Source organism: Sceloporus occidentalis, unplaced genomic scaffold, assembly GCF_023333645.1.
Source record: "Sceloporus occidentalis isolate IW3139 unplaced genomic scaffold, rSceOcc1.0.p SCAF_118, whole genome shotgun sequence".
Taxonomy (NCBI): Eukaryota; Metazoa; Chordata; class Lepidosauria; order Squamata; family Phrynosomatidae; genus Sceloporus; species Sceloporus occidentalis.
In genome coordinates this window covers 2183549-2255220 of record NW_028317098.1, presented here as the reverse complement: position 1 = coordinate 2255220, position 71672 = coordinate 2183549, and the positions used below count along the sequence as shown (strand labels likewise).

The following is a 71672-nucleotide window of genomic DNA, read 5'->3' as shown; positions in this document are numbered from 1 at the left end:
TTGTAAGGAAAGGATAGGACCTCCAAATTATGTCTATGTGCCATGGGAATTACTGAAAAAGATAGGAATTTTTCCCTGGCTCCCCGCTGGAGCCAATCCTGATAGGTAAAGGATGCGGAAGAGGTCAACATTTAAAGCAGTGGCAGAGAAGTTCAGTGAGGCCACTGTCCGGCACTTAAATAGGCAGACAGATAGTACATAGAGGCCAGGGATAGGACTGGCATACACATGCAGAGTATAGAAACGCACAACATTAATAACAGAAAACCAAGGGGTTTGTAAGGCAATGCACTGAGGGCACTGCATTGTTTGGTTGTGGTCAGTTTCCAGGTCCTGGCTTAACCAAGGCTGCTGTGAAGATGTGTAAATTTAGTTCAACTTTTAGCAAAACCACCTCCAAAATAGCCAAATTATTCATTTTTGGATCCCAGTGCCTGGGTGTACTTGCACCATTCGAACAGAGTAGTCCAGCCATGGGTGCATTTTAGAAACATTCCTAAAAAAAAAATGAAAATAAACTGGAGCAGTCGTGGAGGAAGTTTTAGCTTTGGCAAAAATTCTAACCATTGGGCTTGCTGACCAGCAAAAATGAAAAGGCAAAAGAAAAGCAAAAACAACAACAGCAATTAACATTGGGAAGTAATGTGACTGGAAAATAACTCAAAACGAAAACAAAGTCACACAGCCAGGCGATTTGACCACTAGGCCTGCTGTTAACCAAACACTGTATGAGAAGCAGCCTTAAAAGACCAATCCAAAGACCAAAACTCTGCTAGCCAAAACTGGGTGGAATCCAAAACAAAGGTATTGCATTGGAACGTGTGGGGCTGACAGCAAAAATAAAACAAAACAATAACAAAAATGAGAAGGCACAGCTAATTTTGGGCTGAGAGAGTGTGACTTTCACTTAGTCTCAAAGTCGCAAAACAAAATGAAAACATAAAAATAAGCCACTGCCTTGTAGAAGAAATCACTCAGTTCTCTGAGCATAGGCAGAACAAAACTGGGTAAATTTGAAGCATGATCCTAGTCTCTGATCATGTGCAGAGAGCAAAGTAAAACCTTAGGAGGTGCTGTGTGGCATCATTGGCAACACTCACAGCAAAGAACAAAGTAACTATGAGGAAATCTATCCTTCCCAATTCTTAGGAGAAAAGAAGAGGATTCCTGAGCATGCTTAGAGTGCATAGTCTCTGAGCATGGAAGGAGAAAAGCAGGAGAGCAACAACTTGTGACTGACAGGGGGCGCTTGTGAGACCAACTGGTTGGAACACACTTCCAATTAAACAGTGGATGTGCGGTCCTACATAAATTGTGGAGGACAAAAAAGGTAGACTGCTCTGCCAGTGAGGCTCATCTATGAATTCCAAGGCTCTGAAAATAGACAGAGTGGAGGGAGTTCCTTCACACTCCCAAATCTCAAACCTTTAAACAAACACAAATACCAATCAATGTATGGAGATACCTTGGTTGAGAGTCAGCAGTTAAGATATTTTTCCCAGATAGACTATGCTGACCTGAGGCTCTTTATAACTACTTAACAGAAAAACAAAGACATTTAGAATAGACCAAGAGGAAGTTGCCTTCAAACTCCTGAATCCCAGGCAGTCAAGCAAACAAGCAAACAAACAAACAAACAAACAAACAAACCAGAACAACTTTACAATGTTTGACCCTGCTGTGCCAGCCAAATATATGCAAATTAAGGCAAGGGAGACAAATGGGGCTCCCTTTTCCTGATCGAGCAGCCTGACTATGGAAAGTCTAGTTTTTCAAATACCTAAGTACCAGATTTATTTCACAAGATGCTATGTTTTCTTATCACAACCAAAACAACAAAAGTAGCCCAAATTTGGGTCAAGAGAAAAAAACTGGAAAGTCTTGTCCCTTTACATTCTCCATAATTACAGAAGAGATCTATGGTCTAACCAAGTAACATCCAAATTACAGTCTAAGAGCATGTTGTACTCACTAGAAGAGGGGGAGCTGAAGAAAGGCACACAAAATCAGCTAAAAACACCTGAGGAAAAGACCAAAACTTTGGTTTTGGGCTGAGACAGTGTAACTCTGTTGAGTCCTACTCTCGGGAAGGAGGATGTAGGACAAGACTCATGGAAGATGACCACATCGGGCTTACACGAGCAAAAGAAAAACTTTTGGCTGAGCAGAAGGTCTACAAAAACTTACTGAAGACAAGACAAAGGAGTAGATCTCTTGAGCAATGCAAGAATAACAAAAGAGAAGATGGGGGTGTTGGGCGGCAGGAGGCCTCTGAGCATGTAAAGAGAGCAAAAAACTGAAACAGGAAACTACAGCTTAAAACCTATGCAGCCCCGAGCACATGGCAGCAGAGACACACTCTGGGTCCAAACCATGTGTTCCTAAGAACTGGAGGGGCACAATAACATAGACACAGCAATATCCAAAAGACAAAATCCTAACAGCATAAACCTACACTAAAGAAAAGACAGATTGTGTGTTCTTGCCAAAAGTAGAATCAGAACACCAACACAACAAGAATATCTCACAACCTTAAAACACACAGAATGACAATCCTAGCTAAACCAAACTATGCCAAAAGCTCAAAAAGAGACCTATAAAGAACAAACACAAGGGGGGAATGGGCTTGAAACCATATTTGCAATGGATTTCAAAATCCAAACTAGTTCTATGGAACAGGGGGTGCTGCAAACAACCTGAGTCTGCAGCTCTGAGCTTTTCTGTTCTGCATTGCATCTGAGCATGTGCAGAGTGTCAGCAAACAGAAAACAATGAGGCATTTCTCTAATTTATGAAGCAGGAAAAGAGGGGGAGGGTAGTCTTTTCCCCCCAAGCCTTCGCAAAAATGGTGTTGCAAATTTTACACAGATAAACCACCTTTCCCTTGTTGACAAACCCTCCACTCTCACCAGAGTGGTATAAGTCACAAAAGAGGAAACAAAGGCAATTTGCCATTAACTGAATCTGAGTTCTAAGCTAACCAGGATGATGGGCTTTGCAACTTCCTTTGCCCATGATTCGGTTTTCTTGGCTCCTAGCAGCCAAATTTTCCATGAGGCTGTGGCATTAGGCAAACTATAGAAGAGGAGAAGAAAACTGCCTGTTTATCTAAAATCTCAACATTGACGAAAGTTCTCTGCGCATGCCTGGAGTGCCTGCAGAGTGCTATGCTTCTCAAAGGGCAGTCTCTAAGATTCCCTTTCGAAAGCCATTTTCTGGGGCCTTTCTTCCTTGCCATGTGGTGGGGGATGGGGGAACTGAGGCTGAGACAGTGTGGCTCACCTCTCGGTCAGGGAACTGGGCTGAAACAGTGTCACCCATTCCTGCTGTTTCTTCCAAGGAGCTGGGCTTGTGTCTCTTTGGGGGAATACATCTCCCAGTGCCATTCCAACTTGAACCACGGGGATGAGATGGATGACCTCTAGGGTTCCCTTTCCCTGGCATGCCTGTCTGGAAAGGTTTCCAAGTCTTGGGATTTTGGGAGGGAGTCCATGTCCTACTTTCTGGGGTTTTGACTCTTCTGGCCCCTGGGTGCCCATGTGGGGCCTGGCTGTGATCTTTTTGCTTGTGGACTGTAGTCCGAACTGCAGCAGAAGTGTTTCTAGAAGGAAGAGGGACATTGTCCTTTTTATGTGGGCAATGAGGGGTTGTCTGCCAGAGGTTTGCAGGACAACTGCTGGTGTCTGTCTCTTGGGAATGAGGGGAATGGGGTCTTTGGGGGGTTTCTGGGGGCTGTACGCTGGGAAGATTTGCACCATCTGATGTTGCCATCTCCCTTTGGGGAGTGGGAGCAGGCTGAGTGGGGTTTCTAGGTGGACCTGAAAAGCATTCTCTTGGGGCATTCACCCTACTTTTCTTTTTGTTCTCTCTCTTTTGAGCTAGGGCCTTCTCTTGCCTTTTTGCTACTTTCACACGGAATATTAGGAAAAGCAACCCCAACTTTGGGTGAAGGGCATTCAGTCCTCCAGATTGCCCTTCGGTTAGAACGTCCAAAACTGCTTTGCTCTTGGGATGGAATCCCTCAAGTAAATCACTGACAAACTCTGTCTCCATCTCCTCGGAGGAAAGAGCTACCTTTGCCAGCAAAATCTTTTTGGCAATGTATGCCTCTGGATCCTCATTTGTTTTTTGCTTTAGACTATGGTACAGATACCTGACACCTTCTCTTGGCCACAATAGCATCACGATTGCTCCCATCCAAGAGTACATATCTCTGGACAAAAGGTCCCTAAACATTACTGCTGCTTCTAGCATATCTCTGTGTGCAGGAGACATGCATAATCTGGCTAGCTGTGTTAAATGGAAGCCTGTGGCAGATGGGAGGCTGTTTGCTGCCCGAAGCATCCATGTGAGGCTGGTCTCTTGATTCAGGGGGCCCAACAATTCTGCCATCACACAAGCTTCTGTGATGGGGAAAAGGGATGGTTCTTGCTTAGAGGCTATTTCCAATTTCTGGATCCTAGCTGCCAGAGTGGAATTTTCCTCTCTGAGGAGGTTGACTTGGGTTATCAATTCTCTAATTTTCTTCTTCATTTTAGTGGTGGGGTCCTTGGGATATCTCTGTGTCTTGACCTCCGGTGGGAGGACAATGAGCTGGGAACTGGCTGTTGCAAAATTGCAAAATCTCCTCTGTGTGGTGGGCTAAGGGTTTTGACCCAATTTTAGCCCAAATTGGTGGGGACCTTAAGAGGTTTCTCCACTGCAGAGCTTGGGTTAAAACCACTTGCTCAAAACTGCAAGACCCTTAAGGGGCGTCTTGCTATTTTCCTCCCCTTTTTGCTAAGGGAGAAGTTCAAAGTCAGGCAACCTCTAGGGTTCTGACTTTTGGGGTACTTCTTCTATACTATGCTATTCTACGGATGGTATGTCCATGTTGAATCCTAGGCTGGGAGAGGTTATGGAACCGGGGCCTCTTTTCCCACCTAAACCTGGTGCAACTCTCTGTCCTACAGTGAGCTGCTGTCCTGGGATCCTCCCTGAGGACTCCACAGAACTCCTAAATGTAACTCTGGGTCAGGGACGCCGCCCAATTCACGCAAGGGCCCGACGCTGCTGCAGCGAGCGACTTAAGGGTAGTCCTCCGTTTAGACCCGGTCAGAAGTCAGTTCAGCCCTGCCTCACTTTCACTGGGGAGTTCGGATGCTGTAGCTCCACTCCGGCGTGGCCTGGCTAACAACCCAAACTTTGGCCCCCAGCTAGACTCCTGCCTGAGTTTTCCTTCCCTGGAACCTCCATGAGGCTCCCACAAATGGCACTCCTTGGAGCTGCCTGTTCCTCCCTTGACCCCGGGTTTTAGGCTTTCGGACCAGGACGTCTCCCTCCTTTGCCTACCTCACCCGTTCAAGGGGGATTTGTGACTGTGATTTTTTGGGTTATGTTTTATGGGACCTTTTTTTCCTCTGGCTGTTTTGGGATAACACAATGGAAAGGGATCTGTTTGTTCCCAACCCACAATACTGTAGCTTTAGTGGTGACAGGCTGGGGTTAAAACCAATGCAGCCAGATGGGGTGTCCCTTAAAAGGCACACTAAAAAGAAAGCTCTGGGTTTTAAAACCACTTAGCTGGATGGGCTGTGACCTTTAAGAGGTACACACCTGGGGGAAGCTAGGAGTTAAGACCCACTGGCTTCAAAACAAACATGCCAAGACCTTAAGGGTTCCTTGGCTCACCATTTTAAAACAGGCTCTTCCATGTGAGGGATGCCTCAACCTGGAGGTTTGCCTTGGGACTCCTTTTTGCACTGCAGCCCAAATGCCTGGATTTGGCTGCAGTGGTTCCTTGCACCAACTCTTAACTGTAAGCTTAGGTTTTGGGGTGGGGAAGTTTTCAGGATGCCTAGTAACTTTTTCCAACCCACGGATAGAGAAAACAAAAATAGGGCGTCGGGAGCCTACTCCGACAAACACGCCCAAGGGTGATTAGGGCCCACCACTGGATGGCGTACCAGAGCCAATGAGCAGGACACCTAACCAAAGAAATGAAATGGGAACAGCCAACCCAAGATAGCCCTTTTGCCCTTATGGCCAAGCGCACAAGAACACACTCACACACCTTCCTATTTATTCCTGTCAGCGGCTCCTTTTGGGATCCCTGTTCTCCCTACGTTCCGAGATCTAGACAGCCCAAGTGATCAGTTTGGAAAGTCCAGATTTCGGGGGAGAGTTCTATGCCCAAGCTTTCTCCACCAAATTGTAGCCAAGGGTCCGTAGGGGAATTTTATTATGTTGTTATTAGTCCAAATATTGCAAGAGGGGGGCTGGCTACAAGAGCCCACCGAGATCGTCTCCCGATATGTATACGGAGTAGACCAGGGCCTCCCAACAAATAGAGCTGAGACAGACTTCTAGAATTAATAACCAATTTATTTATAAGGGGAAAGCACATACGATTCACTAGCATACACACACACATACAAGGCTCAGGAAAAGCATAGGTTAGCATGGAATAGGATTGTAGGCATCACTGAGGTGATACGTACCAGAATGTAGACTCCCTCCAGGAATCCAAATGGAATATGATGAGGATGGCATGAGGCTCAGCCATGGAATGACTGGCCAAGAATCAGGAGCCAGGAGCCAGGATTCAAGGGGACAGAGCTTCCCCCTGAAATCCAGACTGGCCCAGTGAACAGGCAAATCTGATGATATTTATAGGCAAAATCTTGCCTCTGGCAAAGGTGCTTGATGGTGAGAACAAAGGTGTTTAATTACTTGCTTTTCACCTGGATGTCCCTGTCTGATTGTCTTAGTGGTCTTAAGCTGCTCGGACAACAGACCTGGGGAGGGGGCAAGAGCCTCAGGTAAGGCAAACATTTGCTCTTCCTGGTCATATGATAATCCTCTTATGCGACTCTCTAGATATGATGATGTGGGTGCCCCTCAGGGGTGTATGTACATGTCCTCATGCCTTGCTGGCAATGGTGGACAGGCTATTAGAGTTCATCTAGGGGTCATTAAGGGTTATCATTTATACCAAAATTTATATGGAGCAGCATGGGTAACACTTACTGTGCATTAATATTTGCTGGTTTTTAAAATGTATCTACATAGATGTGATGCATCTGTACTGTACATGTCTTGAAACTGTGGATTATTCAAAGTTAATTGTGAGCTAAGCATAAATGTTGGTTGAGATCTTGTATTGTCTTCACATATGCCTGAATTCTGGCTCAATTCTGAGTATGTTCAATCACTGAGAGCCATTGAGAATGAGAACCAGAGTTCAAATGTGAGGACCAGAGTTCAAATCCCCACTTGGCCAGGAAAACTGGCAGGGTGACCTTGGGCAAGTCACACTCTCTCAGCCTCAGAGGAAGACAAAGGAAAACCTTCTCCAAACAAATCTTGCCAAGAAAACCCTGTGATAGGTATGCCTAGGGCCACCATAATTTGGGAATGACTTGAAGGCACACAACAACAACGTTAAATCAGTAATTCAACCAGAGAAAAACGGCTAAATGAGAGAAATGAATGCTGACCTGCTGCTTTTTCAGTTTAGCTAGAAAGTCTATCAGCTACACTGGGGAAAAACTAAGAGGCACCATCAACAATGGGATGGCTATTAACAATATGGAGAATGATATCCCATGGGCTGCAGAAAAATCATTCACAAAGAGGCTGCATCTGTACGGCAGAAATAATCCAGGCTGACACTGCTTTAAATGTCATGACACAGTGCTATGGAATTCTGGGAAATGCAGTTTAGTGAGACATTTAACCTTCTCTGTCAGAGAGCAATAGTACCACAACAAACTACTGTTCCTAGAACTCCATAGCACTGAGCCATGGCAGTTGAAATTGTGTCAGCTTGGATTATTTCTGTAGTACAGATGCAGCCAGAGAGGACCTGGGATTGGATTTCTTCCTCCTCCTCCAATGTCAAAACAATCTGCTCTTAGTATAAAGGGAATTACTGGAACTAATAATAATAATAATAATAATAATAATAATGTTTATTTATATACCGCTTTTCCAAATTAGATCAAAGCGGTGTACAACAGGAAGTACAATACAAAGTTAAAATAAAACATAACAGGCCTCTCTCCCCCCAAGATGGTGGCTGAAGGGAGGGCTTGTCTTCTTTCAGGCAGGCAGTTGGAGATAGCCTGCCTCTCTCCCCCCAAGATGGTTTAATGTAAAAATAAAGTATGCCTTCAGGTCATCTATCAGTTTATGCTAAGAAGCCTTATGAATTTCATAGTGTTCTTAGGTAAAGAATACTCAAGAGGTGGTTTGCCTTTCCTTGCTGTGAATATGCAATACAGCAGCTGCTATTCCCTGGCCATCTCCATTCCCAGTACAGTACTCACCAAGCCTAGGGTTGCCAGTTCAGAGTCTGAGATTTCAGGCTCAAAACCTGGTGATGACTCCTTGTGATGCAGCATGAAATGGGCCTTGTTGATGCTACAATAGTGATGTTACAAGAGGTAGTCCCTGGCGATATAATTAAGCATAATAAAATAAATGTCAACCACATTTGCAAAGGCTATTGTTGTTGTTGTCTATTACGACTTTGAAGAAATGATCATATTATGAGGAAACCATAAATTGGAATTTTTTTCCTATTTATGGTGATCCGATCATAGGGTTTTCTTGGCAAGTTTCTTCAAGGGGGTGGTTGTCATTGCCACCCTCTGAGGCTGAGAGTGTGTGACTTGCCCAAGGTCACCCAGTTGGTTTGCTTGGCTGAGCTGGGATTTGAACGCTGGTCTCCAGAGTCATAGTCCAATGCTCAAACTTCTACACCACACTTCAAATTTTTAAAAACACCAAGTCTAACAAATGGGGAAGATACACAGACACACACACACCCCTCAAGTCAGTGCTCTCACCCTGAAATCCCATCCTGATGTCCTGAGAACTGGAGAAGAGGGTCTCAGCCCTGAGATCTGGGAACAGTAACCGGATCAGACCCTGCTTAGTTTCGGTAGGATCTGTTGCTCTTCTTGGACTCCTGGTGGAAATTATGATGAGTATATATTAGTGCTGAATGACAAAGGTACTTACTACAGTTCTTGGGTACTTCAGCTTTTGCTACCTCAGCAGCAAATAATTTGTCACCGTTCTTGACTGTCAAAATCCCTAGTGTCCAAAGCCAGACAAGTTATTTCAACATGGGAGGTAAAGAAATCTGGTAGCCACCACTTCTGCTGTTTGACAGTAACAAGCCAACAATAAATAAAATGGTTAATAATTTGGTGCTTTAATATGGTACCCACCATCAACACTTGTTCCAACCCAAAAGTTCTAGTTTTTAAAGCAACCCCCCCCCCCAAATAACCAGCCATAGTCTACTACACAATAAAATAATAGTTTTCTAGAATCTGAAAAGTATCCATCCCAGCTGAATGGATAGCTAGATGAGGAGATGTTAAAGAGATAGCAGATATCTGAAAGGTTTTGGCACTTCTTGTATAGATTTTTGAAAACTGAAAAAAAAGAGTTGTTTTACAATTCATGTTGGGATTGTCTATATATCATACGCCATTTAAAAAGAGAGGTTTTACAATACAGTTGTTTTGCAGTGCATAGAAACAGTGTGGTTCTGTGGCGCCTTCAATTTAAACAAAATAATGTTTGACCAAAAGAAATTGATTTTTACAGCTGGCACATTTGCGCATAGAGCCTGCTGGAATCAAAGGAACATTGCCTGCAGCACAAATTCTGTTGCCACAGGTATATGTGAAGCCCCTTGAGAATATCTTTAAATCACTAAACTTATCTGACAACAAAACCCAATTGGTTCCTAGACACCTTATTATTTTGCACATTATCTTCAGCTTTGCTCTTTCCCCTTTTTAAATGTGTGTGTGTGTGTGTTAAGGTGTTTTTTAAAAGCCTTTCCTCAGAATAAAATAGCCCTATCTAGCTGCCATAGAAAAGCTTTTCATTTTGTCCAGAAAAAGTGTTTTTAAATAATAATAACAAAGATTACTAAACCCTAATCCTGTTAGGTAATTGCGTGAATGCACGTAATTTCGGTTGACACAAGTATGGGTGAATTGGAATGTCATACTGAGCTGTATTTCAAGTTTTTAAAGCATTCAGACAGTATCTCAGGGCAAATGGAAATCTGATAAAACTCTACATTGACTATGTAAGTTCCGACGCCAGCATTAGGGAAAGTTTCCCCTGAGTAACTGAAAAAGAAAGTTGCTGAATTTCAATAAATCTGTAGAATAGATATCCTTAATGCCAAAGCTAGCTTCTGCACAGAAGATGCAGCATTATCTTTTTCCTCTCAGATGATATAGGGTATCAAAACTGATAATGAAAAGACTTCTGAATTGCACCTCAACTTCCATCATTTGTGGATGCTACTGGTTTGGAACATGGAACATAGCATTTCAGAGCTGCACGTTTATTATGGCCTTTTAACAGTTGGTGTGTGTGCGTCATAGACAAGTAAAACCTGTCCATGCTTCCCAATTGTGCTGCTCTTCCACTACTGATTCACATGTGATCAGAGACCAGATGTCCTCCTTGTCCAGGACACATCCTCCATTTCAGCCTTCTGTCCAGGAATTCCATAATATCCTCCATTTTGAGCAGGACTAAGCATGAATTTATATGTGTATGAAGGGTTTTGAATGTCCTCCTTTGTAGTGAGGACATCTGGTCACTGTGCATGTGATAGATTCCTCCTACTGCAGTTGCAATGTGCAGTCACCTGATGCAAGTGGATGTGATGGTACTCCTCTGCCCCCTCCATTTCCAAGATCTTTCTTTATGTTCAGTTTTTCTCTTTTTAACTTAATCAATTGCTATGACTGCACAATTGCAGGGGTAGGGAATACAGACCGAAAGGCATGCTGGACAGGGCATAATGCAGGACGGCAGGGTTATGTAGGCAGAGCCCAGGGGTATAGCAGCAGCATGTGCAAAAATGATTGTCCCCAAACCTGTATCTTTGGTTGCTTTTCCTACACTAACATGGTTATGACATCTTAGCAGCCTTGTGTGATAGTCATTAGACAAGGAATATTCAGAGGTGGTTTTGCCAGTTCCTTCCTCTGAAATAAAAGCCTACAGTTCAATGGTGGTCTCCCTCCCTTAGCTTCTAAGATCAGACAAAATCAGATGCCTTAAAGATACTTAGGCTATGAATCAAATGATGTACCCTGGTATTACATCTCCTCATGGACCGGTTAAGTAGAGTTCCTTTCATAGGGATTGGCTCCTTGTTGTCCCATGTTGCTCCAGGAGTGGTGACTTACAGCTTGCAAGCCCCATCCTCCCTGGGGCACTAATACAAAAATATCCACCTTTTCAGAACTAGTAAACTTTCTTGGATTTTAGTGTTTTTTAAAAATGACCCTGACACATCAGTTGACCAACCTTGGACTACATGCTATTATTTTCTTTACTTCAACAAAAGGACATGGGGTCTTATTTGGATAGAAAGAGCTTAAACCCTCAATCAGGGCCTGTTTCATGTCCCTCTTGAGCAACTCTCAGCCCCCCCAGGGTACCACCCATTTGAGAACCACTGATCTACAGAAGAGGATGGGAAGACTTCTTTATTTTTAGCATCAAATATAGGGCAGTGTTTAGGGGATTTATGTCAGGAATCAAAACATCTTAGATTTGGATACAATGCACCCAGAACTCAGTTCAGTTCAGAACTGAGCTCTGGGCGCATCACTCAATGGTCCACCTGGTTATGGCACATGGTGATGCAGGAATATGTGGATAAGCACTAGGTCCACAGCCAAAACATGCTGCCTGTCTAAATTGTAAGAACCAATTCTACATTCAGAGTAGGAGCAGTTGACCATAACCTCTCCAATTTCAATTCAAGTGGACCAGTCCACTGGTCACTCAAAACTGGCTAGAATTTATGCACAACCAAAAGAAAAAGTCTTAGAACAGCAGATCCTAACCTTCAGCCCTCTAGATGTTTTGGACTTCAGCTCCCAGAATCCATCATGCTGGCAAACAATTCTGCCAGCTGAAGAAAATAATGGCTAGGGGATCGAAGGCTGAGAATCTCTGTGGAGTGGATAAAAAGCAGGCAAGTTTGGAGGTGGGAGGAATAGTTCTGAGCTCAGAAACCACTACTGGAAATCTGAGTTTCTATTCAAGTTTTGCTTTTACATAAAATCTGTTCATGTACTTTGACAAGTCATACATGTCCAAAAAGATTTTTTTTCAGCACTTCAGTTTAATTTACATATAAGTAAAATACAGAATAATGAAATTAGGATTACATGCGGGCTAAAAGAGTTCATTTTAAACTCATACATTACCAGCCTTTCTCAGGAATTACAGGCCAGACTTTTAAAGTGCCACGTTTTATGTACAAACTATTAAAATACTAACGTCTGCTACACAGGTTCTGCAGCTTTCCCCCAGAACCCATATAAGAGGCTATGAAAAACTGCCATTTCCTAGAGTATCCCCATGCCACTTGCTTTGTTGTTACCAGATAACGGAACATGCCAGTTCAAGCATTGGTACTTTTGAAAATCAGAGTTAACTTGTGACTTATGAAATGCATATAGCAGTAGTGGAAATCTGTGTTCCTATTTTAGCTACATACACTATACAAAAGTACCACCACATATTACAAGAACAAGAATTGTGAGGATAACAAGACAAATCGCTAGAATTCCAAGCCAACTGAAAACAGTTGTGTTTGGCTTAGAAATCTGCATCCAATGTGAATGAGTTGTCTACGGGTTTTGACATCACTCCCATCCTCTGATATTCTCCTACACGCTTTTCAAAGAAATTAGTTTTGCCCTCCAGTGAGATATTCTCCATGAAGTCAAACGGATTCTCAGCTTTGAATATCTGAAAGAAATTCAGTTATGAAAAGTTAACCACTTATATTCTTGTTACATATATCCCAAACCCCAAACCTCACCCTTCCTCATTCTGACATCCCACCGATCAGACTGGTAGACTTGACAATGTATCACATTTGCTAAGTGCCAGGACAGAAAAGGCTAACTAACACTTCTGTTAGCTTCTGCTTAAATTGTTTCCTTCTACACCATCTTTATCTCTCATGCCTATTAACCACCTAAATACTCTAAAGGCACCAGATCCCATCTGGTTTTGGAAAGCAAAACCCGATTAGTACTTGAATGGAAGACCACCAGGCACTGTAGGAAGGAATGGCAAAACCACCTGCATACTCCTTACCTGAAAACCTGCTTGGAGGCAACAAGTGCATAGCAGAGACCCATGTTCTCCTAATATCTCCAAGCTGAGCCAGCTGCCCTGTTCAGCCTAGTAGTAGGTGAGCACAGTATCTTTGGATTAAGAAGGCCTCGAGGCCAATCATAGAAGGCACTTACTATGAGCCAACTGTGCATGCACACAAGGCCTTTGCATAGTGATAGATTAACCTAAGTCTGAGCTCTTTGCTTATACACTTAATATTTACTAGCAGACCAAAGAACTGTAAGAAAAGAAATGTGGTCAGCCTACCAAGCTGCTACAAAGCACACAGATTTAGGGTTGATACCATCTATCTATCACACATGAAAGATGTGATAGGTATATATGCAACAATCACAATGAGATATCCTCTAAAAATATTGTTATTTAAATCAATATGGACATTACACTGCAAATTTGCATAGAACTCATTTTGAGGAAACATAATTTGAAATAGGCTGTACTGCTGCATTACTGTCTCACTTAATCATTAAGTTCTACTAACAAGCCGAGAAGCAAGTGATTAAAGGTGAAAAACAAACCTAAACGTAAACAAATTTACTGATTTCCTCAAGAGGCAAACTGCACAGAACTTACCTTGTTAAAACCTAGTTCCAGTATCAGTCTGTCTGCCACGAATTCAATATACTGTTTCATTAAAGTGCAATTCATGCCAATTAGGTTCACAGGCAATGCTTCCGTCAAGAATTCCTGCATTTAAGTGAACAACGTAACTTAGTATGCAGATACTACACAATTTAATGCCCTGCTAAGTTTTAAAGCTTCTTGTACGTTGATGAAGAGTCTTTTAACCACCACCAGAAAGAACTACCAATTACCTGCTCTATCCTGACAGCATTTGCGATTATCTCTCGCACTCTTTCCTCTGATGGTTTGTGTATCAAGTGTTTGAACATTAAACAAGCAAAATCACAGTGCAAGCCCTGGGAAAAAATAATTGGAAAAGATTTCAGAGAACAGCTGGGACAAGCTCTAACTCTATTATCATCATCAGACCTGCATAAACCCAAAAAAGCAACAGAGCAGCTGAAATCAAACCAATGTTTCATACAAGTAATTTTTAAAAATAATTTCCTATTACTGCACTGATAAATCCGAATTAAGTGATTCACACTCCGATTAAATGTTAATTCCCCCAACCACTTCCCAAACTGGCAGACTGAACTTTTGGTGAGATCTATCCATTAGATCATATCCAGTAGCGTTGCTAATGGAAATCTCTTCCACTCACACATAATAGGACATCCCATTTTTACCCACCCCTACATACCCAAGGGCCAGAGGACCTTAAAAAAAACAAGACCTAACAGATGACTACAGTAAGTAAGTAGTGGGGAAAACCCAATAGCCTTGTGTTCTACCAGATGCAAATAAAAGTACTTGGTTACACAGCCTAGCCTTAGACGAGTAAACCTTACCTCGTCCCTGCTGATCAGTTCATTGGAAAAAGTAAGTCCAGGCATTAGACCTCGTTTTTTCAGCCAAAATATAGATGCAAAAGAACCAGAAAAGAAGATTCCTTCTACTGCAGCAAAGGCTACTACTCGCTCACCTGTCAGGAGAGTTCATTGTTGATTTGATTATTCAGTTGTGTCAAATGTGAAGCAGGAAAGACAACACTAAAAAGAGCTCAAGACACTCACCATAGGTAGCTTGTTTGTCCCCAATCCACCGCATGGCCCAATCAGCTTTCTTTTTAACACATGGCAAGGTTTCAATGGCATTAAACAGATATTCCCTAGAACATAATAATGCAGTATTTATATACAAAATATGTTGGGGGGGGATGGGGGACTGGAATTATTGCTTTTATATCCCACTCTTCCTATCCTTTATGTTAGGTGGACAAATGTAGAGACTTCATGAATTCCCAAGCACAGGTTGAATGTCCCTCATATGGAAATCCGTAAGACTCCAACAATTGTCTACATTGGTGGTTGAGATGGTGACACTATGCTAATGGTACAATGCACCTAAGTATTTAAAATATTGTGGATAAAATCAAGATACATGTATATGATGTATATGAAAAAAATGAATTTCATATTTAGACTTGGGTCTCATCTCCAAGCTGTCTCATTATGTATACACAAATTATCTAAAATCTTGGGGGGCGGGGGGATCTAAAATCCCAATTACTCCTGGTCCCAAGCATTTTGGGTAAGGGGCACTCAACCTGCACTGCAGTATATGATGCAGAATGTTGCTACAGAAACAGCTTAACTGAAAAGAATGCAATAAAATTACATTGTCAAATTCAAGTTATTTTACACCCTAAAGCAGGACAGAAAACTTCCAGGTATCCTTTAAATTGCATCTCCCATAATCCCTCATGGCATGGACTGACTAGGGCTGATGAATTGTAGAATCAAAACATCTAGCTATTCTTAAAAGGCCATCCCTGCCTCAGAGAGCAGTGCCAAAAACATTAAGGATTTATATTCTTCAGAAATGTTTGATATGCAATAATCCCACTCTCATCTCTGAAAACATGAGCCAGGTATGAAACCATATAATATCTCAGATATCAATTAAAAATCAAAGTGTACATCTCAGAACAGCACTAACCTCTGTTTGGGGTCTTTGATGTAAGTATCAATAAGTAAACTATACATTTCTGAATGGATGTTTTCCATGGCAATCTGGAAGCCATAGAAACAGCGAGCTTCTGTGACTTGAACTTCTTGGCTGAACCGCTCCACCTAGAGGAACCGTACATTTAAATTACAAGGCATCTCTCCCACTTTAAGGACATTTTACACAGTTCCTTTTAGTTATTTGCTTTTGTGGCTATCCTTCACCACATAGAGAATGCAGAGAATGAAAAATGTACCATTTATTGAGAACTTTATTTATTTCCCAGACTTGGCCAATTTATATCTGTGTTACAGCCATGGTTTGCAACTGCAGTACACAATGACATCATGTTATTAATTACATCCAGTAATGACCAACTTTAGTTTGTAAATCAGTCTTACATTGCATTAGTTTTCATGGTGCCAAAAACCAGATAGGAACCCTATATCTTTTGGGCCAAGATGCAAAAAAGAGAAAGCAGGATTGAACTGTTAACTCCCTGTATCTGACAGCAAGAAAAGGGATTATCAGGCTAGATGTATCTGCCTTATTTCCAGCCTATCACTACTCCATTTTAAATAGATGCTTTGTGGGGGAGCTGCCTCCTGATAATCTGAGTATCTGAGAAAATTCACTCATCCAGTGTAATTATCCTGGATCTTTTAGTTGAAGGGCTGAGGTTTCATGACATTTGCAATTCTAGGTAAACCCTAAGATATTCAGATGAAATTGGCAGGGATGGAATTCACATCTCTGGAGGCAGAAACAGCAGCATAGGAAGCTGGCAGCCCATGGAAGGTATGTGCAAAGCAAATACACACATTAACAACTGAGAATATGAAATCAACTCATTTACAGAAGAAATGCCTTATTTGCATTACAGTGTGTGATTGAAAGCTGCTCTGAGTGCCAGAAAAGATTAGAAGTTTCTAAATTACATCCCCTTACAGCACAGAGGCTGCCATTAATCACTGATTCCCAAAGGTTTCTATGATTTTGAATTTTCCCTGGTTGCATGCTTCAACTTGTGAACCTGAACCATCAAAATGGTTCCCGTCATATAAACTTGATTATTTTTATCCTAGTTCTAACTAAAATTGTCTTAGGAACAAAATGAAAAAGGGTTATGCTGCTATGGATGGAAGCACTGCACTAATATTGTAAACTACTCTACACAAGCTCTTTGCATTGAAATGGACACAAGGTTGTTATGTACACATTGGCTCCAAATGAGCATGCTTGGGGGAAATGCCATTTTAAGACTAGTTTACAACCACAGAAAAATTGTTTTGTATTCTCATGAAACATACATAGCCTTCGGTTCATTTGGCGGCTTCTCTGAATTGTTGGTAATGCAACATAAGACACATTGCTCATGTCTCTATTCTGGATCTTGTGACTAACCTGTGGGACAGATAAGTTTGGGCTATAAAAGGAGCCTTGAATTATTATTTTTGCTTACCAAATTTTCATTGACAATGCCATCGCTTGCAGCAAAGAATGCCAAGATGTGTGAAATGAAATACTTCTCTTCCTGCTTTAAGGATTCCCAGTGCTGGAGATCTTTGGAAAGATCCACCTAAATGTACAAAGCAGCAAATGAGAACATTGTAATGTGTGGGTCTGAAATACATCATGACAACTATTGCACACTTCCTCAACACCTAAACAAGCGCATCTCACCTCTTCAGCTGTCCAAAAGGAAGCCTCTGCTTTCTTGTACATTTTCCAGATATCATGGTACTGAATGGGAAAGATAACAAAGCGGTGGGGATTTTCCCGAAGAAGAGGTTCATCTTGTACATTGCTTGAAGGAAGCTGCTTCACTCCTTTAGATGCATCCTAAAGCGGGGGAAAAGGACAAGTGAATATATTGCCCCACTTTCAGAAAGCCTGGTTATACCATGAAGACAAAAATAACAGGAAGAGAAACAAATTCCACCTCTAGGATTCTAAAAAGAAACACATATTGGCCTAAGCAGGCTGATTTAGGAATCGTGTACATGAATGTGCATGAGATTTGTCATGAATGTGCATGAGATTTGTCAAACAACAAGAAGACAGAGAACCAATGCAAACCATGTAAATAAACAAATGACCTGAAAGAAGGAAAAGAATTAAGTTTGCAGTAGCTAAATGGTGGACATGGAAAAACAAACTATAAAACAGAATTTGCCCCTATATTGTAAACAATGGCTTGTTAGGCCTGGAGTTTATGGTTTTAGTAAGAAGGATACTTGTGCTGCAAGTGCTACATGGCTATATTTGCACATAATACTAAAGCATGGTTTAATACTATCCTCCTCATACTTATCTGGAAAGAAAAGTTTAGTGCCATTTTAAACTTTTTTTCAACTTAGCGCCACATGCAAACCAGGGGTTTTCATTTAAAACAAACCCTGGTTAAATTTAGGCCACCTTAATAACATTCGTCCTAAAATATGCTTGTTTTATTTACCCAACAAAGATTGTGGAAGCTTAAGTGTAAAACATCTGGGGGACCAAAGGCTGAGAACTACTGCGTTAAAAGCTTACTGTATTTATAGGGCGATGAAGCTGCGGATTACCTGTTGCATAATCTGATGCGTAAATAGTAAAAGCCTGATAAATCATAACAGAAGACAAAGAGATTGAGTAGGTGAAACAGAGAACATGATCAAAACCAAAAGCAATTAGCATGTTGCACAAGAGGCAATAAAAGGAAACAGAAATGCTTAACGGCTGAAGGGGTGGAATATGTTAGTTGATACACTATGGGACCTTGAAGGAACAAATTATTCCATGCCCTCTTCCAAGAGAGGAGCTGCCATTTTGTTCTTCCCCCACCCCAACCGTTCCTTCAGAATGACTGAACTTTTTCCATCCCAGATATACAGAGTAGGGTCCTTTTCCCAAGTACTCATCCTTAGAGAGCATAAGCCCCTTAAGCCCTAAAAGAAAGCTGTAAAAGTGCAACTCATGTGATGAGGTACCCACACTGCATAATTAACGCAGTTTGACAACACTTTTTAACTGCCATGGTTCCATACTATGGAACCCTAGGATTTGTAGTTTGCTGTGGTGCCAGACCTCTGATATCTGAACTGCACAAATAATCCAGTTTGAGACCCTTTTAATGGCCATGGCTCAGTGCTATGGAGTGTTGTAGTTTTGTGAGACATGTATATTTCTGTCAGAGAGCTCTAGTAGTGCCACAATAAGCTACAATTCCCAGGATTTCACAAGCCACAGCAGTTAAAGTGGGTTATTTACACAGTGCGGATGTAGCCAGAGAAGGTTAAATATCTCAAAGGGCTCCAAATCCTCGATCTCCATGTCATAGCGCCTTGGCAGTTAAAGTGGTGTCAAACTGCACTAATTCTGCAGTGTAGATCCAACCCAGAGATATTTTTTATTGAAGCCTATTAATTCAATCCACTGGACAACTTATCATTAAAAGAAAACCAGAAACTAATATCAAAACTTAATTGTAACAATCGGGATAATAGGACTAGAGACTCTAAGAAAGCAATAGAAATACTGAAGTCAGCTGTGATCATAACTTGAAGTGGAATTAACTTTCAAGAAGCAATCACACAATACAAATGTTATCAATGGAAGTATAAATAGTAAAAGGTTGAAAAAAATGATGAAGAAGACATTAGTAGTGGTTAAGAAATACAACATTTATTTAAATGTTTCCCTTTAATGCTTTTTATCTAAAATTGTATAAAGCTGGACAATAGATATATAAGCATATAAGAATTGTAATGTAAGTATATGCTCACTATAATAATAATAAAGCCTATTAATTCAATCCACCCTTAAACCTACTCTCCTTGAGAAAGGGGGCTGGCTGCCTTTTGTCCTCTTCCTTTGCACTGAAAGGCATTTGGGCGCCAAAGTGGTGGGAACAAAAAGGGGTTCTTCCTCTTCCTCCTTCCCCTCCATCTTTCCCTTTGGGTAAAAAGGTAGACTTGAACTCACCACCGCCTCACTGGGGGGCTCCTGGAAGATCTTCCTCGCCGTCTTGGAGGCCAGGACCCGGGTGGAGCTGAGAGAAGGGGGCTGCAGGACCAAAGCCAAAAAGAAAGAGGGTTTTCAAAGGTTGGGGGTTGAGAGACTGTGCCTCCTTTGGTTACACAAGAGCCACTCCTTGGTGAGAAATTCGCCCTCAGGGCCAGGGAGGGACCTCCTTCTTAAAACATCCCAGCTTGAAACACATTAATAAATGGGAGCCTGGAGCCAACTTGTTTTTTTTAATACGGCAAAAGTGCAGGGTTCAAATCTCTGCTCAGCCATGGAACTCTACTGAGTGGCCCTTGGGCAAGTCACACTCTGGACCTCAAAGGATGATGATGATGGCCAGATGGCAAGCCCCCCCCCTGAACAAACCTTGCCAGGAAGACCATTAATAGGGTTACCATTTGGGAAGGCAACCACAAAAGAACCACAGAGGCGTTTTCGAACACTTGGAAGGTTCAAGGTGGATGGGTGCTTCTACACTGTAGAAATCACGCAGCTTGGCACCACTTTAAGTGCTGCAGCTCCATCCTATGGGACCCTGGGGTTTGTAATCATACAAGGCCTTTAGCCTTTTCTGCCTCTCAAAACTACAAATCCCAGGACCCTGCAAGATGGAGCCCTGGCAGTTAAAGTGGGGTCAAGCGGCATTACTTCTACAGTGTAAATGCAGCCTTTCTTAGCTTTAGTGGAACTATCGAACACACACATGTGTGGAAATGCACGCATACAGGCATACGCACTGTGTGTGTATGTGTGTGTGTAAATACACACACAGTTTGGAAATGGCTGTGCCAATATGACTTTGCCGTGTGCCTTCAAGTCGCAAGTTCTGACTCATGGGCTTTCCTTGGCAAGATCTGCTCAGAGGAGGCTGAGAGAGTGTGACTGGCAGTGAGGAAAAGAGTTGTAGCACCAACAGTTTGGGAGCCAGGATGGAGTACTGGACTCTGGAGACCAGGGCTTAGGTCCCAGCTCAGCCATAGAAATCCACTGAGTGACTTTGTTTCAAGTCACACTCTCTCAGCCTCTGAAACAGACAAAGGCAACCTCCCTCTGAACAAACATAACTCCATGAACCAGAAACGACTTGAAGACACACACAACAGCATATAGGAAGGCGACCCTATGATGGGCTTTTCCTGCCCCAGATTCTTCTGAGGGGCGTTTGCCATTGCCATCCCCTGAGGAGGCTGAGAGAGTGTGACTAGACGGTCGTGCCAGGATTCGAACCCAGCTCTCCCCAACACAGGAGGCGACCTGGGCCCCTTTCCTTCCCCTCCACTCACCGTGTTCTCCTTATCGTTCAGGGCCAGATTCTTCATAGGCGACAGGCGGGACTTGGGCTCGTTTCGAGCGCAGAGCGGGTTGCGGGCGGCCAGCATGGTCGCGACTGGAAGACAAAGCAAGGCAAGCAAACGGGAGCTAAGAGCAAATGAGACCGCGCTTGGTCTCTCCGCCCCCTTTATATGCCTTTCGAATTTGGCGCCAGAACTCCCAGCCGACCAATCACAAGCAAGAGCTGAGAGGCGGGCGCGGGAAAGGCAGCAGAACGCTCTCCCGCTCTGGGCCGCTATTGGCCAAGAAGCGACAAAGGGTTCCAAAAGCGGGAAGGGAGGGGGAGTAACATTCCTTCCCGCCTCCGCCTCCTCAGCTCCCATTGGCTGAGAGGGAGGCGGCGGCCTTGGAAGAACCCTTGGTCCTGACTGGGTGGCGGGAGTGTCTGTCAACCCCGTCCTCGCTTCTCATTGGCTGGTTCTACTTCTTTGCTCTCTTTTCTCTTCTGAGGTACTTGGAGGGGGGCAGAGTGACCCAATGTCCTCCAAAGGAGGGCCTTCCAAGGAAAATGGAGGACGTAACAAAATTAAAAGCCCCAAACGCTGACAGAAGTGTAAATTCATGGTTCTTAGTTATGCTAGAAATGGAGGAACTTCAAAGGAAATGGAGGACATGACCCAATAAAAGCTAAAAGTTAATCTAGACATAAAAGTTGAGGCTTCTTAGTCATGCTCAAAATGGAGGACGTTAAAGGAAAATGGAGGACATGCCCAAATGAAGGCTGAAGACACTCATAGAAATGTAAATTCATGCTTCAAAGTAGAGGCCCGTCAAGAAAAATGGAGATAGAACAAATAAAACCTAAAAACACTCCTATAAAATTCAGACTTCCTAGTCATACTCAAAATGGAGGACGTTCAAGAAAAACAGAGGACGTGACCAAATAAAAGGTCAAGCCCCTCACAGAAATATAAATTCAATTCATATGGTTTATTTGCAGCTACATTAACACTGTAATAATATATTACAATACCGCTCTGAGTGCCAGTTCTAGGAAAAGAGGGGGATACAAATAAATATAATGTAATAATAATAATAATAATAATACAATGCTGTGTGCCTTCAGGTCATTTAAGACTTATGGCAACCCTAAGGCAAACCCTATCATGGGGGTTTTTAGGCAAGATTCTTCAGAGAGGGTTTGCCTTTGCCTTTCTCTGAGGCTGAGAGAGTGTGACTTGAAGTCACCCAGTGGGTTTCCATAATCAAAGCCTGGTCTCCAGAGTCATAGTCCCAATGCTCAAACCACTATGCCATGCTGGCTCTTAGATTAACATTAAATTTGTTCGGAAGCACTTTGCCATGGCATCCTCTGAGGCTGAGAGAGTTTGACTTGCCAAAGGTCACCCAATGGGTTTCCATGACCGAGCAGGGATTTGAACCCTGGCCTCCAGAATCATAGTCCAACACTGAAACCACGATGTCATAATGGCTCTTTAAATGCCAAATAAAAGCTTTCTTCTGTGGGATTGCTCCACTTTGGTATAATAGTTGGAGCACTGGATGATGACTCTGGGAGACCATGGTTCAAATCCCTACTCAGCCATGGAAACCTACTGGGTGTCCGTGGGCAAGTCACACTCTCTCAGCTTCAGTGGATGGCCATAGCAAACCCCCTCTAAAGAAACTTGCCAAGAAAAACTCTTGATGGGGGGGAGGGTTGCCTCAGGGTCTCCATAAGTTGGAAATGGCTTGAACGCATGCCACCACTACAACAAAATACTGATTTATAAGGCTGGACAGCCTATAAACTAGTGGACGTTGTGGAAAGTAAGGCAATAAATTTAAAGGCTTGGTTAAGGCAGCAGCACATCTCTTAGTATGGAATCAATTCACAGACTTATAGCTCTACTTAGAAGTAAGCCACAGAGGTCCAAAGCATACTGCAGAAACAACAATCCAGTTTGAGACGGCTTTAACTGCCCTGGCTCAATGCTAGGGACTTCTGGAAACTGTAGTTTTGTGAAACATTTAGCCTTCTATTGTGAGGGCCAAGAAAATGTACTGTCTAAACAGGCACTGTTTACACAATAAAAATAATAATGACAAAGCACAACATTAACAGCAATGGCCCTAATGCAAGAGAGCTTTGGCACATAGAGGGAAATGGAGTGTGAGAAAGTAGGTCAGTGAAATATGCTGTCTAAGGGAAAAAGAGAAAAACTGGAATATGTGGGTTAGAATTGAAATTTTTGCAAGCGTGGATGTGTTGCTCATGCGCAGATGTATGATTCCTTGCTACTGTAAGGTGCATTTTGCCGCTCCACCCTAGTCCCGAAAAGCACTGTATTGGGGCATTTGGGCTGCCGCTGTGGCTGCCCTGGCCCCAATACGTTGTGCAAAGGGGTGGCTGCAGCCCGTCCCAAATTGGTGGTCTGTATCCTGCTTTAGTCTCTAGTTGAGTCAGTACATCATTTATTACCAGGTCGAGTCAAACTGACATGACTTAAGTCCAAGTTAGTCAACTCAAGCCTACATCACTGGTAACCTCCCATTCAAGTACTAACCAGGGCTGACCCTGGTTAGCTTCCAAGATCAGATAGGGGCTGATCTTGGTCCTCCCATATTACTAAAAGTATAAAATTCTAACTGTGTAGAAGTTGTCGTAAAATCAACTTTCATAGATTTGGTCTGTTTCCTAGTGGAATGAAATAATGCCCAGGAAGGATTGTATTCATATCTATAGATTGTATTCATACCTATAGAAATTCAAAATGTGTGGGTATGGTGATAAGGTGAGGTCTCCTTCCTTGGAGGTCTTTAAACAGAGGCTGGATGGCCATCTGTCTGGGTGCTTTCATTGGGAGTTCCTGCATGGCAGAGGGTTGGACTGGATGGCCCTTGAGGTCTCTTCCAACTCTAGGATTTGATGATTCTGTGTGACAAGTTCAGCTTTAACGATGGTCATTAAAGGACAAAGGGAGAAAGGATCCTTCCTGTTTCCCAGCCTAGACACACCACATTCAAAAATTCCCTCCACCATTCATATGATCCTCCACCCTCCCTGGCCTTAGGCAACATCTTCCCTCCTGCCTTAGTCCCTCATAGTAGACCATCATTAAAGCTAAACTTTATCCACCTACAAGATCCCTTTGTAAAACATATCCACTATATACATGTAACAAGCTTTTGAAGCTCCATTGGCCTTTTCATCTGGCAAGGATGTTAAAAATCATACAGGAGAAAGGTGAGTACTCCAGCGGGGAAATCTAGGTCCCATTAGCAAGAAAAAAGAGAGAGGCTTCTCTTGAGATCTAAGTTGCTCTGTCCTTTGTGAAGCTACAAGTTCCTTTGTTAGGCTTAACAAAGGTGCCTGTGGCTTCACAGAGGCAACTTGGATCTCAAGAGGAACACCTCTTTTTGTCTTGCTAATGGGACTTAACTTTTTCCCCATTTCCTGGAGTTCCTACATGGCCAGAAGGAAGAAGAAGAAATTCCTGCAGGAATTTCCCTCCAGTGCCACCTGAACCCAGAACAGTCAGTCTTTATAAAATGCAGGCTTGGGTCTAACATCATAATCATTGTGGGGTTTTTTTCTCTCCGGTATAATTTTAAACATCTTTGCCTGATAAAGAACCCAGTGGAGCTTTCAAAGCTCACAACATATATTTTGTGCATTTTGGTTGGCCCAAACAATGGTATCATTGTTTTGCAGATTTTGGATATAATTATACAATCACTTTGTGTACTGAAGATATTCTGGCTGTTTCTCTGAATTCTATGAAAGACTATTTATCACGTCTTCGTGGCAATGCTGCGCTCTAGTGGAAAAGAAACAAAACTCTTAAATAATTTCTCCATTCTGTGTTTGTAATTTTTGCATTCAGGCATACCTGCTGTGTCATTTAGAAAGGTGTATGAGTCTGCATTCTTATGTCTAATTGCACACAAGACATATAGATACAGGTCAGCATCCAAAGATGCACAAGGAAATATCTGTCAGTGCAACTTTGGAGCAGTACAGAGCGCCCAAAACGGGCAGCCTCCCGGCGCCTGTTTTTCTTCCACAGGGAAGCCACAGCTGCCAAACAGCGTGGCTTTCCTGCAGAGGAAAAAGAACCAGTGAAATGTGGGCTCTTTTTAAGCCGCAGTGGCGGCATAACAGGTGCACCACTGGCACACCCATTATGTAAGGGCCACACGGCACCGTGTGGATGCTATGCGGCACTTACGTAACAATGGCAGCACCCGTGTATACAGGTCACCGGCATTGTTACACCCTCGTCACGTGCGAGGATGAGAGGGAAGTTGCCTTCCAACTCCAGGTAGTCTTGGATGATGCAAACTATCTAGACCCATTTCAAACCAACTTCAGTGGATAATCTTTGTCTGAGGAGTGTGTCCCTATTGGTGCTTTTGGACCTATCAGTGGCATCAGATACCATCAACCTTGGCATCCTTCTGGACCACGTGGGGGATTTGGGAATTGGAGGCAATGTGTTTCAGTGGTTCTGGTCCTGAGCAGGTTCCAGATGGTTGTGATTGGGGATAGCCGCATCTCAAAAAAGGAGCTGTTATATACCATACCACAAAGTGCCATCCTATCCCCAATGCTATTCAACATCTACATGAAACCGCTGGGAGAGGATCATCTGGAGGCATGGGGAGGGGTGCTATCAGTATGCTGATGATACCCAAATGTATTTCTCCTTCAAACATATGCCTTCAAACATGGCCTCAGCTAAGGATAGTGCCTCCTCTGAATGAATGTCTGGATCAGGCAATAGGCTGGGTGGGGAAAAACAAATTGAAACTGAATCCAGACAAGACAGAGATGCTTACTGGCCAGGGTCATAACTTGGGTTTGGAGGGAGTGTAACCCCAGTTCTGGATGGGGTTACACTCCCCATGAAAGACTATGTTTGCAGCTTGAGAGTGCTTCTGGATCTGTCACTCCAAATGACAGCTCAGATAGCTGCAACGGCCAGGATTGCCTACTATCAGCTTTGGCTGATACATCATGTGCATCCCTTCCTAGAATCAGAGGACCTAAAATGGTAGTGCATGTGTTGGTAACCTCAAGGCTGGACGTTTGCAATGCATTGCACATTGCACTACCTCTGTACTAGGTTCATAAAATTCAGTTAATTCAAAATATGGCAGCCAGATTGATTACAGGGACATCCAGGAAGGATCATATTGCACCAATAGTAAAATCACTCCACTGGCTGCCAATTAAGTTTCTGGGCAAGTTATAATCAACCCTCGGTATTCATGGGGGATCTGTTCCAGACGCTCCCAGGTGGATACCAAAATCCATGGATGCTCAAGCCCACGTTGTCTCCAATGGTGCGTGCACACAACCATGCCTCCATTAGAGACAGACCCCATTGTCTTGTGGTGGCATGTGCATGCAGCCGCACTGCCACTGGGGACAACAGGACTTAATGGTGCTGGGGCTACATGTACGTGCTGCCACAGGAAAATGGGGGCTGTTCCTAATGGCGACGCAGCCATGTGCATGCACCACCGTTGGGAACAATGCAGGGTTGCTATCTGTGGATGCTTGGATCCTTGGATGGCAAGTCCACAGATACTGAGGGCTGACTGTAAAAAGTGTTGATTATTACCTTTAAAGCTCTACATGGTTTGGGTCCAGGTTACCTACAGGATTGCCTCCTCCCATATAGTCCGCCCTGTACCCTCAGGTTCTCTCGTGGATGTTTACTCCAGTCAGCCAGGACTAGGTTGGCAACTGCCAGCCAGAGGAGTTTTTCTTAAGCCACCCCTAGACTGTGGAATGCCCTGCCAGAAGAGATTCAACAGCTGAACATGCTCTCTGAATTTAAAAGAGCATGAAAGACCAGTCTCTCCCAACAGGCTTATTCAGATGATTTTTAAATTGTGAATTTTAACTGAGGATTGTTTTCATATGTATACATCTGATTTGTACTTTTAAATTGATGTATTTTAAAACTGATTTTGCTTGTTTGCTAACTGTTTTCCCCCACCTCGCTTCATCAGGCGAGTCAGGTAAGAAATCAATATTGTTTTTATTATTCCTATATATAAAAGGGTGATAGATCTTCCCCGTCAAATTACAGGCCAATTAGTCTGATTTACATAGTGGAAAAGGTGCCTTGTAGAAAAGTTAGATTACTAGGACACAGAGAATAGCATCTTTCACAAAGAACAGGAGGATTCAGGAGTGGATTTTCCACTTTGGATAACTGCTTAGTGCTAAAGCATTTAGTATATAAATACTCATGTCACTAGAAAGGCCATCTTTATGCAGGATTTGTTGATCTGAAAGCTGCTTTTGACGCTATCGATCATGAGCTTTGGTGGCTCAAGTGATTTATTACCAATATCAATCATCACTTTTTGTTCTTTGCCAGAACACTCTATACTGATCTTTTCCTTTAGGTGAGATTATTTTCACTGGGTTTCTTACAGAATCTATTCCAACAGGCAATGGAATAAAACAGGATTGTATAATGGCAGCCTTTCTTTTTAACTTTTTCATTAGCTATACTGTAAATTCCATGAACAATGATAAATTCTTCCCCCCGTCAATTGGTGGAAGGAAAATCCCCTCTGATTCTCTATGCAGATGGCATGGTCCTTATCTCTTATACTCAAATTAGATGTAGGACACTTCTGATTAATCTGAATGTCTATTGTTCAGCCAACAAATTGTCAATCAATTATGACAAGGCCAAAGCTGTAGTCTTCAGAAGTGGAACTAAGAAGCACAATTGGTGTATTGGGCAAGATAAGGTAGAACAGGTGTTGTACAGGTCTGAGATTTGGGGCTTTCATGTTGTTATTGGGAACTCCAAGATATGCCCTGCCTGTACTTGTGGCTGAAAATGGGATCAAGCCCTGGTTCATGAAGATCTGTCTATCTTTCATTTCTGGGTAAGACTGAAAGGAATGCCAGAAAATGGCCTAGCAGAACTGGCTCTTAGCTCCTCAAAAGAAAATTCCCGGTATCAAAATATCACATATCTTCTTCATAAATTTGGCTTTTCAGAAACATACTTTTCCCCAAAAGAATAATTTACTAGCAAAGAAATAATTCAAGTTACATTCCATTGTTACAAAAAGTCTTTGCATCTCTACTAAGCTAAATAGCAATGATGTATTCAGTTCTTTTACTACTGTACTGGACTGTTTTATTGAGCCCTTTCCTGTATTGTTTTGTATTATATATATGTATTATGCTACTATTTCTTAGATTGTACGCCTTGGGCAAGTTGACTCGTATCTATTTTATTGTTTGTATGTACAGCGCTGTGCAAACCTACAGCGCTATATAAATAAGGCATAATAATGAATGAATGAGTTTATTACGGCACATGGCCAGCACCAAAAGCATAATAATAATACTACTAAGAATGAGAAGTCAGGTCTCAGGCCTCTACCTTGGAGCCTCAAATCAAATCTCAAGCCCTTGCTAGATACTTTGAAGTTAAGTCTTAAATCAAGTCTCAAGTCTGAGAGCAAACTTTTAAGAGAAACAAAGGAGGTGGGGTGTGTTTCTTAGAGCTGGGTGCTCCCTGAAATCCTCATTCCCACATTTCTTTAAGAGGACCTACATTACCCTTGGATGAGGATGGCTGCCAACATCCATTCAGATTCCATCTGGCCCCATGCCAACTTGCCATAAGAGCCGGGACCTCCCTCTCAAGTGCAAAAGGTGGGGAAAACAGGAAAATTCAGGAAAAAAAACACGTTTTCTCCTGGGGTTTTTTTTTGTCCCTGAAGCCTTTTTTGCCCCCCCCAACCATGAAAAAAGGAAGAAAATCAATTATGCAATGTTTTATTTTAGCAAAATGAATACAGTCTTTAAGACAAGGTGTTCGTATAGTCTTCAAATCATTTCTAACAACTAGGTACAGTATCAGATGATTCTAATTTCTCTGTACTGAGTGAGGAGGACAAGCAAGTTCCAGGTTACAAACTGAACTCTCCAGTGCAAGACCAAGATTTATTTCTTCCTTTAAGGGGCAATGTTTGGAAACAGACTAAATAAAGAAATAAACTGACAAGTGAAAGGATAGAGAAGCTTGTTTCAATCTGGGTTAGCCTTTGGTTTTTAGAAGTCTGTAATAGCTGTGATTATGACAAACATAACAAAGCAGGAGCACTGCGTAAATGGCGCACTAGCCACCACCACTGTGGGTTTTCTGTGGCTCTTTAGCGCAGCATGTCTACACACTGTGCCAAAGACACAGTGTGATGCTGCCTGATGTGTGGTTGGTCGGGCAGCGTGATGCCAGCATGATGCCGGTGTGGGGCTGGCCGGTGGCCACATCCCCACTCTGACCTGACACTGGTGCATTTGGCTAGTCTGTAGAGGGCCACCTATTCATGCAACAGTGGAAATGTGTATAAAGAAGGGATTTCCCTTTGCAAGTGCCAACCCCCAAGCACCTAGAAAAAACTCCTCTGGAGAGCTGGGCAACGTCTCTGGAAAACCAAACTTTTCAGGCAGTTCCCATGGTTGGATGGAGAAGGGGAAGGGAAGAAAGAGCTGTGACTTGCACCAGCATCTCACTGTAACAGTATGTTTACAAAGACTTCCAGAAAGTCATTGATCCAAAGGGTACTTTCCCCCCATCACAGCTATTTTGCCTGTCTGTGTCTGTGTGCTCTTTATGCTGCCATCTGACTTTCTATTTTTATTTGCTTCTTCATGGTTGTTTCCCTGAAACTAAGGAGTGAAATAAAAGCTGAATGACAAGGTGGAAGCCAATTTCAACCTGAATGTTATTACAAGTGTAACGGGAGGATAATAAGAGACTTTGGCTATGTTTGTGCCAGCGCTAATGCTTCCAAAAATGCTAATGAGCGGTGGGCCATCCATTTGTAAAATTGTAGATGCTGCTGTGCCGAACAAAATGTGATAAGTCAGTTTTTAAACAGCAGGGAGGATCGGCTGGTGTCATTCGATAAATACAATTAAACAAGGCAAATGATTGCTTGCCCGCTGTGTGAGAATTTGTGGTATTGCAACATCAGATTTAACTCAGTGCTCATGTGTGTATGCGAGAGAGTGAAAGTGTGAGTGACAAGGACAGCTCTGTGAAGCACTTCATTAAAAGTCTCACTCAAAGTCCTTCTTGCTTGAAGTCATTGACTTTGAGTGTCATATCTGCATCTCAAGGGCTATCTTGCTTTCCAAACTGCATTATGAAATGGCAACGTCCTACAAAAATGTAGTGTGTGGGCTATGAGGTGAAGGAGTCACCTGGAAGGAGGTCCATGAAACAAATATGAAACACAGCAAGATAGGAGGAATGTAGCACTAGTGGTGTACTTAGTATATTCAACACTAAGTACTGATCGTTTTTAAAATACTGTACCCTTTTTCTCTTTCAACAGCCTTTTCTAAGGTGTGGCAGAGCTACTTACACACCAGTAAAAGGAGGTGACTCTCTTTACCACCAAGCCAGCAATGCTACCAGACCCGGAAGACAGCCCAGTCCCACCAGTGGCCACTGTGGGAGTGAGTGGCTCCTGCCACCCCTCAGCCTTTCCAGTTGGTGCCACCCAGTGCGGTAACTCATGGTGTCATCCCCATCCTATCGACCTCTTGCCATAACAACCATCCAGAAACCTTAGTCATGTTTTTTGTACTAATGTTACTCAGAAATCATAATTCCCATGTATCACTGAATCTAATGGCAATCATTGGCCTAATTCCCACTTACTCAATTGGGTTTCTGAACTGAATCCAGGAATCGGTTCAGCAGCGAGCGTGGTTTTCACTATGTTTGTGCCAGAAGAAGGCTGGTGCCAGAGAGGCCAGGAAGGAGGCAAGGAGGCCGGGGGCGGAGAAGGCTGGGGCGGATTCGAATCTGCATGGTTCCCACTTGGGCTGAATCGATTTATTTCAAAAGAAATCAGTTCAGCCCAAAAGACCCAGCAAAAACCAGCATCAGTTTGACGTGGGTTAAATGGGTCTAGATATGGCCCCCCTTTCTGAATCGCTTCAGCGAGTCAGATTAAAGGGGAACCATGCTCATTGAAACCAGATCGTACCGAATCTTGATCTGGTTTGAACTGTAGTGGGACTGAGGCCATTGTGGTATAAGCAACAAGCAAAATTAAAATTATACCTTTAGATTGCAACACCATACACAAAACCTATGCATATTTTCTTGTGATTAAAGTGAAAATTTGATTTAAAAAATTGATAAAGAAGATTTTAAATTTTAAAGAAAAATTTAAAAGAATAGGAATTGTTTTTTTAAAAAATAAATAATTTTAAAATTTAAAAAACTGAAATTATATATATATGGGGCCTCTTCGTGAGCCTCACCCCACTCACCCATCTCTTACAGCATTTTTAAACGGGAATGCCACAGCCCATTTCTGCTAAAATGAAGGTATTTGAGGAACAGTGGTGCCACCCCTGAGGGGGTCCCCTGGTGCCGTCTGGATTGCTTTCCCATCTAGTCAGCAGAGCCACCAGACCTGGAAAAGAGCCCATTCCTACCAGTGAACTGGGTGACATCCCCCTCTCAAGTGTCACATAGTATAGTCCACACATCCCGCAACCCCCTAGTGATGCCACCTGAATGTCGCCCCAGTGGAGTGACCCATGAACCATTGAAGGAATGGTCCAAACAGAAAGAGAAAACTTGGATGAGGAGGTAGAGCCGGTGGGTGTGACATGTAAAGAAGGCAGGGCAGAGAAACTATAGATACAGAAGAAACAGGAGGAAGAAACCTACATGTGTTAAAGTGATGCAGTTCCAGGCATACATTCACAAGGATTAGGCCACAAGAAGGATCAATTACCACTAGTCATGATGGCTATATGCTACCACTTGATTCATAGGTAATTTGCCTCCAAACGCTAATCACTAAGGAATAACTGTTGGAGAGGACCATTATTATGTCCTTGCCTGTGGTCTTCCTTAGAGGCATTCGTCTGGCCACTTTGGGAAACAGGATGCTGGAATGAACAGGCCTTTAGTCTGGCCCAGCAGGGCTCTTCTTATATTTTTACTATAGAAAGAGATTCATCAAGATCCAGACCTCAACATTTTTGAGATGCCTCACAGAATACTTTTATCTGTATTATGTTATTGTTAGACTTGCTGGATTTAAGCAGAAGTGAATGATTTGATTATATTTCATGCATGGCTCTTTCTTCTCTCCCTGGTCACTTATAACCACTGCAGCACTTCAAGCATAGAGGATGCATGTCGAGCCAGAGGGATACCATCTGCAACACATGAAACTTCGGTCACTTCACATCATAACTAGAAGCTATTACATTAGCCTGCTGCATAAATACGTTTCTTTTCTATGGGCCTCATCACATTATGTTTTCAGGTGTACACCCAAGACTTTCACCCTACTGTATATGCGCAAACATTGGACTACAGAGTCCTAGCCCAATGCTCAAACCTCTATACCACTCTGGCTCTCTGAGACCAATTACATTTATTACTGTTTTCTTGTATATATTTTTTAAGAAGATGGGCTCCAATAATACTTTTCTCAGAACTTGGAAAATACCTTTTTGACTGAAACTACTCATATCCCCTGGGAACTATGAACCAAAAGAATAACTTTTCCAAGTACCGTTTTATTGCAATATGGTATTTACAGATTTGGAACAAAATCTTTAAAAAGCATATTGCCTGCTGTTATATTACAAAGTGCAGGTAAGGTGGCTGCTTGCACTAATGGATGTATTTGAAAGGGAACGGCTGATCAGGACAAACTCTCATTGTCCAGCAAGCAATCTGTTCCACCACCAACCCCATTTGAGTGTCGAATTACTGCTCTGGAAATCAGAGTTCAAATCCCGCCTATGCAAAAAAGCTCAGTGGGTGACCTCAGGCAAGTCAGACTCTCTCAGCCTCAGAGAATGGCAATGGCAAACCCCCTCTGAAGAAACTTGTCAAGAAAACCCTAGAGGGAAATTGGAAGGTTAAAGTGGGGCAATGTGATAGGTTCACCTTAGAGTCGCTGTAAATCAAAAATGACTTGGAGGCAAACAACAACAACACTGGCAGTATAGATGTGAGCTGTATGCCAAATTGCTAACTGTGAGCCACAGGCCTAACTCATTCTGTCTGAGTAGTGCAAACAGTGGCCTCTTTCTCAGTACATATTTATAGCATTATGATTCTAATTTAACCCTATGGAACCCTGGGATTTGCAGTTTAGGAAGGGATACATAGAATTCTCAGCCAGAGCGCTTCTGGGGTTCTGCAGGCTGTTGCCAGGACAGTTAAAGTGGAATCATAGTGTGTAGCATGTGAAAGGGTCCACCAACATTACTAAGCTAAGCACTAAGGGTAAAAAGTTAAATATGCCTTTCCAAGGAAGATGTGAGAGCTGTGTTTGGTATGATACTTATCCACTTTTCCTGTGAGTTCTATACCTTTGCCTCCTGGCAAGCATTGTATCACAAGAGGGGTAGGTTTGATTTAAAGGAGTTAACTGGTTTTGAATTTTTATTCAAGCTGGTTACACTTTAGCTCACGGAAGAGGAATGTAACACAAGGCTACTGGAACAACTCACAAAGGATTTAGAAGCTTCCAAAAGTCTGATGTGAAGTCAAAGGCTTTCATGGCCGGCATCCATAGTTTTTTGTGGGTTTTTGGGGCTATGTTCTGAAGATGCCAGCCACAGATGCTGGCGAAACGTCAGGAAGAAACTTTTCTGGAACATGGCCACATAGCCCAAAAAACCCACAAAAACTTCCAAAAGTCTATCTGGTTGCCTTGGTAAGAAAATGCCCATATTTCAGGGAACCAAAAAATCTGATACTACCTGGCCCTGCTTGGCTGGTGATGTTTTTGTGTCCTGCACTATTCCTTGTGAGGTCACTAAAGAACCTCTGAAGAGGATCGGTTTTAAACAATCCTACATGCATCTGTCCACAAATCTAGATTAAATCAGTATGAAAGGCCTATGAAAAACACAAGTTCCTCTTGCTTTTCACCTCAAATCAGTCCTTTACTTAAATCATTATTAAAAAAATGTGGCCTTCCTGTTCAAAGCACAAGTAAATGCTCAAGAGGTAAGGTTAATAAACACACTTAGATTAATGAAGAATGACAACATTCAAGTCATTCAGTAACAGGAAAGCTATTTCTCTTTGTCACTCTGCTTAGTAGTGCAAAACAGGATATGCTTGTGCTTGTTTTTAAATCCAAAATATCACCAACCTTCAGGAAACTTCTGCCAAGGTAGGCAGCCCTCCTTTACTTTACAAAACATAGTTATGGGGAATTAGATATGGTGGCAGGTTCGTCTTCTACACAGCTGTTACAAGCAGAGCTTTGAAAAGGTGCTTTTTGGACTACAGGTCCCAGAATCCCCCAGCTGTATAAGCAGTAATTTTTAAAAACCCTTTCTCAAATGCTGTTTAACTGTGGATCCTGTCCACTTTTTTGCATGACTCATCCTATCGCTAATACAGAGGTGCCTAAAACACTTAACTGTCTGATTACCCCTTCAATATACTGTATGTACTCTAGTAGGAACTAGTAACTGGATTCACTGTTAATGCTTATGGGACTATTTGGGGAAAAACAGGCAAGTCAAAATCATACTGAAAGAATTTCTGAGTTTTCTTCAGGCTGGAGAATACTCCATTTGCTGAACTTGATAACTGAACCCATGAGAGGAATTAACACCCAATACATCCTTCACAGTGACAATTCACTAGAGCATAGTCCTGGAGACTTGTGTCCCATACTCAGCTATCAGCGATTCCCAAACTTTGGTCCTTCAGATATGTTGGACCTCAGCTCCTAGAAGCCCCAGCCAGCTTGGCCAGTCATCAAGGATTCTGGGAGCTGAAGTCCAAAAGATCTGGAGGACTGCAGTTTGGGAACCACTGAACTAAATGAACATAGGATTTTATCACATGGGGAAATCGGAGGGAAATCAGGGGTTTAAACAGTGATTATCCCATAAAAATCATGGCGATTAAGATTTTCACACGACATCGCAATTAAAGCATCATTATCCTGGGAATAACCAGGGAATAACCAGAAACAAATCATTTATGAGGTAATCTTATTATTTCCCGGTTATTCCCTGGATAATGATACTTTAATTGTGATGTGTATGAAAATCTTAATCATGATCACACAATTTTCACAGGATAATCATTGTTTAAACCCATGATTTCCTCCATGTGATAACTCCATAGGTGCACTATCTGAAGCCTTACTCATACAGATTCTGGCATTATGATTCCATTTTAACAGCCATGGTTCTAAACTATGGAATTCTGGGATTTGGAATTCAGAGAGGGGTATTTAAAATTCTTAGCCAGAGAGTTCCTCTAGTGCTTCATCAAACTACAAGCCCCAGATTTCACAGAACACAGCTATGGCAGTTAAAGTAGAATCATAGCTCTATATTTGTACAGTGTGGCTATTCTTTGTTTCCATATCATTGCATTTGTGGGGCTGCACAGTTGCACAGCTGCACTAGATGGAAGACGTCTGCAGTAATAATCCAAACTAAATACAGTGGACCCTTGTTATTTGCTGGGGTTTGGTTCCAGGACCCCCATGGATAACAAAATCCATGGATGCTCAAGACCGATTAAATACAATGGCATAGCAAATCGTGTCCCTTATATAAAATGGCAAAATCAAGATTTGCTTATTTAGAATTTATACTTTTTTGAATATTTTCAAGCTGTGGATGCTTGAATCTGTGGATAAAAAATCCATGGATAAGGAGGGCTGATTGTACAATTAAGTTTGAACTGATATTGAAATAGTTATGTAGAATTACAGTTGAAAGGGACCACAAGGCCCATTTAGTCCAAACTGCTGCCATGCAGAAATAGACAAATGAAGTACTCCTGAGAGATGGCCAAAAGTTTGTTACCAAAATTTTCCAAATGTCCAGATGTGAAGCGGTTCAAGCAATCTAACTAAATCTGCCCTTCAGTAAAAATATAAAGACACTTGCCTCAGAACATTTCCCCACAAAAAAACACCTTGTTCTTCAACTCTAAATTGTGAGAGACAAAAAAAGTCTGCCTGTTTCTTTTGGCCTGAATTTAAACTTACTAGAAACTTAAAGCCCTGGCACTGATCTTGCAAGTAGTTTAGGAAGTAAGTTAGCTTCTGTTGTTTTTAACTGCTTTCACAGATCTCGACTCTTGGTGACCCTATGAATGAAACATCTCCAGGCCCCTTATCCTCTACTGCTCTGCCCAGATCCTGCAAACTCATAGTTTTGGTCTCTTTAATTAAGTCCATCCATCTAGCATTCCTCTCTCGCTTTCTACCTCCCTCCACCTTCCCTAAAATTATTGTCTTTTCCAACGATTGCTGTCTTCTCATGATGTGTAGATCAGCAGTAAACCTGCTTTTGCACCTTCTTGATTCTCTTAGTAGTTGTTCCAGGTCTGTGAAGTTTTCTGCTAGTATTATGGTGTTGTCAGCCTATCTCAGGTTGTTGATATTTCTTCCTCCTGTTTTCACCCCTCCCTCTTCCATGTCCAAGCCTACTCTCCTTACAATATGTTCTGCATATAAGTTGAATAGGTATGGTGATGGGATGCAGCCTTGTCTGACTCCTATGCCAGCTGGGAACCATTCTGTTTCTCTTTGTTCTGTCCTGACAGTAGCCTGTTGTCCTGAGTACAGATTCCTCATTAGGGCTATCAGATGTGTTGGCACTCCCATGTCTTTAAGGGCGTTCCATAGCCTTTCATTATCTATGTTGTCAAACACTTTGCTATAGTACATAAATCACATGCTGATTTTCTTTTGGAACTCCCTGCTATGCTCCATTAGCCATTGTATATTTGCAATGTGATCCCTTGCGCCTCTTCCTTTCCTGAACCCTGCTTGGACCTCTGGGATTTCTCTCTCCATGTACGGTTGGAGCCTATGTTGCAGAATTTTGAGCATGATTTTACTTGCAAGGGAGATTAGTGCTATGATTCTATAGTTGCTGAAATCTCATGTCTCCTTTTTTGTGGATGGGGATGTACAGTATATTGATCGCTTCCAATTAGCTGGCCATCGTTTTGTTTTCCATATCTGTGTTGACATATGTCGGGTAGCCCTAGAGTTGACTCTGTCAGTGTGGATTGCAACAGCTTCTACCATTCTCTGTGTCAATTCTTATTTGTTCTGAGCCTCTGTGTACATTCCAGACAGAATGAGTCAGTAAACAGCAGCAATCTAGGCTTGGCACAGGATCCAGGCTGACATAAAAGATGAAGCAGCTTTGCTCACTTTTTTAAAAAAAAATTACTATAGAGAACTGGAGATTTTGCAGCTAACTTGCAGGCACTGTGCCCAAAGGAATGTGCCACATAAAGGGAATTGCCATCTATACTCCTGAGATGCCTAAGCAGCCATCACACTGGGAAAGAAATTATTTGCTTCACAGGGTAAGAACAGGTTGGTTCAAGAGAATTCAATACCTCAAAAATGTTAGATATGAGGCATCTAAAACACTGTTACACATGACAGTATGACAGAAATGTATCATCAGCAAGGGGAACTTGGTTACAATTTCCATGGACAGGGCATGTTGATAAGCACATTATTAACCATGATTCAGCTTTGTTGGATCGCAGTCCACCTGTCTAGCCTACTAACCTAGGGTGGACAAATTTAGAAATAATAACTATAATTTAAATAGGATTACTGTAATCATAAGAGCAGGGAGGGACAACAGTGACCAGGAGACCAGTATGTCCAAGTCTTTGGTCCAGTTGCTAGAAATTGTTCATTGGCAGCTTTAGCACCTTTCCTTGTTCACCTTTTTTCCCCTTAAAGTTCCTTGTTCATTAAATGAGACTTGGACTAAACCGCCGTGGACAAAGTGTGGCCCATGTGCCATATGTGGCCCCCAATGCCTTTTTTGGCATCTCCCCGGGGGTCAGTAAATATTTCAAGAATATTTGGAGCTCCCTGGAACTTCCCAGGGTCAAAACAATTTTTAATATATATTTATTTTATTTAGTCTTAGAATTATTCTAAGTGCCCTCTAGAGACCCAGGAAGGCCCAGAAACATGGTGAGAATGTCCTCAGAGGGAGTAAGGGGACAAAAAAAGATGATTACCTTTTTTGTGGGAGCAGGCCTCCCAGGGAAGTTAATGTGGCCTCTATACAGTTGCCCACCCCTAGACTAGATAGTCATTCAAGCAGAGGAGTGTCCTCTTCCAAATAGGATACATTGGTGAAGCTGTTTGCTTTGAAGTCATTTCTGATTTATGGCAAACCTAAGGCAATCCTATCATGGGGTTTTCTTGGCAAATTTCTTCAGCGGGCATCGCCATTGTCATCCTCTGAGGATAAGAGGCTGTGTCTTACCAAAGGTCACCCAGTGGGTTTTCATGGCCAAGTAGGCATTCAAACCCTGGTCTCCAGAGTCATAATCCAGTGCTCAAACCACTACACCTCTCATAGCCAAGGTTTAATTGATTGGAGCAATTCCAGAACCATGATCTTCTTGGTGCAAGAGTAGAAAATTCATTGTTTGGAGTGCTGGCTTCATACTTTGGTTTGTGTGAAGAGAAATCCTAGCTAGAGTCAAGGCCACCTCTTTTCGGACTCTGGTCATCTACCCTGCCTTTGTCTCAGTTGGCATGTTTCAGAGGTCCCATGCATAAACCACCACTTCACAAGTAGAAAATGAGGCCAGGGAGCATAAGTGCTTACCAAGTGTTGAGGAAAAAGAAATCAACAACAATCAACTTTTTTCTTGAAGCATCACCATACAATAGAAGTGTGAATGGGTGGGTGTGCTGCATGAGTAGTAGCTTGGGACCACTGAGGGCCTGGTGGCGGATTCATTCCATTTGCACCATTGATAATCCAGCCTTGCATGTGCCCATCCTCCACTAAGGAGGAAACCTTTTATCAGTCCTTACCAGTAAATGCTTCCAGCATTTACTGATTGTGGTTTGATCAATACTACAGCTGATTTCACTTGAGGCTGGTTTATTATTCTAACATTATAGTCTATAATGAATTTCTGTCTAGTAATCTGCACTTGTTTTTTCCCCACTTTGCAATGTGTCTGCAGTACACATGTACAGGAGTTCGATATCACTTTAACTGCCTTGGTTCCATTCTATGGAACCCTGTGATTTGTAGTGTGCTATTGAAAATTCTCTGTAAATATGTGCCCAGATGTTATGCACTGTAGCATGGCAAATAGTCAGGAATGAGCAATATCAATGTCTGAAACAACAAGAGGGCACCAGATTGGGGAAATCTGGTTTACAGTATCCTGAAGGAATGCTTGGTGCTCTGGTTAAAGCCCAGAATAGCCCAGGAGGGGACGCAGGTAGACCTCCAGATTATTACAGTGGGCCCTCTATATCTATGGATTATATATCCATGGTTTCACCATGGATTCTTTATCCATGGATTCAAGCATCCACAGCATGAAAATATTCGAAAAAATATATAAATTCCAAAAAGCAAATCTTGATTTTGCCATTTTATATAAAGGACACCATTTTACTATCCGCTGTATTTAATGAGACTTGAACATCCACGGATTTTGGTATCCATGGCTGGTCCTGAAACCAGACCCCAATGGAGGCCAATCCACTATATTTTGTTTTCAGCCCATTTATTATTGTTTTTAAAGGAATAACTTTTTAAACATCTGCACGTCTCCTCTGAGGAAGAAAATGTTTTGTAATACCACAAAGGCCAACCAATGAGCACCCTATGCCATAAAAGCCATTACTACATTCCCTGAGAGCAAGTTTTCCCTGGAAAGATGATGGTACATCTGACAAGACTGTGGGAGCCTGTTTCCAAAGCCCATCAATTCCTTTTTAGGTATGGCTGTATCTCCTCTAGATCACTCACACACAGTAAAAGCTTTCTTTAAGGAAACATTTTTCCACAACATTTTTATTTCTTGGAATTTCAAACGTTAGGGAAACAAATTACATGGAAATGACCATAAATCTGAATTTTCAAAACTGCAAAAAATGAGCTCCATCTGGCTTTTTTTTCCAACTATACTTCATATACTTTGTGGATTAAATAAATAAATACAAAATTTAGATAAACAAGCTGTGATGAAACAATTTAATCTCCCCTTGATAAAGAAATGCAAATATTTGTTTTAATCTGTACTTCAAAAGGCATTTCCCTTTGAGATACAACTTCTTAGCTTGTGTTTAATTGGGACAGATCCTGCTTTCCACTTTAAAAACCAAGAATGGAAGCTAAACTGTTACTGGTATTGCAAACTCACTTCTTCAGATAAATGTTGCAATAGGCTGGAAAAGACAAACATGAAAAGGCATTTAAGTCTAAGACTACTGGATGTTTGTTGTTAGAACATAAGCATTCAAGTCATGTGTCCTTTCAAGATGTGTGTTTACATTTCTAAGTTATGGCAACCCTAAGGCAATCTATAATGGAGGTTTCTGGGGCTGAGAGGGTGTGACTCGTCCATGGTCACCCAGTGGGTTTCCATGGCCCAGCAAGGAATCAAACCCTGGTCTCCATGTGCACCCTGTTCTTAACACATTTGTACTTAGAAGTCAATTCCAGTGGGATAAATAGGACTTACAAGTAAGAGTGCATACTTGCAGCCAGTTCTGAATGGAGCCTCATAGCTAACCCAGTCATCCTCTAATTCATCCTAGTAAATATTACCAGCAGGGTTGGCAACGTTTTAAAGACGCTTAATTGCTAGGTTGCTATACTGCTTTAAACAAAAACTGTATTTTGGAACACTGCGGGAAAGGAGAAAGAAATCCAGCTTCTTTTGGCCAAGCTGTGGTTTGGTTCTTGCTAATACTTTTCATGCCATTTACTTTGGATCCTAGAAATCTATTTATTTTGTCATGTTTCCCACCCAAACAGCATGCCCCACACAGATATGATCTGTATGATCATTGCCTTTTGGCATTTCCTTCTTTTCAGTAAGACAAGGGGGCCCTGGTATCGGCTGGGATTTGATTCCAGGACCCCCCACAGATACCAAGGACAAGTCATGTAATGGTGACAAAATGACAATTATATTAGACAGAGGAAGGAAAAAGGTTGAAATAAAATTTAAAAAACAACCCAAAGATTGATGGATAAAATATCGAACCATGGTGGATACCAAAATCTGTGGAGGCTCAAGTCCCATTAAATACAACATCATAGTAAAATAGTGTCCCTTACATAAAATGGCAAAATCAAGGTTTGCTTTTTGGAATTTATTTTTAAAAAAATATTTTTACACTGTGGATGCTTTAATCCATGGACAAATAAAAAAATCTTTGGATACCGAGGGACAACTGTATTTTTTAAGCATTAATTCAGGGTGACCAGAGGTCCACTTTTCCAGGACATGTCCTCAACTTTCTGTCCAGGAGGAATTTCACATTCTCTATTTTGATCATGGCTAAGAATCCTGAATTTACATTTCTGGGAGTGTTTTTGGATTTATTTATTTTTTGCTTTTCTTTGGTCACGTCCTCCATTTTTTAAATGTCCTCCAATTTGAACATGGCTAAGAATCCCAAATGTACATTTCTAGGCGTGCTTTCAGCTTTTCTTTAGTCATGTCCTCCATTTTTCTTGAGTGCCCTGCATTTTTGAGCATGGCTAAGAAGCCTGAATTTATAGTACTAGGAGTGTGCTTAGCTTTTATTGGGTCATGTCCTCCATTTTTAGCATGACTAAAAACAGGAATTTATATTTTATAGAAGGGTTTTTTTTAGCTTTTATTCTTGTAATGTCCTTCATTTTCCTTTTTTGAGCTTTTCTTGGGTAAAAGTCCTTCCTTTTTCTCCTTGGGGTTAGAGGACCCCTGGTCCCCCCTGGGCCCATTTAATCCTATTTATTATTCGGATCTATTTTCGGAAACCAGCCTCAATTCTGAGGGAGACAGTTACACCCTTCTGGGTTTCTTGAGGTCAAATTCTCAGGATTGAAAGAAAAAGAAAGAGAGAGAAAGGGAGGGAACAAATCCAAACAGCATTCCTCCTTCTCTTTTCTGGAAACAGAAACTAGGACTGAAAGGACTGAAAGAAAGAAAAAGGATTGAAATAAAGAGAAAGAAAAGAAAGATGGAAAGACATTGAAAGAAAGAGAAGGAATAAATCCAAACAGTATTCCTCTCATTTCTGGAAAGAGAAACTAGGATTGAAAGAAAGAGAAAAAGAAAGAACTGAGCAAGAGGGAGGGAATAAATCTGAACAACTCTCCTTTCTCTTTTCTGAAAAGGACAGAAAGAAAGAGAAAGAGGAAGGAAAGAAGGAAGGAAGGAAGGGGGAATAAATCCAAACAGCATTCCTCTTTCTCATTTCTGGAAAGAGAAATTAGGATAGAAAGAAAAAGAGATTGAAAGAAAAAAGAGAGGGAATAAATCCAAAGAGCATTCCTCTTTCTCATTTCTGAAAACATTAACTAGGATTGAAAGGACAGAAAGAAAGAAAGAAAAAAGAGGAGGGGGGATATAAACCCAAATAGCAATCCTTTCTGGAAAGAGAAACTAGGATAGAAAGAAAGAGAGAGAAGGGGGATATAAACCCAAACAGCATTCCTTCTTCCTCCTTTTTCCCTCCAGCTCCTTTGCCTCCTACTAAGAGGAGGAGGAGGAGGAGGAGGAGGAGAAAACTTTGTCATGAAGGGATTTTTTAAAAGAAAGAAAACAGAAAGAGACCCAAAAAGGGGGAGAGGCTGAGGAGGAACCAGAGCAGAGCCATCCCAGCTCCTCTCCTCTCCTCTCCTCTCTCAGTCCAGAGCAACAGTTGGGCTTTGGAATCAGAACATCCAGAACCAGAACCAGAAGGAGGAGGAGGAGGAGCCCCAGAAGAGATGGGCTCTGGGAGCAGCAAGGGCCCCAGCAGCAGGCGAGGAGGAGGAGGAGGAGGAGGAGGCCAGGGGGCTGTGGGCGGCAGAGGCTCCCCTAGCCCTCCTGGCCCTGCTAGCCCCGACGGGGCCCAGGCTGCTTCTCCTCCTCCTCCTCCTCCTCTTTACCCTCTAGAGCCAGAGTTGGAGCTCCTCCTGGGGGAAGTGCTGGACCAAGTGCTGGAGGGATCTGGCGGAGGAGGAGGAGGAGGAGGAGGAGGAGGAGAAGGAGGAAGAGAGGAGCAGGACGAGGACGAAGGCAACCAGGAGGACGCCTTGCGGAAGCTTTCCCTCAGCCCCCGCGCCCTTCTCCCCTCGCCTTCTCCTCCTCCTCTCCCCCGCCTCGACGCCGGCGACTTGGGATGGCGCCTCCTTCAGGACGGAGTTGGTAGCGGCGGCGGCGGCGGCAGTGGAGGGGCGGAGGGGACGAGGCCCCAGCAGGAGAAAGTAAGGGAGAAGCCTCCTTAGATAGCAGAGTGTTGTGTTGCTGGGACTGTTGCGCTTGTTGTGTGAACTCAAGGTGCTTCTGTCATTCTACATTACTGCACTACGCTCTTATAGTGATGCTAGCTTTAACTGCTCTGGAGGCCTCCTCGCGTTGCATTGTGGGACTTGCAGTTTAAATGCGGGGCGTTTAGGATCCTCAGCCACAGAGCGCTTAGGCCTCGCTGGACTACAAGCCCCACAATGCAACGGGAGGAGGAGGAGGAGGAGGAGGAGGCAGCCAGAGCAGGGAAAGTGGAAGAGCAGCACTCTAATAAAGAGCATAATGCGGGAATACTGTGGTTTGGTGTTGTGTTGCCTACAAGGCGTTTCTATGGCGACCCTGTCATGGGGTTTTCTTGGCTTAATGGTTTGCCATTACTATTATCAATATAATAATATAATATGTGTAATATAATATATTACATAACATATATTATAATACAATATACATCTATAATATATGATATAATTATAATATATAATACTATAATATATGATATAATGTATGTATATATAATATAATATATATATATATATATATAATATTATTATTACTATTATTATGGTTTGCCATTGCTGCCCTCTGAGGCTGAGAGAGTGTGACTTTGTTTGTTTGTTTGTTGCTTTTACTTATTTTGCTTCTATGCTGCCTTTCTCCCAAAAGGAACCCAAGGCAGCTCACAATTTATAAACACATTAAAAAAAAGTTTTTTAAAGACAGTTCACATAACCTAATTAAAAGTTAACATTTTAAATATATATCTTCCATGGCCGAGTGGGGAGGATTCAAACCCTGGTCTCCCAGAGTTGTGATCCAATGCTCAAACCATTCATTACTGGCTCTCTCAAAGCACTACTACTGACTAATTTTATTCTATTTTATTTCAAGGATGGGTTTTGAGGTGGAATTCAAGTCTTATGGCCACCCTGCCACGGGGTTTTCTTTCTTGGCAGGTTATTTTGTTGGCAGGTTTGCCATGGATATCCTCTGAGGCTGAGAGAGTGTGCCTTGAAACACAAGGTCAGGCAGTGGGTGGCCAGATGTCCTTTAACTGCAAAGGAGGACGAGGCACTGCAAAATGGAGGGCGCTCAAAGAAAATGGTGGACATTGCCAAATAAAAAGCTAGACACACTCTTAGAAATATCAGTTCAGGCTTCTTAGTCTTGTTCCAAACGGAGGATGTTTTGGAATTCCTCCTGGACAGCAGGCTGAAATGGAGGGCACGTCCTGGGAAAGGAGGATATCTGATCACCCTGGTTCAGAGCAGGTTTGCCATGGCCATCCTCTGAGACTGAGAGAGTGTGGCTTGCCCAAGGTCACCCAGTGGGTTTCAAAGCTGAGCGGGGATTCAAATCCTGGTCTCCCAGAGTCACAGTCCAATGCTCAAACCACTACTCCACACTTGCTCTAAATAGGCCCTGACGTACGGAGCCCCCATGAATGAGATATCACCAAGCCCTCCTATCATGCACTTCTCTGCTTAGGTGCTGCAGGCTCTGGCCTGGCTGAGTCAGGGTCACCAGATGTCCTCCCTGCAAAGGAGAACAAGGACCGTCAAGAATTTGTAGGATATTTAAAATAAAAGCTAAACAACCTAATAGAAATATAAATTCATGCTTCTTAGCCATGCTCAAAATGAATTACATTTTGGAATTCCTCCTGGACAGAAGACTGAAACAGAGTACATGCCCTGGAAAAAGAGAACATCTGGTCACCCTGCCCTAATTGACTCTATCCATCTGGCATGTGCTCTTCCTCTCTTTCTACTGCCTTCTACCTTGCCTAGCATTTATTGTGAGTCTTGCCTTCTCATGATGTGGCCAAAGTACAACAGCCTCAGTTTGGTCATCTTGGCTTCCAGGGAAACTTCTGGCTTAACATGTTCTAGGACCCACTTGTTTGTCTTTTTGGCCATACATGGTATCCTCAGCCCTCTTCTCCAGCACTACAACTCCAATGAGTTGATTCTTATCTGCTTTCTTCACTGTCCAGCTCTAGCACCCGTACATAGTGATAGGAATGCAATGCCTTGGATGATTCTAACTATATCTTTACTTTTTAGGATCAGATGCCCCTTATTATTGGAAGGAAAGTCCCTTATGGGGGATGTGGGAGCTTTCCCTTTATAGGACTGGCAGGTCTCCCTTATATCTGAGGGTTGGAAAGCATTTCTGTTTATGGTTTGCATCTCCACTGCAGAATCAATGCAACTTGACACCACTTTAACTGCCATGGCTCAATCCTATGACTACTGATATGTTCTAATTGTTGAGGAGCCCTGGTGGCGCAGTGGTTAAATGCCTGTACTGCAGCCATTCACTCAAAACCACAAGGTTGCGAGTTCAAGACCAGCAAAAGGGCCCAAGCTCGACTCAGGCTTGCATCCTTCCGAGGTCGCTAAAATGAGTACCCAGACTGTGGGGGGCAAATTAGCTTACTTGCTAATTAACTTACTTGCTGTTCACCGCTATGATCCTTGGAATAGCGGTATATAAATAAAACAAATTATTATTATTATTATGTGTCAGCACATTCTAGAGACCACAAATGATGATTTGGCTACGGATCCCACCATGTTTGCAGCAACTCACTATTGCTACTAACTCAGGGTGATCAGAGGTCTTCCTTTTCCAGGACACATCCTACATTTCAACCTTCTGTCCAGGATGAATTTCAAAACATCCTCCATTTTGAGCATGACTAAGAAGAATGGGTACAGAATACACAATCCAGTGCAGTGTAGATGCACCCCAAGATGAGCTATGCATTTGCATCTTTCTTTCAGGGCAGAAGAAATACCTTCTGCTCTTAAGGGTTATTTCTGCATTCTTTCTTCAGTGCAGGCTGCCAAAGCAGGACTGGGAAGATCCAGGCTCAGATCCCCATTCAGTCTCTAAACTCATTGTCTGCCAGTCTACTATACTTTACAGCAGTAATTCCCAAACTTTGTTTTGGACTTCAATTCCCAGAAGCCCCAGGCAGTTTGCCCAACAGTCAGGAATTCTGGGAGCTGAAGTCCAAAGCATCTGGAGGACCAGAGTTTGGGAACCACTGCTTTACAGGGTTTGTTGTGAGGATCAAAATTGTGAGGAGGAGACAGCATTAGTTCTGCAGCCATAAACTGAACAAGATGCCAAAAAAATACCATATTTCTGGATATGTGGATTCCATAAAGATAGAAATGTACATATCGCATAATCTGTGAGGGTGGGCAATATATTTCAGAGAACCACATGGCTATGTTAATTCAAAATCAATACTTTCATTTGCTATTTAGGTAGAACATGAACCTGTTAACAGTTAGTTCTGGGTTGTCAGTTTTGAGCATTTCATGAATATCAACTGTTCTTTATTGCTCTTTGGAAAATCTGGCAACCCTAGTCAGAGACGATGCCAATACTTGCTTGAATCAAGATGTGTGTTGTTTAAGAGTTATTTTTTAACTGGAAAAAATTGGTCCAAGTGGAAAAACATGACCAGAAGCAAGAGCGGACGTGCTGTTTCAAAGATCCACCGATCTAGGATGTTCTGGAGAGGGGTTTTGCTGCACAAGGAGTTAGTAACAAGGAAGCATCTTCAAATCAGTCCCCACTCTGCAGCTTTTGTAAGTAAGCAGCCTTTATAAATCTGATGTACAGTGAGTCATGATTAAGCCAAACTGTGGCTTAGATTTGTGAAGTGTGCTGCAGATGAAGTTTAAAAAGGCATTCAGATGTTGAGCAAAAGTGTGGAGGCAGGAAGATGATGCCAAATGCATTTTTCATCTGGTTTGTCATTTAGTCTGAGGGAGAAAAATTGTGCAGATGTTGAGCTGAAACACTCAGCAGCCTTATCCACCCTGGCTAATGGTGAAGGATGATGGTATTTGTAGTTCAACAACATTTGGACAGCACTATGCTTCCAACCCCTTGTCTGGGGTATAGGGGTATTGACTACAGAACAAATTGCATAGGCAATTGTGGCAATACCTTTATTAGACCAACTAAAAAAGAAGGTGGTTTCAAAAAGTGGCACAGAAAATATTGTGCCTTTTTGGTTGGCCTGATCAAGATATTTTTCACAATATGGGCTCTGGCTTTAGTAAAGCCTTACTCCAGGCCTGAGCTCTTTGAATCAAAAATGGTTTTAATCTGCAGGGTTCATTCCTCAGATTAAGCTATGCCAGGAGGCCTAAAAGTCAAGCATGATGTCCCAGCTTTGGCTACCAACATAAAGCCTTTCCCCCTATAAACTTATGATACCACATTAGCTGCTGTTTTTCCATTTTATGGAATTCTTGGATTTGCAGTTTCGGACAAAGTACTTAGAATTCTGTGTCAGGGAGCTCTAGGATGCAGCTTTGACAGTTAAAGTGGAATCATAATGTTACAGTGCTATAATTGTGTGGTGTGAAAGGGTCCTTAGAAGGGAGGACTCATAAAGTCACACTGTGGCCCTCTAATCAGGAGAGTGAAAGAAGTTCAGTCAGTCCTCTGTATCCACAGATTCTTTATCCACAGATTCAACCGTCCACAGCTTGAAAATATTTTAAAAAATATAAATTCCAAAAAGCAAACCCTGATTTTGCTATTTTATGTAAGGGACACTGTTACTGCCCAATTATATAAAATGGGATTTGAACATCCTCAGATTTGGTATCCAAAGTGGGGGCCTGGAACAAAACCTTAGCGGATACCAAGGGCCCACTGGAGCTTGCCACAGTCAGTTATAGTACCTACTCATCCCCATGTGGATGATTACATTAAGTACAGAGTTGGACCTCAAGCCTTGTGGTCCATTTTAGATCATTCTCAGCATGCACAGCACTTTTAGTTTTTAGGTTGGAAATGAAAAATAAAATAATGCATTACATCCTGTTGGCATTCCGCTACTTTACAGGTTGGAGGAATGGAGGACATTTTGCCATCTCTTTCCACCTCCCACACTATTCGAAAGGGATCCCAATGCCATTAAAAACAACAACAGAAAAAAGACAGTTCTTGGGAAAGTGACCAGCTCACAAACATTTTTGCTAATTGCATGTCCACGTTTATGGCTTAAATGGATGCACAAAATCACACACACACATTTCTCAGGTTTTGGAAGTTGTGTTCCCGGTCACCTGCAGGCGATCCTGACTCATCACAGGGGGGCAGAGTTGTGGCTGTTCACAAGTGTACATTTTTACTGCATTTGGGCAGCTACTGTTATTATAACCATGGTCTGTTTTCATTAGGCAAAAGGAGTAACTTTCTATTTATGAGGCTTGTTTGGGGCTTTACCAACCAGCTGTGGGAAACATTAATCCACCAGTAAGCAATAAGAAAGAAATCAGCAAATTTTATTTAGGCCATGGAAATTACCTCTTATTTCTAGTGCTAGACAGCTTGGTTTTGTTTTAGCTATAGCTTTGTGAAAAGTGCCACCTTGTGGTTGTCTTCTCTTCTTCAGTTTTTGGCTAATCCCTAAAAGAAATAATCTGAATAAACTTTATAGATAGGATGCACCAGGTGTATTTTCTAACAGGTCCTACTGAAGCACCAGATGGCCATCACTTGCTCTGTAATTGCATATGTGGGCTTGGACAGATGTATTGGGTCTCCCTTCACTATGGTGAAGAGTGAATATAAGCACAAAATAGGAGGATGAAGCAAAAGAGAGAGGGAGAATATTATGTTGTCATTGTAGGAGTTGGAAACAGGTTTATTTACAGGCTTCTACACAGAATAGTGTCCCCAATAGAATGCTAAAACACATTACCCTGTAACACAGCAGGACAGCACTTTGGGCGAGAATAGAGAGCATGTAGCAAGCATGGTTTGAATGTTGGACTACGATTCTGGAGATCAGGGTTGATTCTCAGCTTGGTCATGAAACCCACTGGGTGACCTTGGGCAAGTCACTCTCTCTCAGCCTCAGGTGAAGGCAATGGCAAACCTTCTCTTAACAAATCTTGCCAAGAAAACCCCATGACAGGTTTGTCCTAGGGTCGCTATAAGTTGGAAACAGACTTGAAGGTGCATAACAACAACAAAGTCCAAGAGATGTTGTTGGGGCTGCAACTCCCATTAGGTGTAGCTGATAATAAGGAATGCTGGTAATTGAAATCCCTGCAGGGCTATACATTCTAGATTAGCGTTCCTTAAACCTTTTAATCTCTTTTTTTCAATCATGGTCTTTTGCAGTATCCCTTGGGACTTCTCATAGAACCCTAGTGTTCCTGGGAACCCTGCTTGAGAACTTTTATTCTAGACTAACAGAAGAGGGAAAGAAGGAGCACCTGAATGTTGAGTTGTATGTAAGGGGGCAGTGCACAATGAATTCATTGTCGCTGTGTACATTACAGAGATGTAACCTTGGGCTGTAACTTAATGATGTTTAAGAGATGGAGAAGCCCACTATAACTGCTGATAAAGGTCACATGACATCAAACTTTAACTGAATTTATAGATTTGTTTTTCACAATCTTTGCTCTGTAAGGTTATAAATGCGGGGGGAGCATTCCCCCTCTTTTTAAGCTCCTGTACAGTATATTTGTCTCAGATGGGAAAGTGAATTTGAGAGGGATGGCTGGAGCGGAAGCTTTAAACTTCCCCTACTCCTATGTACTGGCACTTGTATGAGAATAAAAAACCCACTAATCCCAAATCACATGCTACATGTCTAAATAGGTAAACTACACTCACATTTGCACCAGTTTTCTTGATCCCAGTACCTGAAATGCACCATTGGAAGAGTTTCTGTAACCCTCCCTCCACACTTAAAAGTTATCTTTGTAGTTACTGAACTTTATTAGATGAAATTACTATGTGGTTCTGCATTTTACTATGTCCGGTATACATTTCATCACAGCAGGAGGATTTATTGCTATTCTATTTATTTGCTTTCCAGCAAGACCTAGCCCAGAAAGCAGCAATAGCTACTCCAGAAAGCAGCAACTTTGCCAAACAGTAAGTAACCTTAATTGAGACATTTAATAATTTCAGCAGTGAGTTCTTCTCTTAGTGGTCCTCTTTACAGAAGGCACTTTCACTCCCAGGTTTTCAAAGGCTGCCTGACACAATCCATAATAAATGGAATCCCATTCACAGTACACATTTACAGCACTATTATTTCACTTTAATTGCCATGGTTCCATCCAATGGAATCCTTGGATTTGCAATATTTTATTTTGTATTATTTCAAGTAAGATTAATTGAGAGGCATCTAGATTTCTTAGCCAGAGCACTCCAGTGCATCTGACCAAACTACCAGTCTCAGGATTCCACAGGATGGAACTGTGGCAGCAGTTTAACATGGAATCATAGCACTATAATTCTGTAGTGTGAATGGGCCCTGGTTTTTCTTCACAGTATATTGCACATGTGCCTCGAGTAGTACAAGAATTTCAAAAAAATTTTTGGAAGGGCCATCTTTTTAATCCCTGAATAGCCTGGCTGGAGTGTTGCTGTTTTTACCATTGCTCACCTGCTATGCAAATCCATATACTTTGAGGCAAACCACAGTGGGCCCTTGGTTTCTGATGGGATTTGATTCCAGGACCTCCCATTGATTTTGAAATCCTTGGGTGTTCAAGTCCAGTTATATACAATGGCATAGTAAAATAGTGTCTTTTGTATACAATGACAAAAATCAAGGTTTGCTTTCAGGATTTTTAAAAAATATATATTTTCAAACTGGATGGTTGAATCCATGGATGCAGAATCCATGGATATGGAGAGCCAACTGTAATAGAGAATGAATCTAACCAGGACATTACTTTCTTAATTTAGATTCACCTTCCCCAACCTGGCACCTCCTAGATGTATTGGCCTAAAAAACCCATAATCTTCCACTACTATGGCTAATGAGTATGTTGGCTGGGGATGGTAGAAATTTGCAGCCCAGCATAGCTGGTGGGGTACTAGTTTAAGGAAGATCGGTTATAGATTAATGAGTGGCTTTCCTGAGGAAGAATGCTCATATTTGAAATGTGTTGGGAAACAATGAATGTCAACTTGATTATCAATTTTATTACACCCTAGCTGTGTTGTTTTTCATCTTACCAATGTGTGGCATTGCCTTCCTTTTGCTTCTAAAATCAAAAGACAATGGTTTAGAATTGCCTTTCAAGTATCCTCTTTGTTGTTTCACTTGCTGGGACTGGGAGGCCTCTCCTGTCACAATACACAGCTTTGTTGATATTTAATTCAAGGGGATCTTTCTGCAATTTAGTTTTAGTATGTTAGCTACTCAGTTTATTAATTTTAACTATGCCCAGTAACAGACTTGGTAATTCCAAATCCAATTTTAACTATGCCCAATAACTCCTCCACAGGGATTCTGGGGGATTCTAGCAATTCTGGTCTAAAAGAGTAAGGTTTTCTAATCAATACCAAACATATAGACCAGGTTCAGAGGATAGATAGATAGATAGATAGATAGATAGATAGATAGATATCCCCTCTGAACCTGATCTATATGTTTGGCATTGCTTAGAAATATATATATCTGAGACATAAATATTTCACTTCTACTGTTCCCTCTGCTCTGTTTTCAGCTTAAAGGTGGAATATTAACTGTTTTAGTAAGAAATGTGGGGATTGATACATGAGCCACCTAAAGAAGGAATGGGGACAACCTCTTACTCATAGAGGGAGAAAAATGGGACCTTCACTTTAGCTAACTTGTTTTATATTGTTTACATTTTCTTCTATTAACCTGCAGGGTCCCACCAAAGGATCCTGACAAACTGGCTAAAATCGTTTATGATTGCTCTGAAGAGGAGCTGATGGCAACAATTGAGCAGGAGTACTGCCGCTGAAGCCAGACCAGACAGTACCAGCTTGATGCTGAACAAGATCACTATGCAGGATGAGATACTTAAAATGGCAGTATTTCTCAGAAAGGTGGGTGAGGGAAGAAATGGGGCCACACTGAGTAAGCAGGACTGCTCCTCTTATTGCCAGCCAGACTGGTAGGATTCTCCATATTTTAAACAAGCAGACTCAAAAGTGCCATCTGCATGATTCTAAGTATGGATACAATATTTTATCTGTGGCAGGGTATGTGTGCTGTGGGAAGAGAAAGACTTCAAGACTTCAAAACAGGTACTCACAGACTGTTACAAATTTATCATATTTTTTTTAAAAACAGAAGAGCCAACAGTTTTGTTTTCAAAGTCTTAGAAGCAGTGCAGCAAAGGACTTGAATAAATGCTTTTGAGAGTCTACAGACATGGGCTTCTCTTTCCTAAGTTGTATGGACTAGTGCTGACCTATTCAACCACAGAACACCTATCTGCACATTAAAATGTATATGCCCTGCAGACATTGACTTCTTGGTAGTTATAGTTTTTACTTGATTGATGGAATGAATTAGTAGGGATTTAATCATGTCTGTGGCCTGAAGCTTGGGAAAGTTACTTTTGTAGACTTCAACCCCAGCATGGCTGGAAAATCCCTCATTTTTCTGAGCTCTGCTTTAACCTTCCAAAGTGCTGGTTCATATGACAGATCCTTGTTGCCTTTACTGGGTACTCTGATGCCCGGCCATTTGTGCCTTGCAGAAAGACAGGTACTGTCTTACCTTTCAACGACAGTCGTATGATCATTATAGGAAGCTAGCAGATCAGATTCCCTTGTTTCCTCACAGAGACCAGAATAGCCTAGATAGAAAGTGCCCTCCATTCATACCCATGCAGCTAGACCTGAAATGTTACTTCCAAGCCACCCAACGCAGGGCTGGAGGAAGAGATTTTGCTGTACCAGGTGAAAAATAAGATGGCATCTCCTCCTCAACCCGGTTCCATGTATTGAAGCTGACTAGATTCCCAGTTGAATCTTAATTCCATATTGGTGATGATGGCCTCACATTCTCTTGTCATTATGTGAAGGAAGAAAGATAATTCAAGGGATATAGAGACAGACCATGTGGCACAACTAGTTCTACCCTCTTAACAGAGAAAAGAAGCGGGTTGCAGTTATCACCCTAAGACTGTTGGCTCACTGCCTAACTGGACCTGACAAGGTTTGACTGGAAACACTTTACTTTCTATTTGCACAGTAGAAGCATCTTTTCTCCATGAATTTCTATGCTCACAGTAGCTAAAAATTTCAGTTGTGCATTTGGTAATACACTTTAGGAATCCTAAGAAAAGGGGCAACATCCCCAGGAGTGTAAACACAGCAGATGGAAGAGAGAATGATTTTCAGCACCTCACTCTGAAATACTATAAATTTGGGGATTGGAAGAAAAAATTATTTGGGGGGCAGAATTCTTATTTGGGGGCAGTGCCCTCCTTTTGCCCGGACTCCCCATAGCTACACTGCAAAGTGAAAGGTGGCAGACAGATGCAAACAAGCTTCCTTTGCCTCAAAGAGCTACCCTTTGTTTATCTTAATTGGACACTATCCTCTTAAATCAGCATCCTAAATTGGCCTGACCATCATACTGAATAGCACCATGCAGCTCTAAACAATGAATTTGTATTGCTTCCAAACCTTTCTCCAAGAGGTAGTTCTTTTTCTGACATCCCACCCTATTTATTTTATCTTGAATTGGCTGGAATCCAACTGATGGTTTGTACCAGCATAAGGGTTTCTTATGTCAATGTAAGTCACTTTGTGGAGCAGCTCAGGAGCTAGATAAACAACTTTATCTTCTCACAGGGATGATTTTTGCTGCTATCCTGCCAACCATTTCTATCGTCACAGCACTTTATCCTCATGTGAGACATGGCTATTCGTTTCCAGAAAGAAATGAGGTCTGTAGGTCAGGGGTAAAAGAAACAGGCTAGAGACACCCTGATGCTTTGGGGCTTCGTCATCATGACCTCAGCTAGTGGTCTTCCATTTTATAACTTTAATGAACCAAGTATTTTAATTAGATCTTGAATTTTATGAATATACAGTCGGCTCGCGCCTTACGTGAGGATCCGTTCCGGATCCCTCCGCGTAAGGCGAATTCTGCCTATGCTCAAGCCCCATTGGAAACAATGGGGCTCGTGCATGGCGGTGCGGTGGCGCGCGGTGCGCAATGGGCGCATGCGCCCATTCAATTGAATGGGACACGCCGCCTCGCACGTGCCCCATGGCTTGAGCGCATATGCTCAAGTCCGAGTAACAAGTGTCACATATTGAAGAAGGGAGGTGGAGATACATACACATACATACAAAACTGAGGAGAGTGTTGGACTCATCCTGACAGTGCCTGCTTTTTTTAGTTATATCCATATCTATCCTAGACATAATAATGGCCGCAGCCCAACACAGCCATATGGATACACTCACATTGTGGAAGGTGCCTGTCCGGGAAAGCAGCCAAAGGCTGATAAGGCAGCTAGTTCCCAAACAAACAACCCTCTCCCAGCACAGCAAAGTCAGTCCTAGAGAGATGCAGTAGCTTTACCAAAAGGGATTACCAAGAGAATTGTCAGACAGTCCGAGGTTCAGGGCAACAGATAGGCAGGTCGATGAAGCAGTCCAAGGTCAAGGTTTCCGGGTATTCAAGACAAGAAGCCAAGGAGCCAGAGACAGAGTCTTTCCTCTAAAAGAGTCAGATATCCACTGGCAAAGAACCACACATGCTCCAGGTGTTTATAAAGGCAAGGAGCTGGCCTTCAGCTGTGCCTGATTGCGAAGACGCTTCTGATAAAGCCTCCGAGATCTTCGAAGGCCCTCTCTTTCAGCTCGACGCTCATTGAAGGTAGGCACACTGCCCAGATCCTCCTCCATGTCCACAGCCTCGGCACTAGGCAAACTTGACTGCTGAACCTCTGGAGGGGCCACAAACTCTGCTCCAGCAGAACTAGGGCCAGCCTCTGGCTCCTCCATTACAGGTTCAAGCCCCTGGGTCTCTGGCTCCTCCGTTATAGGTTCAGATCCCAGAGGCTCTAGCTCATCCTCTGAGTCCTCCAAGCCATCTTCCAGGCTGGGCATGACAGTGCCAATTATTTTTTTCCATGTTAAACTTGGCCTGCCAGTTTGGCAGCATCAACAGCTGAGTGTGTGCAGGTAGTTTTTCTTTTCCTTGCTAAGTTTTGGTCATAGATGTAGACTCACTAAATCATGGGGAAGTGTTGATTTAGCAAGTTACCATTGATTGATTCAATGCATCTACTGTAATTAGGACAAAAATTTGGATTTAGGCCATGTATGGGAATCCAGTGGTATGTATCACCCCATTTGCACTCTCTATAGAGCTCTGGAAGTCCACAACGTTTCGGCCAACTGGAATTTCATACCCCTTAACATTTCACAGATGAAAACCGCAGTGATGTAGACTCAAGTTGATTGATTTGGACTCCAGTGACTTCCATGGCTCGACTGGCTTGGCAATAAATGATGCTCTCACTCGACTCAACTTGTAACTTGTATTTCTTCTTTGTGGTCTCTGCGAATCATACAAATGGGTTGTACTGCGCCTGCACAGTGCTGTTCGGAAACTTCTAGAATCACTGGGCAAAGTTTGCAACTTTTAGCAACTTTTTGGCGGTAGCGCTGCCCATCCCTTATAAAGCCCCTGGCTTCCCGCTCAACTTGCTGGCATCCTTCACTTCAAACAGAAGGCAAGAGCTGCCCCCAGAGGTTGCCAAGCAGACCTCAACACCTGCCTCAAGCCCATTGCCCAACAAGTATGCTGTTCCCCTCCATGAAATGCCTCCTTTATTCCTGTGGTTTGGCTCCCAGACTTGGAACTCAACTTGAGATTTGACTTGAAATTATCTTGCAAGGATAAAGACTTGTGTAAAAGACTTGAATACATCACTGGAAGATCATAAGAATTATGGGTGGAGATGGGGAAAAGCAGAGGTTGACCTAGAACCAAGACTTGGAGACCAGCAGCTTTACAGGTCATGAACATTCAGTAATGATGCAGCATCTCTACACACAAATAAGGAACATCTGCCATTGATTCCTTACAGTCATAGTCTAATATCTGGTAACTTTTGATACTGATTGCCAGCAAACAGGAATGGTCCACGAATAAAAGTTAAAGTTAAACTGCAATCTTCCTGCCAATCTAGAATACATTTTAGTATTAATGACATAATATAAATTAAGTACTTTGATGTCGTTATGTGCCTTCAAGTCAACTCTGACTTTATGTTGATTGTCATGGGGTTTTCTTGAGATTTATTCCAGGGAAGTTTTCCATTGCTTTTCACTAGGGCTGAAAGGGTGCGATATGCCCACGGTCACCCAGTTGGTTTCCATGGCTGCGCAGGGATTCAAACCCTGGACTCCCAGAGTTGCAGTCCAACACTCAAACCACCAAGCTAGCTTTCCATTACATAAATGCCAGCTATCGGCATTAAGGGTGAAAACTAGTGTTCTCATCTTTCTGTATTGTTCTGCAGTAAGGTTAGCCCAAGAATAAAGAAAGAACAGAAAAACAGTTTATGCAAATATCCACTTTACTAGAAGAAATTATAATGCAGCCCTTTAAGAAGTACAAACAGTATTTGCATATACACACACAAATACAGAGGTTTCACAATAAATGCTGAACAGAAGAACAAAACAAGGTTTACTCATATAAAATAGTAGGCACAATATTTTACTACACCAAAACAAGTTCCCATAATCTTACATCAGATAGCTAGTATTCAGGATTAGAAACTGGGGAGCTTTTGAAAAGGCTCTCAGACAAGGGAAACGTTTTGATTTCAGGCAACCTTTTATGAATGTCAGTGGAATGACACCTAGGAAAAGCAGAAGGGGAAGAGTAGTTTGGTTTCATATGCACACTGCATTTTTCCCACTTCTCACAAGCTCCAAACTGAACACTGAACGAGATGAGCATTAAACACACACACACACACACAAACAACTTTATTCTTTGCTTTCCACCTTTTGATTTGTTTCAGAGGGATACCTATCCTACAGCTGGCACTTGCTCTGACAGATAAAGATTATGTATGGTAGATTGAAAACACACACATATAAGAGTGTGCAGTTTCTATATCTGGATCATGGGTTGTTAACAGATGGGGACCCCTACCACCAACCCAATGCCACTGATGTGGGGAAGGATGCTCATTTTTACCACTTCTTCCTTCAAGCAAGGTGTCTGGGGATCAAACACCGTGTTTGCAGGTACAAGCTGCACACTTTGCACATTTCAGCTGCACAGTGGGACTCCTGGGCAGCTAAAAAAAAAAAAAGCCTGGAAGGGGTTCCCATGGGCCACTTTTTGCCCATTTCAAATATTTGTAGACAATATATAGTGACTCAGCAAAGTATCATTCAGGATATCCTGCTTGGAGCCCAATAAACTTCCTATTCCAAAACTCCAAAAACAAAACAAAAAACTCCACAAACCTACATATTCTTGAGCAATTTCTATCAGCTAGTCACTGATGAGATGTCATGGAAGTCACATTTCTGAAGAGCCAGAAATTCCCAATTATTCACATAATACATGGGTGAAGGATCCACTTGGCTTCATAGGTCACAAGCTTAGCATTATCTCAAGTCAAAGGACACCCATTTACAATATTGTGAATGTTATGAATACAGGCCAAGTTGAAAGATTCCCTTCAGCCCAAGGCAACGGTTGATTCCTACCTCATTGGGAACTGTTTCTATTTGCTTTTCTTTCAAGACAAAGAAATAGTTGCATCTGTTATGGTCAACTTTCATGAGTTATTCTCTTTAAATTTGACAGTACAGTGCACCCGCGCCATACGCGGGCGCGCCATACGCGGACTTGAGCGTACGCGTTCAAACTGCGGCGCGCACGCGGGGCGGAAGAGGCGGTGCGTCCCATTCAATTGAATGGGCGCGCGCGCTCGTTGTGCCCTGCGCGCGCCTGCGCCGCCGCGCCCGAGCCCCATTGTTTCCAATGGGGCTTGAGCATAGGCGGAATTCGCCTTACGCGGAGGGATCCGGAACGGATCCCCCGCGTAAGGCGAGGACGCACTGTATATGCACAGGCAGACAAATGCTTAGACTGGGGCATAGTGACAGTAATAGTTCTGAAGGCTCTCCAACCCAGTGTTGCCCAACACACAAGGTTGCCAACTTTCCCGCTAAGCACAGTCCAGTAGACACTGCATTTTATCAGCAGTTCATAGCATGCTGATTAAGTGATAGGTAAACTTCCCCTCTTAAATTTCTGCAGATTATCCTTTTTTCTAGAAGCACAAAGGCAGCCAGTAAAAACACCAGCAACCCTATACACCAGAACTGCACCAGCATTACTCAAGAAAAAAAATACACCAGCAGAAAGCTTGGAAAATGTACTTTTCTGGACTACAGCTTCCAGATTTCCCTAGTCATGCTGACAGGAATTTAGAGGGCTGTTGTATAAAAAGGCAACATTTCCAAGCTCTGGACTGATGCAAATTTTAAAAAATAAAATTGAAGGGTTCTACTTGCAATTTTCAATCCCAAATTTATTTCTGATAAATGCCCTCAAACAAAGATAACTATACTGCAACCTTAGCTTAATAATAAAGATATCTAATTGATGTAGCAGTTATGGGAGTTCAATCTGGTTTCAGATACTAAAGAAGTGTCAGTATTATACCACACACATATACAACATGCTTTCACATAATCATACGAAACAATGTTCTCAGCTTGATTAAATATAAGCATGGAAAGTTTAGCACATCATCTGAAGTGCTAGCGGAGTGGTTTGCCTGTGTCCCCTAATTCAGTTCTCTCAATACTCTCTGAAAGACAAGAAACAGCAACGCTGCAATTAGCAAGCCTTTCAAATTTTACTCATCAAATGTTCCAGTCCGGGGGTGGGGGGAGTGGGGAGGGAAGACTACCATAATAGCAGCATCACTGTTTTCATAAAACACTGTAGAACTCTAAAGGCATTTTGAGAAAGCAACATCTGTCCTGGAACTATTCATAATTAATCTGTGGTATTCTACAAGTGTTATAATTTCCTCTCAATGAGTACCCAATGAGTGTCTTCCATTGACTGGATTGCATCCGTCAGCTGGATGCATTCCCCTGTTGCTGCTACCTTTCCAGCATGTGGAGAGCTGGCAGATACCTAAGAGCACACTAGCCAGGGAGGAGAGGGAGGCAGACTCTTGATATGTGAGTAGACCACTGTGGATTTCATTTGGAGCTACAGCTAACCAAAACCAGTGAATATGCTACAAACAGCCTGTTTTGCATTGCTCATCCTCCATCAAACCTTCAAGTTGGAACTCTTTCAGTTATACTTCAATGCTAAGAAGTGTTCAAGTACTTGTTCAAATGGTAAAAAAAAAAAAAGATGAGAGCAGTGCATTTTCAACTTTGACCACAAATCCTTTATTTTAGATAAACATGATAGTTCAGTGTGGTCGAGTGTTTCCTTTAAACGTCCCTATCCTAACAAATCAAGGTCATAATCAAACCACAGTTAAAGCCTCATTTCCTAGTCAATGCAAAAGATAGATCTAAGGGTGTACTTCAGTCTCCCATGGAAGCCAAAAACACAGTAAAGTTTCACTTTATGGCAGGAGGGGGCCGTATCATCTTGCTGTGTCTCAGTTGCCAGAACAGACCTCCATTGCTCAGTGTGGCTACTGGCTGTTAATGGTAGTTTTGGTGGGTTGGGTGAGAAGACTTTTTTAGTTACGCATTCAGAGCTAAGTAAACAATATAAAATCTTGGCCAATAGGTATGATTTTATGTCAACTGATTGATTTCCTTTCACTAACACATTAGAATCATAGAATCATAGAGTTGGAAGAGACCACAACCCCCTGTCATAAAAGAACACACAAAGCACTTCCCAATGACAGATGGCCATCCAGCCTGTGTTTAAAAACCTCCATAGAAGGAGACTCCACCACTCTCTGAGGCAGCGTGTTCTTCCTAATGTATAGGGAGAATCTCTTTTCCTATAGCTTGAATCCATTGCTCCATGTCCTAATCTGTGGAACGGCAAAAAACCACTTTGCTCCTGCATTAGCATGTCCAAGTACTGGTTTTTCTAAACTCTGGTTTTTCAGAGTTAATGGCCAGTTATAGCACTCTTACCTAGATCAAGTTAGACTGAAGCAGGGAGCCTGATAGTCTTTAGGAACTGTGTATCTGTGAGGTGATTTAGAGGTAGGAAAAATGCATGCAACCATTCTGCTAACCCCTTACTCATATAGGAACATGACACAGCTGGTATCACATATGGTAGTCCTTAGGCATACAGGGGTTTTGTGCCAATATTTCTTGACTAATAGCAGATGTTGCATACATATGCAATGGTGCCAGGGTGGGGTCAGGGAATCAAGATGCAATTGGCCAAATGGAGTTACTACACAAGCAAGGATTTTTCAGCAGTATTGAATATGGTCATTATCATATATTTGTGTGCACCCATTATTCATACAATATCCGGGCATCTACCTCCAGACATGTCCTAATCTCTGGAGTGGCAAAAAAACCCCACTTTGCTCCTGCATTAGCATGTCCTAGTTTTTCTAAACTCTGTTTTTTCCAGAGTTAATGGCCAGTTATAGCACTCTTACCTAGATCAAGTTAGACTGAAGCAGGGAGCCTGATAGTCTTTGGGAACTTCCAAGTTCTAGATACCATTAATCAGTTTGGATAGTTTTCAACAAAAAGAGCTTCCAAAGGATTGGTCTGATTTTTGCATACCATTCCTCTCAAAAGGAAACTGTAAGATCAGGCTGCAGCTGAACAAATACAAAATATGCAGAAAAACTATTATAAAAATTGGAGGGGAGGCAGGAGGACATGCTGTTTCACTTCCTATCAGGTACTGTTACTCAAGAGAAGATGTGGTTTCAGAAACAACCCAGTGCCAACACCCAACCTCACTGCCCTCAAGCTCCAATGTTTATTTTTCTAAAGTGCTGGTGAATGCCTCAGAGTACTGAGACAGGGAGAATATGACAGAGTGGAACTTAATGGTTAAATAGGGCTTGAAATAAAAGGGGACTAGGGAGAAACGGCATAGGTCAGAAGACTTTTACATGTTTTCCCCCTTCCCAATATAAAAGCATAACTCAAGGGATTAAAAAAAAGAAGAGAAAAATTAGTCCAAGCTGTATTTTTGGAACCACCCAAATTCTTCTTGAAATGTCCATTTTTCACACAGAGGCCTGTTAGCCAGAAGACAACATAGGTAGAAGCATGCTCAAAGCACTCTCACTTCTGGGCTTTTCTACAGTGGCAATTCTGTTCAGTTTACCCACTTCTGCCTGCCAGCTGGGCACCTTCTTTGTGGTCATGTGACGCCGAGCATGTTTTGTCAGGTGATCACTACGCATGAAACGACGGTCACAGACTGGACATGCAAATTTCTTCTCCCCTGTGTGAGTTCTGCGGTGACGAGAAAGTTCATCGGAGCGGGCAAACTTTTTATCACAACCTTCCCAGCTACAGGTGAAAGGTTTTTCTCCTGAAAAGGGGGATGAGAAGAAAAGAGAACCAAACAATGAGACAGCTGTAAAATGATACGTGAATGACTAAACTGCTTCTTTTCAGAGACAAGTAGCTGGTTTTGTCAACAAGGGACAAAACAGATAAGATGCCAATCTTGACTAAGAGTGCATCTACACTGTAGAAATAATGTGGTTTGACACTTTTAACTGCCATGGCTCATCCTACAGAAACCTGCCATTTGTAGTTTTGTGAGGCACCCGTATTCTTTGCCAGAGAAGGCTACAGACTTTGTAAAACTCCAACCCCCAGTGTTCCACAGAATGAAACTACAGCCCTTAAATTGGTATCAAATGGCATTATTTCTACAGTGTAGATGCATCTTTAGACTACTTGCAATTTGCACTGGAAGAAAAGCTTGCACTGGCCCAAATGGGGGCTTTTTTCCAACCCAAACAGAAAGTATAAGAACCCTGGCCCAGGTTAGGGCTACAGCTGAGAGAACAAAGAATGACAGCTGGGAAGACAAAGCGTCCACACACACCACCACCACCACCTCCGCCTGATACAGGATAATCTCCTATGGCTGTGGCTGCTTCTAAAAAGTCATTTGTGCATTTGGTGTTTGCATGAATGGTGTCTCCTCTACTCTTGAAATAAGGCTACAGTCTTATCTAAAGGATGCATCATACAGCCATCTTTAATACTGAAAGAAAATGCAATATATGCTTAACTTGCCTAGATGGTTTTGTCAAGCAATTGTAGACTTTAGAAGGGAAGTATTTTCTTCTACCAAAAGAAAAAGGTACAGTGCCCATCAATCAAATACATAAGGATGTTTTGAACCCACAAAATAAAAGGTCTAAGGGGGGGGGGGGTGCTGCTGGGGGGATAGACTTCCACTGTGCCCCTTCCAACTCATAGCAGATGTTCCACACTTTTTCAAAATCCACCCTTCAGAATGTTACTTTTTGGATAACTCCCAGACATCCTTCCAGTACAGACACCACCCATGTTGACAGATGAGTTGTGGAAGCTGTAGTCCAGGCTGGAAAAACTAATTTATCTAAGCTTAGGAAAGAAATGGAATCCAAAGGACCACTAAGTCTTGATCATGAGGGCTTGAACTGTAGCTATTCTCGGCTTTTAGGAACATAAGGATATATTTAATCTAGTTGTCTAACTCAGGCCAACTTGATTTCCTTCCCAATGAGTTTTGGTGTTTCCATGCCATTTGCATGAAGCAGTCATTCTGCCCCAGTGAGTCCATCTCCTTTAACAAGAAGCCATGCTACATGCAAACAGTAGCACACCAGGGAACAAGGTCCACCCGCCTGCATTTGTTTTGTTACTCAGGGCTGCTTGCCTCTCAGAAAGAGCAGGTTTGTATTCAACGTTTCTTCATATTTCTGCCCTCTTCTTCAACTTAAGATGATTAGGTTGCTTTCCCCCACTCCAGCTTGGGATTTCTCTAGCCACACTTTTGCATCTTCCTTTGCTTATCATGGCCAGCAATTTTATCTATAACCCTTGCCTTAATCTTGCTACCAAATTTTTCTTTTGTGCCATTTTACTACCATTATTTCATTTTTGCCCTGTGTTGAATGCTTTTATTGTTACAATGCTCAGAGAATTTCAGTTATTGGACAATTTAAGAATGCATTACATTTAAAGCTATTTATTTAAATGTAAACCTTTCACAAATGCTGTCTAAATGACACATATACTAAGCTCATGGATTTGTGGTGATCACACAAGACTCATATTTACCCATCCCAACCCTGTGTGCCCAGAGCATCAGGTGCACTGAAACCTCTCTTAAGTCTTCCACTCAATACTGAGAGGTCAGGGGCATGGGGGCAATTAGTATGATTTCTGCCCCCTTTGACGCATTCAGGATGCATGCAGTTTAGAAATTCTAAAAATGTCTCAACTATGCTCTCTTCATGGGCCTAAAAACAGCCTCTCTTTTTCCATCAAGCAATCATTTCCTTACTTTCTCTTCACCGATGAAAATCTCAATATTCAGTGATGTTGCTAGACAACCATTACAGAGATGTATTGCCTTTGTTCTCTTCTATACCTTACCAGTATGTGTACGTAGGTGAGCTTTCAGGTGAGAGCTTTTAAAGTAGGTTTTCCTGCAGCCTGGAAAATTGCAAACGTAATTCCTCCTCCGGGAAAAGTCCACTAAAGGTGCACTGCTTTGACCCGAGGCAATGAAAACAGGAGCAGGGGCTAGAGGCAACAGCTTCGTATTCCCAACAGACATCACTGTTTGTTGGCACGACGGTGCCTGGGCAACAGTAGCCTGCGGAAGAACAAACATAACAGTCCCCTGAGGCATGGAAGGTCCCACCAGAACCGGCTGTGGAACTGGAGCTGTGTGGGGTAAGATGGGCTTGACAGTTGTTGCAGTCTGAGGAGAGGGTTTTAGAAAGGCAGGGACCATACCTCTCTGTCCTTCCAAGGGGATCATTTGGCAGAGCACTGGTGGGCTTGAAAGGGGAGTGGGTAAAAGTGGAGGGGTCTTTTGCAGCAAATCATTATCACTGCCATTCTTTGGAAAGGGTGTCTGCTCTGAAGTGAGCCTCTGCAGTTCCTTACTGGCAACCCTAGAACAACCTGAGTTGTGCAAGTAGGCCTCGTGTACTGGGGAAGGATCACAGGCTAAGCTATCTGCAGTCTGGCAGTCCTGTGACACTCTGGAATGTTGCTCCTCTGGCGCTGTTTCACGGTGGTGGCGGAGATCTGTAGAAGTGTTGCTGCCCGATACCATTTCTGCTTTCACTTGCACACCAGGAATGCGGGAGTAACTAGAACTGTCGCCTGTGTGACGGATCACGCTTGTTGCCATGGCTCTACAAAGCGGAGGAACAGGTTGCTCAGATCTGGCTGGCTTCTGGCTGGATGGTGCCTCCATGATCGGAGCAGATGGATAGGCTGCAGCAACAGCACAACCTGGAGGAGTGACTAGGCAGGCAGATAAGTTTGTCTTCACTGTCCTAGATTTTGAATAAGTGGCTTGCGATGTGAGTGGTGCTGTTGTGGAAGGCTCAACAAAATCTGGACTATATGGCGGTGTCATACACTATATTTTTAATATATAAAAAAAGGAAGAAACAAAGTATTAATATATAAATATCCAAACACTACCATGTAAGGTAGAATAATATCTAGCATTAATAGTAAGTGCTCTGATTCAGACAGTTAAAACGTGTATTTCTACTGCTGCTGCTGCTGCTGCTACTTCTCAGTTTCACAGTCTTTCAAATATTACCAACTACAATTTTGGACTATCAGTGATTTGGTTTCTAACTAAGAATCTAGAAATCAGTGAAGTATCGTCAAATAATATGGTGAATTAGTGTCAGGTGTAGTGTAAGCTGCCTTGAGGGCCAGTTTTTTGGGGAAGGCAAGATATAAATAATCTATAAGTAATCTACTACAAATGGATATTCAGGCTGACAAATATCTGAACAAAGCTGCTGTGGCAATGTGATCCTATCCAGCAATTTTATTCAGATATTTTCTTAGTCTGCTTGGAATTGCTCCCAAAGCAACTATCACCACTGATACCAAAGATAATTTTTCTCCTTTTCCCAGTTACAGAATATCCATTTATAGTAGATTATGACAAAAAACCGGTTGCCTCAAGGCAGCTTACAAATTAAAACAAGTGAAATATAGCTAAAATATGCAAAAGGTTAACATTAACATGTGATTAAACTGAATAATATTAAAACAAGCTAAAACATACAATTAAAAAAATAAAAAACAATTTAAAAACAGTATGGCACTCTATTAATAGCCCTTTCTTGGGTAACATCCAGTTCTTGAAATCTTGTTGGAATAAATATTAGACATTTAAATAAGTTGAATTTTTATTTATTTCTTCAAAATTATATTAATTCTATGACTATTATTTGTTTCTGAATGTATGGGGCTTCCCCCCCTTACCAGTGTAGATAAGAAGTTATAATCCTTGGGTAAATCAGATGTGGGTTCAGTGTGCACTGCAAAATCACCAGAGTCTGAGACAGGTGTAAGAGGTCTTATCTTTAGCAGATCATTTTTCTGTGATCTTTGACCCCAGGAACTCATACAAACAAGCGCCTCAACTGCTTCTATGTCATTCTGCTCCAAGGTGCTACAAGTAGACCTTTCACTGTCATGACGCTGTCGTTCGCGTATGGATTCATAGATGTCCACAATGTCAACCTAGAGATAACAAAAGTGTAATTTGTTAGCCAAACAGAAAACCACACACTTATTGTCTGCATAAAAACTCATCATAGTTATTAAAAGTAGGGACTCCAGATGTTGTTGGTCTCCAACACACATCATTCCTGACTGCTGGCCATGAGGCTGGGACTGATGAAGTATGCAACAGACTTCAAGCCTCCAAAGCAAAACTCAGTTTTATGCATGTCTACTAGGAATAGAAAGAATATTTGTAATTATTTGTTCCCAGGTTTTTTTTTAAAAAGGGGAGGTCCTAACAGCCAGCAAACCTCAGCAAGGATTTTGTGCAATTTTATTTTGGTATGCAACATCCCCAAGTATTGTGGAGGAATTATTCTGTGGAGAGAAACATGTGGACTTTTGCACAGAAAAACTGTTTTCTGCACAAGAGAAAACACTGTGAATATTCATTTTGTCCTGCAGTAGGGAGAAAACTACCATAACTATTCATCCTTGCATGCAAGGATTTAATAGTAGAGGATTTACATCTCCAATATTGATCTATTCAGAAGTAAGCACCACTGCGACAGCTTCCATGACTGCAAAGTATAACAAGCATACATAACTCAGTTCTACAGGGTACTTGAAATCTAAATGCCTTTAAATATCAGCTTATCTCCACTCACTAAAAGAGATCAGAGGGGCAGGAGCTTGTGGACCAGGTGTGCCTCACTCCCACCCCCTCCGCTGCATCTGCCAAAACTGTGAGTCAGAGGCAGGGATTAATTCTTCACTAGGTTTCTTCTGCAGGGAAGCAATGAGTAATTTTAGCAATTCTCTTCCTGCTGTAAGAAAACTGCAGTTTTCAAACCTATCTGCAGTTCAGGATGTATTCTGTGCATAACTAGCATGTGGTTGCTTAAAAGCAGCCTTTTCTGTGAAGGGAACAAGATACACCAAAAATAATGTTTCTGCACATATATTCTGTGCAGGGAATGCTGTTTTCTTTACAAATCAACCACATGTGAATTCTGCACAGAATAAGTGCCTAAATACAGCATTTTCTCCACCGGCGACAGCGTTTTATGTGCAGAAAATAATGTTTATCCACAGAAAGATTCCTTCCTGTGCAGAAAATGTTGTTTCCTGTACAAAGCTACCATACGCATATTTTGTGCAGGGTGACTTCCAAACTGAAACTTGTCAGGTTTATCATACCTGATCTACAGCAGCAGGTATATTGCTCTCTCTTTTCCTATACTATCATCAGTTATTTTGATCAGCATGGCTAGAATTTTTTGGCCACAAGAAACTTGTCTGTAATAAATACAATGGCAATGTCTCACACCATGACTGTACTCTCCACTTTCACAGGGATGGAGGATTCAGCAGCCAGTCAGCAGGCCATGTTTGCAAAGAAAAAGGAACAAACCATTTGGATAATAAACTCCACAATGCCTATGGGAGATAGTTTTCATGCACCATTAGCAGCTGCTATACACACATCTATACCATATATATATAAACATTTACTGAATGGCACAGGCTTCCCATTCAGCACCCAGCAGCCCACAAGTAAATCCAAGCTGTAAACAGTTCAACTGCAACATACACAACTTGCCAAAAGGCTGCCAATCACAGTACTTATAGTTTATAGATGTGAACCACAAGTTATCTCCAAGTAGGTACTTTCTTCTTAATATGTGCAGCCAAGCAAAAATAGCTCTGCACATGGTTAAACCAATATGAAATATGTAGCTAACCTAAAACAAAACAAAACAAATGCCTTCTGACTTCACAAACACTTGGAATGAAAAAAAGAAAAAAGATGTTAGAAGGAAAAGGGAATAAAACCAGACAATAATCAGCTAATTGACAAGTTTTCGTGCAAAGAAATTGGCAGCATGAACTATCCTAGACTTAAGTCCAAATGCATCTGAGGAAGTAGACTTCCTCTGACTCTGAAGAAACTTGCCAAGAAAACCCTGTGATGGGTTTGCCTTAGGGTCGCCATAAGCTGGAAACCACTTAAAGGCACATAACAACAACAACAAAAATCTTGTGAGCACTTGGTTTTCAAAAAGAAAAGAAAAAAGCATGAGGAGGAGGTGCTAAACTATCAGAAAGGCTTATGCATGGCGGGGGGTGGGGGGTTGGACTGGGTGGCCCTTGGGGTCTCTTCTAACGCTAGGATTCTCCGATTCAAAGGCTATACTGTGGAAGAAGCCTCAGTGCAGCTTTAGATCCTTTCAGAAACCATGAATACTGTGAAAATCCATGCTAGATTAATAAACTTTGAGGGAAAGAAAGAGAGAGACAGAGAGGTTTATGGAGCTGCTCAGCTTGACTTCCAGACAGACACACAACAAACGCATAACTCTGCTGCTGCGAAGCCTGTCCTTAAATCACCTCCCTTCACCCAGACTGCAGAGGCAAGCCGGATGAGCTGGCACACAAAACAAGCAGCCACCGCCGCCACTGCAAAATCCACAGGCGCATAGAGGCGACTGGAAATTTCCTGTCCATTTGTTGTATTGCTGCAGCTAGATGAAGATTATCAAGAAAAGAGGAGGAAAGAGAAAGAGGGGTGATTAATTATTCCCACATGGGGGGAAAAACAAAAAGGGTGTGCACTGTGTATGTGTGTGTGTGAGAGAGAGAGGGACTGCCATGCAGCAGCCAGTCAAAATTAGGGAGGCTCTGTCAACTGGAGTGAAGCGCCACCTTCTAGAGGGAGGGGAAGGGGTGGGAGGCTTGCTTTCCACCTCACAGGATCCAAAGCAACCACCCACTCCAAATATAGCTGGAGGGGGACGTCATGCATCGCAATAACCATGCCAGCAAGTGGGTGGTGGTCTCTGGCTGAGCCACTCTTGGGAAGCAACCCAGGCGTGGCGTTGGGGGTCTGCGATGCTGGCCTGACATGGGATGGAAGCAATGCAAGGGAGGAAAGGGCCAGGCAACCTTTGGACAAGAATGGGGTGGGGAGCTGGCAGAAAAAACATCCCCAGTTGTGAGGTTGCACATACAAACACACACACACACACAATCCAAGCAGGCAGATTCTCCCCACCCCACTTCCAGTCAACTCTACTATGACTTCATGGTGGTAGAATTCAAAAACCTTCCATGTATTTGCAACATGTTCAGATTTCAACAGACCTGGCCACGTTCCAGTATATGGCAAATCCCGTATATGGGAAATCAGGTCCAAAACACACTGCAGAAATAATCCCGTTTGAGACCACTTTAACTGACCTGGCTCAATGCTAGTTTATTCTGGGAACTGTAGCTTTGTGAGACATTTAGCCTTCTCTGTCAGAGTGTTCTGGTGCCACAATAAACTACAATTCCCAGGATTTTGTATCACTGTCAGGGCAGTTAAAGTGGTCTCAAACTGGATTATTTCTGCAGTGCGTTTTGGACCTCAGTCTCCAAAGGGATCTTGGACCACCTTTGAGACTGACTGAAAGAAAGAAGCTGGGAGCATGAGCTTTGCTAGACTTGATGCAAATATGCATCTGAGGAAGTAGGCCCAAGTCTAGCAAAGCTCATGCTCCCAGCTTCTTTCTTTCCATCAGTCTCAAAGGTGGTCCAAGTTCCCTTTGCAGACACCGTGTCTTTCAATGACCAAGCCTGTGAATCCGTTTTACCCAAGATTACACCACAGACCAAAGGAGACCAGAACTGTGTGGCAGGCCAGTTGTTTTTGGAGTGAAAATCCCAGCATTCCTCCCGTTGGCTACGCTCCATGATCTCTCTGCAGACTCCATGACTTCATGCTCTCCTTCCCAGGCAGCTGAGATTACTCACCCCAAAGCACAAAAGGCTTCCTGCGTCAATGCGGTGACTACTCAGGGGCTGTGGCATTAGTAAGAACCTCCAGTGCCAGGGAGGGCATAGTCCACCCGCCTCGCTTTCGGCCCTTCCCGCCACTTACTCAGGTCTAGCACAGCTCATGCTTCCAGCTTCTCTTCCAGGCACCCTCCTGCCAGAGCCCCACACTCCCTAGTACTGTCATCCATCCGTCACAACTGAGGTTGTTGTTGTCCAAGGAAAGGAGTCTCCCAGGCTCAATGCACACGGCCAGGAACATTATGAACTCCAGGCTGAGTAAAAAGGCCTGCAAGTGAAAAGGTCCCGCCCCATGATGGGTTTTGTTGGGGTGGATGAGCCACACTGGAGTGGGTTCAAGAGACAGCGAGGGGGATCCCTCACCTTGGAATCTGGATAACAGAGTCCTAGCTTGATACTCCAAGCACTACTACACTAGGATGGCTCTCAGCTTTAGATGTATATGCACCTCTTTATCTGGAACGTGGACTTTGTGGGTACAAAGTCCATTGGCCAGACAGACGGGGTGTGTGTGTGTGTGTATATATATATAAAACTGAGAGCCAGCTTGGTGTAGTGCTTTGAGTGTCAAGCTACCAAGGCTCAAATCAGCCATGGGGACCCACTGGGTAACCTTAGGCAAGTCACACTCTCTCAGCCTCGGAGGGAAGCAAAAACATGAATATCATGAAGTTAGTGTGAAGCAAAGACAGTATGGCTAGTGGTTTGAGCGCTGGACTACGAATCTGGAGAGACCAGGAACTGAAACCCCACTCAGCCATGGGAACACATTGGGTGTGTGTGTATATATATATATATGTTGTGGGCTGCCTTGGGTCCCAACTTGGGAGAAGGGTGGTATTATATACACACATATATAAATATATTAATATATTTTAATTGTTGTTTTAATGTGTTTCATATATATGTTGTGAGCTGCCTTAGTTGTTTTAATGTGATGAACCCCCTTGGGTCCCAACTTGGTCGAAAGGCAGTAAACACACACTCTCTCTCTCTCTCTCTCTCTCTCTATATATATATATATATATATATATTGTTGTATAAATTGTTGTTTTAATGTGTTATATATATATATATGTGTTGTGAGCCGCCTCGGGCTCCAGCTTGGGAGAAAGGCGGTACAAAAATAAAATAAACACACACACACACACACACACACACACATATATATATAAAGACACACATGAAACCTGATCAAACCCTGGGCGAGTGACACTCTCTCAGCCCTCAGGGGGACTCAGCCATGGCCAAGCCTTCCCTGCCAAGAAGAGAAAACCCCATGAGAGAGGGTCACCCTAAGTCTGGAAGTCCCACAACAACAACCCCAAAACCTAGACTGTAGTGTCCCTGCTGCTGCAAGGGATGGCAAGGACCAGCCTCCCTTCCTGATCAGCTGCTAATGGGAGTTGCATCCACCCCCAGAGCCTATGCCCCCTTGCATCTGAAGGGGTCCCTTGCCCCTTGGGGAGGGTACTCACAGGGGGGGCTTCTCCCATCTCCAGGGCTCCAGGAGAGGCGTGCATGGTGCCTGCAGCAAGAGCAGCAGCAGCAGCAGAGATGTGACAAAGCCAGCCAGAGCAATTGCACCGCCTCTCTTTCTTTCTTCCTTTCTTCCTTTCCCCCTCCTTCCCTCCTTCCCTCCCTCCCTCCTTATTTCCAGGGAGGCGAGCAGCCAAAACACAGAAGGAAGCGCACCAAAACACTCCATCCAGCGAAAAGCAGCTGGATGGAAAGGGAGGAGACTGAGAGGGAGAGAGAGACAGAATGCAACTCGACCAATCACGTCCCGAGCTGCCTCCCGGCTGGCCAATCAAATGCCTCGGGCGGCGTGATGGCCTCGTGCAGCCAGGCTTTAGAGCAGGAAAGGCCCCTCGTGGGCACGCTCGGCGGCGGCGGCGGCGGAGCCTGAGCCACCCTTTGGAAACTAGGGGAAAGGTC

General features: G+C 42.6%; 2 protein-coding genes and 1 long non-coding RNA gene across 5 annotated transcripts in view; 1 reads left to right on the top strand and 2 right to left on the bottom strand.

The window, feature by feature from the left end:
- The window catches only part of LOC149282357 (ribonucleoside-diphosphate reductase subunit M2), a 32273-nt gene extending 11060 nt beyond the window's left edge, over nt 1-21213 (bottom strand). The window contains exons 1-10 of one of the 2 annotated variants that reach the window (XR_016277966.1): nt 21057-21213; nt 19732-19812; nt 17449-17607; nt 17228-17344; nt 15757-15890; nt 14832-14926; nt 14607-14740; nt 14007-14111; nt 13765-13878; nt 8832-8953 (exon numbers count right to left, since the gene is read on the bottom strand). Coding sequence is in view for 1 of the 2 variants with exons in the window: in XM_089498300.1 (XP_089354426.1) it covers nt 12643-12795; nt 13765-13878; nt 14007-14111; nt 14607-14740; nt 14832-14926; nt 15757-15890; nt 17228-17344; nt 17449-17607; nt 19732-19812; nt 21057-21152 (1188 nt within the window). In the remaining variant the exon portion in view is untranslated. Of the gene's footprint in view, nt 1-8831; nt 8954-12159; nt 12796-13764; nt 13879-14006; nt 14112-14606; nt 14741-14831; nt 14927-15756; nt 15891-17227; nt 17345-17448; nt 17608-19731; nt 19813-21056 lie in introns of those variants that run through there. The other variant, XM_089498300.1, reaches the window with a different exon arrangement.
- Nucleotides 21214-43090: 21877 nt separating this feature from the next.
- On the top strand, nt 43091-55693 carry LOC149282356 (uncharacterized). 2 transcript variants are annotated; one of them, XR_016277971.1, is made up of 4 exons: nt 43091-43336; nt 50248-50306; nt 52063-52445; nt 55536-55693. It is a non-coding gene; the product is annotated as an uncharacterized LOC149282356 (long non-coding RNA). The 2 variants fall into 2 exon arrangements; XR_016277970.1 differs by lacking the exon at nt 55536-55693 and having other exon boundaries at nt 52063-52569.
- A 1041-nt stretch (nt 55694-56734) lies between these two features.
- LOC149282355 (Krueppel-like factor 11) lies at nt 56735-71362 on the bottom strand. The gene is made up of 4 exons (XM_089498308.1): nt 71213-71362; nt 65655-65915; nt 63783-64785; nt 56735-61713 (listed from the first exon to the last, which is right to left on the bottom strand). Exons 1-4 carry the CDS (start codon nt 71255-71257, stop codon nt 61418-61420), a joined length of 1605 nt encoding a protein of 534 aa, XP_089354434.1. The 5' UTR covers nt 71258-71362; the 3' UTR covers nt 56735-61417.
- Between the last annotated feature and the right edge of the window lie 310 nt (nt 71363-71672).

What these genes read in the sequence shown, in the direction of transcription:
- LOC149282355 (XM_089498308.1), bottom strand. Translation starts at nt 71,257, where the DNA reads ATGCACGCCTCTCCTGGAGCCCTGGAGATGGGAGAAGCCCCCCCT. An exon ending in AGATGGGAGAAGCCCCCCCT is followed by an intron (nt 65,916 to 71,212) that starts GTGAGTACCCTC and finishes TGTTATCTCTAG; the next exon opens with GTTGACATTGTGGACATCTA. An exon ending in TCACCTACGTACACATACTG is followed by an intron (nt 61,714 to 63,782) that starts GTAAGGTATAGA and finishes CCCCCTTTTCAG; the next exon opens with GAGAAAAACCTTTCACCTGT.